General features: G+C 35.2%; 1 pseudogene; it reads right to left on the reverse strand.

The window, feature by feature from the left end:
* Window positions 1–12,449: 12,449 nt before the first annotated feature.
* On the reverse strand, window positions 12,450–43,149 carry LOC149559612 (caffeoylshikimate esterase-like; annotated as a pseudogene).
* Between the last annotated feature and the right edge of the window lie 28,940 nt (window positions 43,150–72,089).

Consider the following 72,089-nt stretch of genomic DNA (forward strand, 5'->3'; position numbering starts at 1 on the left):
TACTTTCTTTGTTCTTGCATTTTTATTAGGTTAGTACTTTCATCTCTCATCTAGTTTACTTTCATTTTCATTGTCAATTGGAATCTTCCATCTTATAGTGCACCTTGGAAGGGTCACTTTTCTTGGTTTATTTGAGAGGCACCATTATCACATCTCTTTGATTACTTGGTGTCATTCAAGGTTACTAATCAATGGATTCCCTTATATGGAAGGGTTTATAGAAATGTACTACATTTTGAGCATACACTATCTTTACAGAAAGGAACTTCACTTTGATGCTTTGTATGATTAAAATGGACTTAAATTGTTGTTAAGGTATGAGGATTGGAATCCCATGACCTAGAAAATCTCTTAGGCCTCAAAAAAAGGGTGTTCAAGATGATCATTTTTTGGAGGGTCCTTTGTTAAATCTTTGAGAAAACTCCCAAAAATTGAAAGTAGAGGGATAATTAGGGTTCAATCCAATTAGTCATTTTATCCATTCTTTGCAAATGATGAACTTTGATTTCAAAAACCCACTATTTTTTATCAGGACACTTGTATAATTAATTATTTAAGGTCAATCCAATCTTTTCAAGGTCATTTCGGCATTTGATGAGATGTTGAATAAACCCATAGTGTTAACCATGGGTATAATGTCAAATTTTGGTTGAACAACTTGGGAGAACTATGAGTAGGGTTTGAGGGTTTGAAGAAATATTTAAAAGAGAGTCCAAAATATTGTAGAACCATCCCTCTCATTGAATTAAAGGGGTCTTGGATAACTACCAAAAAATGAAACTCTTAGGGCCTCCCTATCATGGAGTCCTAACAGAGTCACCAAAAGTGTATTTGCAAGCATATTTATCCTTCAATAATAAATAAAAAAACTGGCTCTAGATTCCTCAAAACAAGAACAAATTGTACTCACTTGAGTAAGTTATCAATAAATTGATAACTCTCCTTTGAACTCAAAGCTACAACTATTGGAAATACAATAGGGAAAGTAATGTTGGAAATAATCAAGACTAAGTAGGTTACTGAGAGGGGAGGGGTGAATCAGTAACCTCTAAAACTTTAAATCAATTCAATACTTGACCCATTCATCATTCATTCATCTAATCTACTGTATGCATGAGAAAGATAAACATTTATAATACATGAACACAAAATTTTGGTGACCCAGAAACCTTCCAAATAGAAAGTAAAACTGGGGTGGGAATGATACCCACAAAACTTTGCTACTGCACTATGAAGTTAGCCTGTTAGGGCTTACATTGATCACTTATGATGATCTACCCTGTTAAGAGCAATTTGGACAGCTAGATCCACCTTGTTAGAGGATTTACAAATATACAATGAAGTATGCACTCTATCAGGAGATTTACATAGAGACTGTTAAGTCTACCGTGTTAAAGGATTTACAAAACTGATTCACTTGTTAGGATGAAATAGTGGATCTACTTACAACTTGATTTCTAATTAGATCCTTGAAGTATAGATCACCTCTTGTGACTAATGAATCTTTACTACTCCTTGTAGACCTTGCTGAATACTCTTCTTTGTTGCTGATTCACATTTATTCTTCTCAAAGCATTACATGTCCATTCCTTAAAAAAATAGTCATACATTGCAAATGATATAATACATTACATATATACCATTCCAATAATTACAATTGCAAGGTCGGCCAAAACACAAGTGAAAAAAATATTACTGAGTCGGCCAAACAGTAGAAAACTCGGGTTCTTCAAGCTGACTTGGTAACCTTCTGATACTCGACATCCACTGCATTACTCAACATCATCATGCACTTGGTAGAAGTAGAAGCTTGGTCCATACTAATCACATAATGTAGCTTGGAACTCGGTAACCATTGGAGACTCGGTAGATATAGTATCACTCAGTAAAAATTGAATCCTTTGTTTACCTTGCTTTCACTCAATAAACACTATACTTCCATCACTTGATAAAGACTGGCTTCCATCATACAAACTGATGACTTGATAGACACTGTGAAGCTCAGTGAACACTATAGGCTCGGTAGATACTGCTAGACTATACACTCACTCGGTAGCTTCAGGAATGCTTGGTATGAATTGCTTAAGTGATGAATCTACAAGGTAACCACTGAATGCTCGGTATACACTATAGACTGAGTGATGAACTCGGTAATCATTCAAAATTGAATAAGTGTTGTCACTAATGAAAAATAAAATATAATGCCAATAAGTAAACTATGAGAGGGGAAGGGAGTGAATTAGTCCTTCAAAAAATTTAACCTTGAAAACATTCACCACACATCCATCTCACAATTTACACTAAAACTAAAATACCACATTAAACATACTCATCCATAGCATGAAAACAAGTAAAAATTTCAAATATATATATATATATATATATATATATATATATATATATATATATATATATATATATATGACAAAAGATATTTGGTTACCCAGAAACCCTTCAATGAGAAGATAAAACTAAGGTGGGGATGACACCCACAAATCTTCACTACTATAGTTGTAAAGCGCATCTAATGAAGGTTACAATGTTTGATTATAAAATATGATTGAGCCTGTGAAAGGTGTGCCCCATTAAAGGCTTACAAGATTTTTAGATCTTACCCTATTAAAGGATTCCAACACCCTGTTAAAAGTGTGCCTGATTAAAGGACTTAGATTTACAATGAAGTAAGCACCCTGTTAAAGGATTTACAATAGCCCATTAGGACTACTTTGTTAAGAGATTAAGCTGATTCACCTATTAGAATGTCTTAGTAATGATCCTGTGGTTAGCACTCTACTGCTAGATAATAGATCACCTTCTTGCATGTATCTTTGATCCTCTCTAATTAGATGTATCACTTTTGTCCTCTAAATTCTTTCCTTCGTTCTCCTCTAATTGATTCTACAATGCATATCTCAATGCAAAACTCCTTAGCCATTATGAATGCTTTGTTTGTGCATGCAAACTTCTCTTTATGCACATTTAATATTTAGGGTTTTCCTTCCTTAAGAAGACCTAGGTGGCTTAGGGTTAGGTATGAATCAACGATTGTGATTGATTTATTTTTTTCTTAATCCATTTCTTTTAAATGATTAGTTACATGTATTACATAGGGATTCTCAATATAGATTCATCCTTATCGCAAAACAATCCTTAAGTTCGCTAAAAATGGTATACATAGAAGTTTGTGCCATTATAAACAACTATGTCCAAAACTATTTTACTTGCCACTTGAAGTCTCTAATACTCAACATTCACTATATCTTCAACAGTGTAACTTGACCTCTAAAGGAATCGACATCCATTGATCACTTGACATCTAAATCAATCGACATCAACTATCTTCTAGGCACTTGAGTGACTTGGCACTTGCTAATTACTCAATACATGCTATATATCTCGCTCAACATACACTATTTGACAACTTATGCTCGACATACATTACTTTTTCAACATGAACTAAGTTCTATCTAGCAAATGACTTAAGTGTATTGTCACTCATATGTTAAAACCAATCTAAGATTAACAATCTCCCCCTTTGACATGAGTGTCAAAAACACTTGGTCATGCATGAATAACCTTAACTTATAAGCATAATTCTGATAATCTCTATTTAGTACTTATCTTACATGCAAAATTTTAAAACTTCAAAATTTTGCAAAACTTGTGATTGATCAATCATACCTCAAAAGTTTATAACTCCCCCCAAGTTGATTGTTCTTTTCAAAATCTGATTGAATACTCCTGCCAAGTTAATCTACTATAATGACGTCACTAGTAAATTTGCACCCAATTTTAAATGAATTTTGGTCAAAATTTTGACCAAGCATTTAGTCAGAATTTTTCTAGTCAAAATTTTGATGAACACATTCATCAAAAAGTTTTTGTTTTTGTTGACCATGAATTGTCATTTTTGGTCAAAATTTTAACCAAATATTGGTCAAAATTTACCAAGAATTGGTCAAAATTTTGACCAATTCTTGGTAGAAAACTTTCAAGAATTAGTCAAAATTTTTACCAATTTGGAAAACTTTCAAGAATTGGTCAAAATTTTGACCAATTCTTGTTAGAAAAGTTTCAAGAATTGGTCAAAATTGCGACCAATTCTTGGCTGAAAACTTTCAAGAATTGGTTAAAATTTTGGTCAATTCTAGCCCATCCCATGACCAGGATGCCATGGTCATGACCAAAGGGTTGGTCAAAAATTTGACTAATTCTTGGTGTAAATTTTTTTTATCATTGGTCAAAATTTTGACCAAACTAAGTTGTTTAAAAAAAATAGAGTGGTTGAATCCCCCAACTAATGCATACCCATGGACAACCTCTTAGATCATCTTCTTCGATCACTTAACCAGCACAATCTTAGAAGAGGCTTGGCAGAAGTTGTTTTTCTATAGTGTGTCTATTCACCAATTTTGAAGTTGGTCTAATGGTGAGCCCTCATCTAGCACTAGGTGGTTGCTTGGCACTCTAGAAATTTGTTGTGAACCTATTGTGGCTAATGGGAGATTTGATAATGAAAGCTCCTTGTAACCCTCTAATAGAATCAATGTTGGTGTTAAAAAAAGACATGTTTTCCAAATTTCAAATATTGGCATTAACATCCTTTCTATTGGAGGATTGTGAAGCATCTTGATTGCCATGCAAGGGCTCCCCATTATCATCTCAATGCATCTTCATTGGCACAATTTGTGGAATGGTTCGACAGTGGTTGTCATTCAAACATATCATTGTGGTTTCCTAGAAAGTGATCTAAAGAGTGAGTCATTTTCTAGTAGTTGGGTTGCTTATCATGAGTCATGAAGGAGCTTTTGTTATCAGAAGCTCCCTGTGGCCATCAAATAGAGCCATTTCAAAGAATGAGCAAAGGATCTATAATAGCAGAATGAAGTAGCAAAGAATGAAATAAATGACATTGGATCTGTAAGAGTAGAATGAAGTAGCAACCCATTTTCTATACATGGCTCCCTAACGATGCTTTTCTTTCTCACTCCATTGGCACAAATTTGGGAGTATGGTTCGATAGTAGTTGTTGTTCCAGTGTATCATTGTGGTGATCTAGAAAATGATGCTAAGGGTGAAGCTTGCATCTAGCACTTGGGATGTTTGTGCAAGAGAGTAGGGGAGCTTCTAATGTGCAAGCCTGGTCAGATGGAGCATAGCTATTGGCACCATCACCAACCATAGATGAATTGTTAAGAGCAAAGTCTAAATCCACAAACCTTTAGGGGTGTCAAGTTTGATATTCTTAGGGAGGCCCTTCAAAGAATCAACCACCATGAGGATGCACATAAAGATCTTCCATGAGAGAAAGGTTTCAACATAAATGGATTAGTATATTTAATAAAAGTTTTTAAAACATGCATGACAATATTAATGGGAAATTAAAAAGTACAACACTTTGTAAACATCAAATTATTTTTTTAACTCTACTAGGCCATTCAACACATTTCCTTTCAGCCCTAAATACATATGTTTTTTACTACCAAAGACATATGTAGTTAGAAATATTGATATTGTTCATTATAGTTTACTTGAAAATTATAATTGATTAAAAGATCAAATAGATAGAAAGCTAGCACTCTTGTGGCTTGGATAATGAGATAAGATATTTAAATAACTCAAATAACTATTATCCAGTACCTAAAAATAATTAGTACAACATATCATAAACTCAGTAAATTATAATCTTACATACATGCGCAAAAAAAAAAAAACTAGTAGGCCTCTTTGGCTTGTTCAAGTCCTTGGCTATCTTTTTCTTATCCTGCCTTTTACTAGATCTATCCTCTTTGGCAATAGGCTTCTATTTTCCAATTTTCCTGTTAAAAGTAAGAAGAATCAAGGACATTTATTGAATAATTGAGGACATTAAATAATCTAAAATTCTTCATGGAATTAATTGGTAATTATTGCTAGAGATTTAGATGAACCTTGCTTTGGCAAATTTTGAACCACCTAATGTATTTTAGCAACTTTAATTTGTTCAATCACGAGTGCATTCTTGCATATTTTATAGAATACTTGACCTATAAAAGAGAAGAAGTTCAAAAGATAATGAGAACTATCAAGGTCATAAAACCACACATCTTTTCTAGATGATAATAATTAACATGACTTCAATCATTATTGAAGTTGTCAGTATAAAGGTGAAAACATCAGCTATTGGTGGCTAATTGGCTCTAAGTTCATCACATAAAACCAATAATAAAATGTTTATTTCACATGACAAGGTCATAGAAAGACTATTTTTTTTTTTTTGAAAAAAGAGGGGTAAAAATTTATTCAATCAAACCCAAGTTACAGAGCAAAGACTGAAGGCCCAAAACAATGCTACATACTCTTGTCCTCTAGTAGCATCTGATCAATGATCTCACAATACTTAGAAGGTAACTCATCCCTACCATTAATAACCTATCTACCCACATTATTTGAAGCCCACTTTGCTAGACAATCCACCACTTTGTTCCATTTAGAAGGGATATGACAAAAGGAGATAGAGTCTAAGGAACTAGAGAGACTAAGAATTTTTTTGGCCAAAGAGGCAAGTTTCCAACTAACATCCTCCAACCTCTTGCTATTCAGAATATCCACAAATATCTGAGAGTTAGAATCATAGATGATCTTCTGCCACCCTAACAAATAGCTACACTCAATAGCAACCTTAGTAGCTAGGGCCTCCATTAGATTATTAGAATGTTGACCCTTGTAAATAGAGAGAAGAAAAACTACACCACCATCATTGCCTCTAGCAAGAGTCCCAATAATAGCATGACCAGGGTTCCCCCAAGAAGACCCATCCATATTGATCTTCAAGAACCTAGTCAGGGGAGGAGATCACCTCCCATCTTGACACACCTATTGCTTACCATGGCTCAATCTTTTTTTGGGAATGCATCCCTAACAGTTATCTCCCAGGTTCAGATTCCTCACAATAACTTGATCCCTAGTATCTATATTAACAAACATATCACACTTTTCATAAATAATATCCTGGAGCCTATTAAGAATCAACTTACACAATTGAGAGCTTCCTAATTTGGAATCACAAAATATTCTATGATTCCTTTCAAGCCAAAGGTTCCAAAGAATGAAGATTGGACCAACCATCCAGGCAACCTGTAATAAAGAAGTCTTCATTGGAGGTCTGCTCAAGCTTTTCTAGAAATTAATAATAGAAGTAGCATGAATACAACCATGACACCAAGCCTCCCATCATCTATGCCATATATCTCTCAAAAAAGGGTACAGACAAAACAAGTGGGAGACACACTCCTCATTGTGCAAATAAAGAACGCAAATTGAAGGTCCATGAAAACCTCATTTGCAAAGATTCTCCCAAGTGAGGCATTTATTCTAAACCAACAACCATAAGAAAAAGTTACACTTGGGCCATGAAAAGTTGCTCCAAACCTTCTTCCACCAGTTCACTTCAGCCAGACCATGTAAATTCCTTTCAAGAATAGCATAGCCTTGAGCCACAGTAAATTTACCTTTTGAACTAGGACTCCAAGCCAAGCTATCCCTGCCATTGAGAGAGCTACAAAACCTATCCTCAAGAACTCTAGAGAGAAGGGAATGATCCTCATCAAAGTCACCCATCTGCCACTCCTAAGAAACCTTCTAGCAAGTCATCTCAACCTACCCCAGGTGCTTGACAGTCTTAAAATTCTCTATCTTAAGCCAACCTACATTAGTAAAAGTTTTGGAAAGGGGAAGAAGCTGGTGATAACTAGAATGAATGGGAGGATGGAAATTCCATGAGTCCTACCAAAACAAAGTATCCTAGCCTGTATTACAAATCTAGAAGAACCCCTCCTTAACTAGTTGGGTTCCCTTCTTAAGGGTATCCCAAATACAGGAACCTTTGCCCATCAAAGGAAGACGTGGCACCTTAGAGCAACCCACACTAGGAAAGTACTTATGGGTAAGAATATTGGCCCACTCTTGATCTTGATTGTTACACCATCGCCAATACAATTTGGTAGCCAAGGCTATGACAACAAGAGCCATCGAGCGAAGCCCAAGGCTGCCCACATGTTTTGGCCTACAAACATACTCCCACTTGACTAGGCTCCACTTTGAGGATAGAAGACTACCAAACCAAAGGAATTTTTGAAATAAAGCATCAAATTCCCTCACAAAATTAGAAGGGGGAACCTAAACACAACACTTGTAAATGGGAAGAGACTACACCACAATCTTTAGCAGAACCACTCTCCTAGCAGAAGATAACCATCTACAAGTCCAATGACTAACCTTACTCCTAAATTTATCCAAAATCCCCTTCTAGTAATCCTTTCACTGAGGACCCAAGAACAAAGGGACCCTAAGATACATTAGAGGAAGGGAGCCAATTTGGAATCTAAGAATTCTAGCAATCCTATTATGAATAAGCCGAGGAGTGTTAAAGAAATAAATAGAAGATTTATAATCACTAGTTCTTTGTCCTAAGGCTTTCAAATAGATATCCAAAGCTTTCCTAATATTCATTGCCTCACTGATTCTAGCCATGCCCATCAATTTGGTATCATCGACAAACTAAAGATGAGAATACAAAGGAAGGTTATTATCTTAGCTCCAACCTTGGATAAAACCCTTCCATACCTGAGCTTTTAAAAATCTGCCAAGACACTCTGCCATGATAATGAACAAGTAGGGAGAAAGATGGTCACCTTGTGAAAGTCCCCAAGAGGTACCAAACAACTTTGAAGGTTCTCCATTAATAAGAACTGAGAAGAAGGGTGATTTCACATAGCTAAGAACCCATTTGACCCACTCCAAAGCAAACCCAAAACTCAAAAGAATTTTCTATAAGAACTCCCAAATCACCCGATCATAAGCCTTGGCCATGTCTAGTTTAATGAACATAGCTTTCTCCTTAGAAGTAGCCATAGAGTGGACTACCTCAATTGCTATCACAATTCCATCCAAAATTTGTCTTCTTTCAACAAAGCCAACCTGTTTAGTAGAGATCAAAAAACCAAGGAATGGCTTGAGCCTCTCAAAAATTATTTTGGTGATGATCTTGTAGACAACATTACATAATGCTATAGGCTTGAATTGATCTAGCCGATTAGCCCCTTCCTTATTAGGTATGAGAGCCAAGAAGGTAGAATTTAAAGACTTTAGCATTTGTTCATTCCTATATGATTCTTGGACCACATCTAGGAGATCATACTTTATTATCTCCCAAAATTCTTGGAAAAACTCAATCAGGAACCTATTTGGACTAGAGGCCTTACCTTTCTTCATATTAAACACAATTTTCTCCAATTTTGGAAGCAAGATAGGGCTTAAGAGGGCAACATTCATCTCTGTAGAGACTAGGTGAGGGATACAATCCAAGATGTCTCACTGCTCAGGCCCAACACAAGGATCCTCCCTAGAAAAGAGATTAGAGAATTAATTGATTACTTCCCTAGAAATATCTTCACAAGAAAATATTTGTATTCCATCCATTAAGATAAGAGAGGAGAGAGAGTTCCCATGCCTTCGTGCCTTAACAGAGTTGTGGAAAAAGGTAGTGTCCCTATCCCCTTCCTAAAGTCACTCAATATGGGATTTTTGCTTCCAAAAAATCTCCTCCTAAAGCTCCCACTCTTCTAGCTCCTTAAGAGCTAGGGACTCAACTTCACTCATCTTAGAGTTCAACCCATGGTCATGAATCTGGTAGGTAATATTATCTAGCTTGGTTTGAGAAGTAGTCTTCTGAACATGTAGATACCTGAAAAATTGTTTATTCCATCTCTTAAACCTATATTTCACATGTTGAAGCCTGTTACTAAAAGTATACATGGCTATACCATGATCAGGCATCCCCTCATACCACCAATCCACCATAAGATCAGGTAAAGACAAGTCTCTAAGCCACATCAACTAGAATTTGAAAGAGGGATTCTTGGTGATTCTATATAAAGTGATGGAAAGCTTAACAGGTCAGTGATCTAATCCCCTCCAGTCAAGAATTTCAGAATTGGTGATCCACTTGTTGTCCATCCAATAATAAGAAACCAAATATTTGTCAAGCCTTTTTGATATAGCCTCACCATCACATCTCTAATTATTCCAAGTAAAGACACCATTAGTCAGCTTCATATCAATGAGAAACAATGAGCCAATCATATCTTTGAGCAGATTTGAAGATTGGTCCAGCCTAGCTAACTCTCCTCTTTTTTCCTTCAAGCTAATAACTACATTAAAATCTCCCACCATAAACCATGAGAGATAAGGTTCTAGGGGTCAGATGAATCTAATATGGGTCCATAACTGGGATTTACCTTGAAAGTCCATAGGACCATAAATGTTGGATAAGAAGCACCTTTGTCCATTCTCAAAGCTAGTGGTAATCAAAGAAATGGATGACTGAATGGAGATCGACCATAATGGGGAGACTTTCCTTGGGTCGTAGAAGCAAGCCAACCCTCCTAAACTTTTCAAGGCACCCACCCCTTGCCAGGAGCTCTAGGACCAAATATATACAACACAATTAGCCAATCCATCCAATAAAAGTTTAGTTTCCTGAATAAAGACCATATCAGGAGACTGGGACTCAATTAATCTGTGAACAACTTTTTGTTTGAGGATGCTGTTCAACCCCCTTACATTCCATGATAGCACAATCATTTATGGGGTTGAGAGAAATAAGAATCAATGGGTTTTACAGACCTAGACTCAACCAAATTTTCACCCATTATCTTCACTTTCTCTTGATTAGTCTTCCTACCACTTTTTGATAGTTTATCTAAAGGCCCCTTTTTGAAGGGTTTCTACTCAACGCCTAAAACAAGAGGAGCCTTATTAATTTTTGCAAAATTAGATGTCCCCTTAGACCTAAGGGGATCAGTGGCCACCAAGATTGGGCCTTGCAAAACTTGTGATCCACAAAGATCCCTGATATCCTAAACAGGAGGGGGCAAATCAATATCCAACTACCTGGCTTGTAGGTCCCCAGTAATAAGAATCTGATTCTCTCTTTGCATATCCCCTTCTTGAATCTCATGCTAAATTTTGGCCTCAGAAGAGAGCTCAACCGAGATACCTTCCTCTTGGACCATGTCTCCAAGAGCATCAAACCTATTAAAGGTGTTCATGTCAATCTGCCTATCTATCCAAGTTCTCTTCTTAGCTTTGCCCTTATTACAAGATTTAACCTGAGTAAATCCCTCACTGTCAATAGGTCCATTAGATACCAGAGCTTTTCCCTTGTCCTCCCTAGGGGGACTTGGAGCATCCAAGGTTGGGTTCTTATACCTGGGACATCTGTGAAGAAGATGCCCATATTCATGGCAGATTCTGCATCTAAATTGTAGGGTCTCATAATCCAATTGTTGAATCCAAGAAATAGAGCCCATACAAATCTCCATAGAATCTGGCAATGAATTATTTAAATCAACTTCTACACAAATATGAGCAAAAGAAATTACCTTTCGATCTTGAGTTTGTGTAGCCGATCCCATAGGTTTTCCCAAAAGCATAGAGATTGAGTGAAGAATATCTTCCCTCTAGAATTCTAAAAGAAGTCTCGACAAGTGAACCCACATCGAAACCTGAGAGGAGATTTCCTCAGTAGAGTTAAAGCCCATGTTCCAAGGCTTGATGAATAGCCCCACCTCATTAAAGAAATAAGGGCCACCTTCAAAGGCCTTATTCCTATCCAACATGCATGAGAAGATAACCATAAAATATTTATTAGCTACTAATAGAATCTCCATATCTCCTTTTGGGTTCCACACATGACGGGCCTAGGAATCCAACATAGGAAATGAAAGATGAAGGCCTAGAAATTTGCAGATAAGAGCATGATTACTCCAATACTCAATATCCTCCAAAACCTGTTTAGGTTGAATGACCAGAATTGGCTAGATTTTGGCTTTCTGCAAACATCCTTACTTTTGGTAGTCAGAGCTTCCCATTTGAAGAGGATTCTCCTTCCCCTGATTGGGATTTACCATTCAAAGCCCTACTACTGGCATGCACCCCCAAATCCAGCTCACCCATCTCCAAATCTCCACTAGAAGGTCGGGTAGAGGTGACACCAAGATCCCTCATTCACCATGAGCCCAGATTTAGCAAGTAGACAAGGAAAAAATGGGATAGAAGCCCCTCAACCCCACAATACCATTGACTACCACCAAGGATACAAAAATGATAACAAAAAATGAGCATCACCCACCACCAAAAGAGAAACAGGCACCTAGAACACCAATGTAAACCCAATCTATAGCAAGCCACGAACCCCAAAATAATAGACAAGATGCCTCAAATAGCAAGAAAGGTCACAGGTTGGGCTAGGGCATGGAGGCCCCAACAGTAGACCAATAATCACCCTCATGCATTCTTCCATTAGAGAATCTAATCTTAGCTTGAAGAAAGACTAAATTTTTAATAACAAGATATTTTATTATATTTTCTTGAAATGGGCAGGGGCAAAGAGACAAATGTGGACCACATTAGGACTCTAGTTTATTATCCATCCAATCAAGGATGTCACTAACAACCTCATCTCTCTCATGTTCAAATAATAAATCATGAAAAATTCCTTCATAAAGCCTTACTATTTTATGACTTGAAGTTGCTTGATCACATAAATCCTAAGATGGAGTAGGATATGTCATGGTGTCTGCAGTTCCATGGAGGACTAAAAAGGGAACACTTACTCTTTTCATGTTTTGTTGCAAAAATGAGCAGATTCAAAGTACTTCAAAGCCTATTTCCACTCTAATTAGTCAATGTATAATAGTGGATTAGAGTACTTAGCAATAAGTGATTTCAAATTATGAGATAGAATTGATCCTCTCTTACTTGCTCCACTCAACCGATATCTTGGGAAAACAAGTGAAAATAATGGTGCAATTTCCTACCATAATTCAAGCATACATTTATCAAATTAATTTTTATCTGAACATAATATTAAAAAAAAACTAAAATATTGTTCAAATTTTCTTTGTCTTAAAGCTGATTTGAACCTTTTATTTTTATTTCTTAATGTTAGCAACTTCTTAATTATTTTTTAAAGAAATTGATTTATGTATAAGTGTCAAGATTAATGTATTGATCCCTCAGCCTATATTGATAGATGCCCCTAACATCATAATACTTAGTTATGAGTTCCATACTTCTTAAATCATCTTTGAATAGTGTAATATAGGGTGGATGCTCTTAAAAAACAATTTAGTGTCTTACCACAAAAATTGGATGTGTAGTCCACACACGCACTTTTGGAGAAGTTGTGACAATTACTCGTACCATTTTCTTGACATGAGGATCTAATGTTTCCTTCAAACAAGTATTATATGAAAGTCAAGGTGAGTAGGTGCTAGAAACATTTAATAATCATATTCATAGTAAATGAATGACAAGAGGTAGAAAATTAATGTGTTTAATTACTTTAGGATTAAAAACTAGAATTAGTAAATCCAACTTATTTATCAAAATCATGCCAGTCAAGGAATTCTCCAAGAAAGATCTTAGTAATTTGGAACCATTAAATCAAGAAGGAAAGAATACTACCTTTAAGATAATTGCCCCTCCTATTGAGTGGCCAAAAAAAAGCATGGCACTCCCGGGTTCTTTGATCTTACTTTTTATAGAAACATTTTCTATAGGATAAGGTCGTGTAATATATTATTGCATGATTATAATAATATCTTCCTATATTTGTTAAAAATATGGGAACTTGTTTATGCATATTGTGCCTTCAATAACTTGATCTAATGATGGTACATATCCATGTAGCCCATCACTACCACCATGGCCTATAAAACCAAATGATTAAATAAGTATTTCCTAAAAAGGACACTGAGGCCTATAAAAGAAACTTCTATAGCTAATGATTTGTATTTCTTATTAAGGAGAAATAAAGTGATAGCATGTCAACTCTTATAAGGAGCTAAAATATCTTGTACTCATGGATGCTTATCATAAATTACAATAAAGCATAGAAATCAATATTTTTAATACATAATAAGTTGATGGTGGGCATTTATGAAACTGATTTTAAACTATGTAGTTCAAATAAACTGAGTCAAAAGTGTTACACAAAATAACAGAACTAGGTTCCCTCCCATAGAAATTACATTAGGAGAACCTAAAAAAATGTTGATAAAGAAATTTATGGTTTTTATTCAAATGAGACATCCAAAGAAAGGCTTTAATGCCCACAAAATAGAAAAACACATAGACGCAATAAACAAAAACAAAAAAAATAGACATGGATACTAATAGTTGAGCATATGCTCTACCAAAACCACATAATTATGTTCATTTTCTATTCAGATCCCACAATGATCATGATATTGGATCCATCTTCCACACTACCTTTAACAACCATATAATTTTCTTAGACTGCCCCAAGCTTCTTGTATTTCCCATTTAAAATACAGTAGTAATACCATAGCTCATTCTACAACAAAAATAACAATTCAAAGTTGTGATTAATTTAAGAAGAAAATGATATAAAGAAAATATAGTCCAAGAAACATATGCATACATTACTTGTGTTGCCTTGTCCATTTAGATAAATTAAGAGGATAATGTTCATTCAATTTTTTAAATTTTAATATTTACAAAAATGAAAAACTTGAAAAACTTGTTTACACATTGCATCAACTTCCATACAATTAAAAAATCACCACAAGAATAATCACCCCAAATTGTTCAACCAAAATTATGATATAGACTCATACATCAATTTCTTGTTTTGACCTGCACAATGTTCTTCATGTAGTCATCATATTCACGATTCTTTGTTTTCTTGTAACATTTAGTATTTATAAGAATGATTGATGACATATAATTTATCTATCAACAATAAGATAATATAGAAATGGAAGATTCTTCAAAACCCATGATATTGAATTCAAAGAAGAAATTTACATTTCTAGAAACAAATTGTGTAACTAAGTAGAGACATTTTTCCTAACTGACTACAAGCAACAAGATCCTTGTAATGAAAATAACAAATAAGTACCATTACTCCTTCACTTATTGATTTAATCCTTTTGTGTTCCTCTTTTTTAGAACTTATTGTCACTCTTAACATTTATGAAATGCTCTATTCAGCTCTCTTACAACCACCTTCAAAGCCTTGTTTCATTGCTATCAAGTTATAGATCTCATCATGCACAATTTTGTAATACCACAAATGTGCAATTACAATGCAATGTAAATTGTGATTTTATTTTTACATATACAAAGATTATTCTATTCTCTGGCATCAATCTATGCTCCTCAAAAAGTGAGGTTTTGAAGTAACACACATAAATACTAAAACCAAATAAGTTGATAAAAAATCAAACTAGCTTACACACACACACACACACACACACACACACACACACACACACACACACACACACACACACACACACACACACACACACACACACACACACACACACACACACACACACACACACACACACACACACACACACACATGCACACATGTATGCATGTGCGTACGCGCACACACATACACACACCCACTCACCCACCAAAGAAATATCCTCTTAAAGAAAATTGTTCTAGATACCTTAGGTGCAAGGCAATGAATGGTAGCTTGCCCTGAATTACACCAAGAAGAGTGTGACACAAACTCTGAATAGGTTCAACAACCTTCAATGCCTTGTAATTAGCATGGAAACATATCTTCTAAGTTGAATTAAAATAACTCAATCAAAAAATTTGGAGAATTGAGAATCTTTATAGGCACAAGTACCAAGGCAACTAATCTACTTTTCAACTATTCACATCAGAACATAAATTTTTCAAGAGTGCACTTTCTTCTATCTTCTCTTCTTCTAGGTTTCCAAAAATTTTCTTGAAAAATTTGTTTTTAAATGAATCAAATTAATTAATTTTCACCCACAAAAAGAAAATTCAATTAGTACTTCATTTGGGCCTTGGGGAATGAAGTTCATTTTTCTTAGATTGAAGAGTTTGTTTAGAAAAGAAGTGCATAATTAAGGCTATGCAATTTTCTGAGACCTTATGTCTTGAGAGAAAAATCACCATACATAGATTGCTCCTATGGATTGATATTAGCTAGTATTTTTATTAAATCTAGATCTTGATATGCAATTGTGTATGTCAATTAAAAAGCATGATTAGACAGGAAATTAAATATATTGATTCTATTTTATACAAAATGTTAATATGAAAAAAATGTGCTATCTCAAAATTTAATGTACATCAATACCAAGAGACTATATCAAAAAATAATGAGCTCACTAAGACATATTAAGCATTAGAGTCAATGCTTCGAATAAACTAACCAACTATGATACCAATCCACTTTGTTAATAGATTTATATCATCAAACCACCAAGACCTGACTGCAACTTTGATGTTACATATGAAGCAAATGTCAGAGATGCAAAATTTTGCACTTGTTCCTTTGCATCTGAAAACATCGAAGCATGAATGGTGAATATCAGACATCCCATCCACATGTCATTTGTATGCTAAAAAGGAGTTCTAACATGTTATACTAAGATTTAATATCCACTTGCCTTTCCACCCAAAGTGTGTTATTTAAAAATAAATGTACTTGCCTTTTTGGCACTTGGTAAATCCAATAATGTTTGCAATGCTTAAGCTCAAACAAACTCCTACCACTAGAAGATTATTGATATTAAAATTGAGTAGGGACACAATTCCTAGTGCTAACCAAATAATAGCCTACAAAATAAATAGGTAGAAATAATATAAGACAAAACAATAGCTATGACAAGAATTAACCAATAAGGTAGTTTAAATAGAATTTTATTGGCAAGTTGGCAGCTTTCTATCCAAGATATGCAATTGTGGCTCATATTTTATGTGAAATAGAATGTAATGGGTAGGTTAGTAGTTTTTTAAGTTAGTTTTTATTTCAAGTCCTTTTCTCTTTGGTGATGGAAAACTAGTATTTTGGCCCTTTGGATTATACATTGGTCAGGCAATGTAGGTATGTATTTTGGATTGGGAAGTTATAGGATTTAATAATCTAGTTATTGTGTAGAGGATTTTATAATAGATGTGTAAGTTTTTTATGGCATTTTAAATTAAATTATATAATTTATCCATAAAATAATAGAATGGAATAAAGTTTCTTTATTATTTTTTATAAACTGTAAAAGAATACGATAGTTTGATGTTTTGAACTTTGAAGATGGAATTATATAACATTAGTTATGCTAATATGTTAGTCATGTCAAATTGATGCAATGCATTTTCCTATGACACATGGTTCTAGAATTTTTTTAATGCCATATACAAATGGTCATTTATTTATCTTCAATTCATTTTTATTATATGGCATGGTTTCTACTTCATGTTATGTTGTTTACTTACTCCTCCAAAACACTTCTATGTGACTTTAGATTGATCTCACTCAATTATGGGGAGACATAAGAATGATCTCAAATATGGAACCTCAACTTAAACTTATGAGTAGTTATGAGTGGCCTAGTTCATATTTCATGCAATCTTCTAGTCACTACGAGTGATCTAGTTCATATATTATGCAATATATTATTATATGATGGTATTCAAATGTCATCCACTATGTATTTAATTTTGAATGGTGGATTTGAAACAAAATAAATCTTACTTGTGGAGGATGGTGTGAAGAGGAATAGGAGGACAACTTCTATTGTTTCAAATTTTATTGTTACTATTTGAATTATCAATGACCTAATTCTAATTCATTTGGGCTACCCCACTTTACACATACGAAATGAGATTGATTGGGGAAGAAGTGAATAGAAGTTGAGACTATAAGTCTTGAACTTTTCCGCCTATTCACATTTGTTGTAAATATTATGAAAGGCTAAGTTATTGGGGGGGGGGGGGGGGGGGGGAGCGCGTGGCAGTGAATCAACAATTGAGAAAATTTTATTCCTTAATTACCAATTAAAGCTTCACATGTATTCTGATCTAGTTACATGCATGAGAAACTGAAAACATAAAAGCATACATAACACTTTAACACACAATTTGGTGACCCAGAAACCTTCCAAATAGAAAGTAAAAATAAGGTGGGGATGATACCCACAAGCTTTAGTACTATAGTATAAAGTTGGCTGGTTAAGGCTTACATTGATCACTTCTGATGATTTCCCCTGTTAGGAGCAATAAGGACTGTTAGGTCCACCTTGTTAAAGGATTTACAAACATATAATGAAGTATGTACTCAATAAAGAGATAACTATTAGGTCTACCTTGTTAAAGGATTTGACTGATCCACTTGTTAGGATGAAACAACTACTTGATCTTTGATCTGTAGCTTGGTTTTCTGAATGAGATACCTTTGAGTGTAAAATCACCTTACTGTGATAGATTAAACTTTTCTACTCCTAATACTATTTTTGGCCTTATACTTCACTATTTTTCTCACTTCTACTTATTACATTACTTTTTCATACTCTTGCTTTACACTTTGGATGTGATACAATACATTACATATATACCAATCCAATAAATCAAATTACAAAGTCAGCCAAAATACAAGTTTACACAAAATGGACAAAGTTGGCCCATACTGTAGGAACTCAAATTTTGAAGACTAACTCGGTGAGGTTCTGATACTCAATGTCTACTATCAATTCTCAACACTATCATGCACTCAGTAGATGTAGAAGCTTAGTCCATACTGATCACTTCCAAGTAGTCTTGAACTTGGTCTGCACTAGTGACTCGACGAATATTGTGAAACTTGATATATAAACTGAATCACTTGGTTAACATTGAGTGTCTTAGTCAACACTGGATTCTTACTATTATCACTAAGAACTCGGTAGCAATTGCTAAAATCAGTTTGCACCAACAAACTCGGCATACACTAAGATTCTCGATTTACACTATTGATCATCACCAAAGTAGTAACTTCTCAGTGCAAATTGAAACTGTCCAAGGTACTTGGTAGCAACTAAAATGTTTGGTTAACACTAGATGCTTACAATCTGAATAAGTGTATGTCACTAATAGAAAACATGACTAAAATGTCAATAATCTCCCCCTTTGGCATTAGTGACAAAAAAACTTTCAGTCAAAATTGAGTTCATTAACACCATTATCCATCACCTTATGAATTCAACTCGACAGAATATACTATTTTTGGGATTTTTCAAAATTGGTTTTATAAGAGATGTATTTCTATAAATGCATAACATGATAATACTCCCCCATACATAATATATAGTATACTTTACATCTTTCCACATCTGATATATACATCTTATCTACAGACTTCAATCTTCTCCCCCTTTATTCAATCTTCTATTCTTCATTCTTCTCCCCCTTTTTGACATTAATGCCAAAGATTTATGTAATATATATTATATAATAATGCCAAAATGTGATAAGAAATTTGAATGTACCTTCAAAATGAGTGCCAAAGTCTTGTCCCAATTTTCGTGTAGCACCTTGCATGTGTGCAATGCAATCTATACTTCTATTGATAGCTCAATCATATAATCTGCAATGGAGAAGTTATTGTTATGGATGAGTGTTTTTTCATGTGCAATGTTCTTTTACAATGCATCCATGTTAGGGAGAATCATGTTATGAAAATCTACCAATGTAGCTCTTATTCTTGCCTCTTCTCTCAACAATTATGCTTTCCTATCAGTTATAAATCTAAATTTATTGAAGTGGGTAGAGCTTGTGCTCGGGTCAAGTTGCAACTGATGCACACTTGTCTTAAGATCCTCATCAATTTAGAAAAAAATTCTTTTATTTCCTTGGTGAAAATTGATGTCACAAATTTTACCAAATAAAGAAGATACATTGTTGCAGGAGGTCTCCAACGAGCCTAGAATAGTAGATAATTCTACTTGATGAATGGCAATTTGTTGAGCAATAAGTTGGAAAAATTTATTCTCAAACTTCTTTTCAACTCTCTACAATATCTTCTCTTGTCCATTTAGATCTTCATTGTATTTTTGGACTGCCTCTACTAACTAATTCAAAATTGGTTGAGAAGTATCAACCTCTATCCTATAGCCTTTGAAATGATGTTCTTGGCACCCTCTATTATCTAGAATTATTTATTCCTTTCCTCTCTTAGCCTTTGGTCCTTGGATTTATTTTGAAGAAGTTCTTCTAATGTTTGCATCTGATCAGGATTGAGATTAGAAATATCCCAATTAGGAATTACAATCTCCTCATCAAGATCTATATCTTCTTCCTTTTTTTCCCTTTACTCAAAATTTTTGTGCTTGGTTGAGGCTTGATATCAACTATCTTTGCATGCTCAAAATAGAAATAATTGTTGAAATGGTAGGGCTTGATGAAAAAGTAGATATAGTACTTATTGCTAAAGTGGAAACAATAGAAATAATAGAAGTTACCAAAATTAATGTAGAGGGGAGTGTTTCCTACTCGGTAGATGAAGTGTTTGACACTTTAATCAATATGGTGCTAAGTTGGATGGGTGCAAAGATTGATTGAGTGTTTGTAGAAACTATGTTTAACACAATCAATCTTGCTAAAGCTTTCTCTAGGCTAGATGTTTTCAAAATTTTTCTTGGAGAATGAGGAAGTGAGGCTATGACCCCTGCAACAATTTTCACTAGGTCAGTCTCCTCTGTATTTTGCACATCTTCCTTGGTAGCTTCCTGACCTTGTTCTTCTTCATCATCAACATTATCAAAATGAGTAATTTCTTCCACATCATCCTCTTCATCTTTTTCCTACTCATCATCATCCTCTCCTTATCATTGACACTAACTACAAAATCACTCAATTTGTGAAGAAGATAGACATTCTTCCAAGTGTTTGTAGCATTCCTTACTACACGCTCAATATCATTCAATAATACAAGACAAGTATTGGATCTCAATGTGAAATTTGACTCATTCTTCTTTAGAGATTCCTTGACTTCCTTGTCATCTAAAGTCAACATGAGTTGCCTCAAGGGTTTCTCATATATGTCTCTTGCTATTTTCATGGAAAATTCCCATCTTGGCTTTGTTTTATCCATCAAAACATTTGGAATCTGAAGTGCAAGCTAGTCAACTGAGTTTTTCCACTTACCCATCTTGGATATGACCAAGTCTTCTATTTGTTTCTACTCTTCTTCGACCCTAGTTTCATATTTCAATGCCTTGAAATTCATTATACCGGTCCCTAATTTTAATTCCTTTAATCTCTCTTTGAAAGTGGGTGGAGGCTTCCTGAAAATTATATCTCCTCCTTCCTTATCTACTTTCTTCCTTGATGCTCTTCTAGTGAAAACAACAATTTTGGTAGGCTTGGTAATGATTACCTTGCCTGTCTTCTTCAAATTTTCTTCTTCCTCAAAAATTTCTTCTTTTGCTACTTCTTCATCATCACCTTTTCCTTCTATCAACAGGAGAGGGGTGCTAGTTTTTAGCTTTGAAATTCTTCTTTTGCCCTTGTTGACCACCTGTAGGAGCTTCATCTCTAGTTCTATCCTAGCCATTTCCTTATTTTAGGTGCCAAAGTATGTAGCTTTGGGATCAAAAGGCTCATTGATCAATACCTTAATTATGTCTTTGGTTTCATCAATGTTAACCTCATAACCAAGAGGTTTCACCCATGCTATCCTTGGCCTGACTGCCTAAATGTATACATTGTCACTATCAACCATGAAACAAATATTATCCTTGTAATAATCAACCAACTTCTTTGGAATCCTGAACCTATTGTTCATCTTTTCCTTGAATACATTGAAGTAGTTGTCCATGATACTATCATATTTTTCTCCCATTTCAACAATATATTCATTGATTTGTTAAAGTACTGATACATCTTTTCTCCATTAGTCATTTTGGGTTTTGTTAACATAGGAAGACTAGTGATCCTATGGATCATCTTCTTTGTTATCAAAATCAATTTCTCCAACCATAGTTGACCATTGTGCACATGAATAAGGATGTATCTTACCCACTTTATTTGAAAATCCTATGGCATATGCAGAATATGAGTTAAACCTTTTGCTTCCAAATGTTGGTGTTCTAGTTTTTGTTATAATATCTTATTGGAAAGAATGCTTCTAAGAGGGGGGGGGGGGGGGGGGGGGGTGTGAATCAAAAGTACTAGCAACTACTCTATTTTAAATCCTTAATAACATATCTTTGAAATGAACATGCATGCATATAAACATTAAGAAATCATGAGAAACAAATATGCATCACCACATAACACTTGAGATTTGGTAACCTAGAAACCCTCCAGGAATAAGAAGGTAAAACTGGAGTGGGGATGATACCCACAAAAATTACTGCAGCAATAATGTTTAACCACTTCTGATGGTCTGCCCTGTTAAAGGCTTTACACTGCATCAATAGTGACCTGGTTAGAGGATTTACAAACACTTTACATGAAGTGCTACTTTGTTAAAGGATTTAATCACCTGTTTAAAGGATCTACAAAATAGCTATTAAGCTAACCTATCATCATAGGATTTCCTTTATAATACAATGGCTAAAGAGTACTAGGTATAATAAACCTGATAGCTTACAATCCTTGATTGCTGAATACAGGCACTTGATCTGCTTTCTTTTGATCTTGATCCTCTGAGATCTGATATTCGTTTGTATCCCCTACTTTTGTTCTGATTAATTGAATATTCTTCTACTAATCTCTTCCTCTAAGTCTTTATATACTTCATTCTAAAAATATTTTACCTTCAACACCTTCGTCCCTCATTATACAATGAGACTTAATCTTCCTTATAAAGACATTCAAAGACTTAGGGTTAGAAGTGGATCTATGATCCATATTGAATCTATGATTCCAGCTCATTCCTTATACTTTTATCATTAGTTGCATGCCTTCTCCATTTTCCTTATTGGTTGCATGTAGATTGCATAGGAAATATAAATGATTTGTGTAGACACCTAAATTTGATTACACCACTTTGGTAATCCTATTTAGTTATCTCTAAAGGCATCATTAATTAAATTCCTATTTTAATTAATCCTTTGCCATCCCCTAGCTGATTAATTTAATTAATCATCTATAGTCCTAATTGATAAATCAAAAAACCTATTATTTATCAATTAAATCCTATTCTTCTATCTAATTCCAAAATTCCCATTTATCAAATAAATCTATTTGATAAATAAAACCCTCAAAACTAATAACCCCTAACCTATCCTAAATCCCCCCTTTTTAGCCTAATCCACCCCATCCACCCATACTAACCAAGCTTAGCCACTAACTCACCCACCCTCATGAATGCCATCCACTTGCAAATCTCTAACATCCCTAATCTAATCCTAAACCCAAGCCTAATCCACCCCCTAATGTTGTCAGATTCCCTAAGCAAGCTTAAGACTTTCCTAAGCCAAGGAAAGTCAACAATCTCAACTCCCTCTCAAAATATCCCAACCACCCAACAATGAATGCTCTTACAAAAGCCATAAAGACTCTTACAAGCTCTTACAAGCCATAATGAAGGGTCTTTATGAAGATATTATCCTTTGAGCCTCCTTTGTTGACTCATCCTTCCCCTTTCCTCCATCCACTCACCCTGTGACATGTGTCACTCCCTGATTGGTGCTAAATAAGAACAATCCATGTGCTCCCCTTTGAGTGCATCCTAGCCCTCCTTAAGCTTTCATCTTTCCTTCCATCTTAGCCCTCCATCCCTCAAGCCCTTAGCCTATAAATTTTATACCCTCCCAAGCCATTTCAATCACAATCCATCAAGTAAAGTTATAATGCCATTTTGAAGCCAAATCCATACTTTTGCATGCATCCACACCAAAAATCCCAAAAATCTCTATTGAAGCTAGTTTGAAGCTTGAGCATACATCCCAAATCCTATCAAATAGACTCATCCCTAAATCAAGTGACCATCCTCATTGGGAGAGCCATTCTATGGCTCATATTCTCATTTGAGGGTTTCACTTTGTCTCTCATATATGTTATAGTAATTTTTTAAGTTAATGCTTTGTTCTCTTAATAAATTAGTATTACTTGCTAACATATTTATCATATAAAATTTGATCTTATCACTTAAATCCTTCGAGATTCATCATATGTCAGCCATGAAAATGGTTTACATGTGAGTTTGTGAAGTTACAAATTCATATGCTAATTTGGAGTTACTCGGCAATTACAGATTCTTGATGCTCCGCACCTTCTGTAACTTAGCTCCTGTATAGTTCCTATCTTGCTTGGCATCCTTTATGATTTGGCACTTGAGTATTGCTCAACACTTGGATCATGCTCAACACCTATAGTCACTCGACATCTAAAGGTTGCTCGGCACTTGATGACTTTCCTGTCTCAGCACAACCTGTGACTTAGCATACATAGTGTACTTGGCTTTAATGTAGAAAGTGGTTAAGTGTATTGCCACTCAAGTGTCAAAACCATTTTTAGACTAACAACCTCCCCCTTTGACACGAGTGTCAAAAAAACTTAACTAAGCATTATGTCTGATCTTATGAGTATACTCACTGATCTTCTTGGTATATATATAGAGGTTTGAATGCCTTTATCAAAATATTGTAACTTACAATATATACCTTAAAAAATTATTATAACTCCCCCTGAGTTGATCATGCCTTGTCGATAATATCCACAATATTATCTCCAATATTATCTTCCCCTTAGAACATTATCTCCCCCTTTTTGATACAGATGTCAAAGGGCCCTAAATAATAATGCCATGCTTGGCCAAAAATGTCTTATTTACCTCAAAGAGGATTTGGAGAGTTCCATCCCAGTTATTTAAGGCAATATTCAATGACTTTTGTTGGATTGCAAGCTCTGCTACTAGATCAACTAGTCCTTCATGTGTAGAAATATTTGGATCCTTTTTGAGGACTATTTTTGCATTTATCTTCTCTTTGTGTAATACTTCTAAGTGAGGAGTGATGGAGGCTTGAATTTGCATAAGCTTTTCTTTGATAGTGGCCTCTTCTGTTGATAATGCAGCTAATTCCCTCTGAGTGTGAAGTGTTTGAGCAAATTTCTTTTCGCTCTGTGTAGGATCTGAGGGTAGTTGCATGCTGGAGAATTTTAATTTATTCTCAAGGTTCAAAATTTTCAAATTTATTTCTTGTGTGAACCTAGAAAAATCACACAATTTGCTATAAAGGGAAAATATGTTCCCTAATACACTCTTTACATTTTCCAATTTCTTTGCTAGGTCAACCTATCCCAAAATTATGTTATTAGCTATTTTCTAGTTGACTTTTCCTACAAACTTCTTTTCTGACCATTCCATTAGTTTTACATTGGTATCATGGTCTTCATTATTTACTTGGTCAACTATATTAGATAATTGCTCAAGTATTGGCCTGTTTGCATTTGGAGGTTGAAGACTAAAAGCATCCATGAATATATCTTTTATCTCATTCATCGCTTGCTTGTATTTTTAGTCTTTCCTCATTGCATCTTGTCTCTTCTCTTATCCAATGCACTCTGTATTTCATTCATCTTTTCCTCATTTAGAGTGCTTGAATCATAATAGGGTATTTTAATTTCTTCATCAAGCTCAGGAATACCATATTGGATGGTCTTGGCTACCCTAGTAGAACTTGAACTTGGTGTACTGACATGTAAGGTCATTTTTTTAGTACTCAACTTATGAATGGGTTTGGTGGGAGTTCCTATTTTTTGTAATTCAACCAAAGTTTGTATTGCAAACTCCTCTTTATCTTGTGTTTCTTCTTTTTCCTCTTCTTTTTGCTTGTCTTCTTCTTGTGTAACTTTTGTTGGAGGTGTACTCACTATCTAAAGTGTTATCTCTGTGACTATCTCTGTTGTTGCACTCAGTTCTTGATGAGCTTGAATGGATATCCTTGGTGGTGATGGAGATGGTAGAAATGTAAGCCCAGTAGTTTGAATGATTTGAGGTGGTTCTTGTGGTAACACCTTGGCTTCTTTTAGTTTATCTACTGACTTTTGAAGATTATCCACACTGACCATATAGGACTTGTACACAATTGTGCTTGTAGAGTTGTTTGGTCAAGGATCTTATTAAGATCCACTGTAGTTAATGGATTGATGTTTTGACATGTGGTGTCAACAACATCCTTAATTTTTATGATTTTTGTAGGTGTGGTTGTAGAGTGAGGTGGGCTAGGAGGTGAAAGTTGTGTGTCTTGCACACTTTGCTGTTCATCAGTTCCTTTGTCTTTATCTTTTCCTTCCTCGTTTCTTTCTTTCTTGTTTTCTTCTTCTTCAACCTTTTTCTCTTCTTTTGTTTTCTCTTCTCTCCTCTTCCTTCTTTCTTTAGGTTTAGCAGAAACTTCCTCTTTGTATACCTCTTCAAGGACATCTTCAATTGTCTTGTACAAGTTTTTCCAAACTCTTGTAGTTCTCTGCACAACTTCTTCAATTTTTTTTTGCAGGATGGAGAATGCCCTATATTTAGGTGTAAACCTTTTGCTATGCCTTTTGACTACTTGAGTTACCTGTTCTTTTGTTAAATTAGGTAGTAGGTTTGCTAGGGTTGATTCCCTCATCTGTTTCTCCATCATTAGATAGAAATGCCATTTGTCTTGTATAGTTTTAGACAATTCCTTTGGCAATTGTCCATCTAGTTCAAGAGGTGTATACTTGAACTGTGTCATTAATGCATAGACTGATTCTTCTATGCTATTTTGTTCCTCTTTATTGAACTTATTGAAATCAATCTTTTTCATTTCACTTAAGTCTCCATTCCTAATCTTCTCACATAATATATCAACTAAAGATTTAGGATGACTTACCTTTTTAGTCTGATCTTCTTCATTAGTATCAGGTTGGGCCACATATCTTTTCCTTTTCCTTGGTTCTTCCTATGCCTTTGTGTTCTTCTTCTTTGTGGCTTCCTCTTTGGCCTTTTGGGTAGAGGCCCTTGTTGTAGCTCTGGTTGTTGGCTTCTTAAGCATTTGCACGACAACTTTCTTTGGTGAAGGCTGAGAAGTAGGAGGTGTTTTTATCTTTCTTTTGATGACTCTGCCCTTGATGGGTGCTTCCTTGGTTTTTGCTTCATCGGCACTCTCATATTTCTCTTCACCTTGACTTTTAGGCAATTTAAGTGGCTCTTGTTCTAGCTCACCTTCTTCTTCTCCTTCACTAATCTCTTCTGCTTTGCCTATTGCACTTGATTCCCCAACACTAAATTTCTTCTTTATCTTCTTTACCAACTTGTCCTTCTTCTTGATTGCTATGGCTGTCTTGAGTTCTGTAACAACTCTTGATTTGACAGTGTCATATGTCCCAAATGCCTTTTCAGATTTGTCCATTTCATTGGCAAGTAAGGCTATGATGGCTACAAAAGCTTGGTCAACATCAAGCTCATATCCCAATGGTCTAAGCCATCTTGTTCTTGGAAGGACTGCTTGAATGTAAGTGTAATCAATATCAAAAAGAAAACATATGTCATTTATATGCTTTTCTACTAGTGAAACTGGTATTCTCATTCTTTTCTTCATTGCATTTTTGAAATCCTCAAAATAGATAGACATTTGATCATCAAAACTATCTCCCAATTGTGCAATGAAATCATTAATTTGGTCAACAATGGTTTTATTTTGACTCCAGTTGACTTTTCCAAATGAAGGGATTTCCTTCATTACATAGAAGAACATACAAACCAACACTGAACCAAATTTACATTGTGCTCCCGTGGTCTTTCTAATAGCTCCAAGATTTTCATTGATCTATTGCAACAAGAGCTTTGCAAGGTCATAGGTGTGGTCTTTCTTTACAAGCTTATGTGCCACATCTACTACTATGCATGGTACACTATTTAACCTGTTGGATTGATAAAAATTATGTGATATGATCCTTACAAAAAAGTCTAGAAGGGGATTAGTAATGGTATCTATGGTCGTTCCTCTATTGTTCCATTTGCCACCTGTGTTTTTCTCAATTGTTTCCTTCTTTTCACTTCTCAATGTCTTTGGCTGATCTAGGGTTGGAAAACTTGTAACCCTATGAACCATTTTCTTAGTAATTTTGACTTGTCCTTGTTCTAGCTAGAATGATCCATCATGGATTCTGCTAAGTATTATGCGTATCCACTCATTTTTAAATACGATTGGAAAAACTAGGGCTTTGGTTAAACCCTTCTTCTCTATGATAGAAAACTCATCTTTCAGAATACCATTTTCATAGAGTTTGTCATAGGCATTAAAGATTTTCAAATCTCCTATGGCTCCTATTTTACAATTATAGCACTTTCGCACATCCTGAACCATAACAACTTTTTTAGGGATGGTGGATAGGGCACCGACAGGATTATTTTTGTATGCAACCTCTGGTATAGGTCTAAACTCAGGTTGCTTAACTTCGTTGCTGACAAGTTGAATCTCATGGCTCATTTTCCCTTGGGTCATTTTTGAACTAGATGCCATTTATATTTGAACTAGGGTTTTAACGATTAAAGAAAACTTCTCAAACTGTAAAACTCGACACCTAAAGGAAATACCTAGATAAGTGCTTAGATCACTTGGGTAAATGCTAAATTACTGCAAAACACTGGTTGAAAGCTTGAAAATCGCTTGGACATGCTCAAAGTAATTGCTCTTCATTTGAATGGCTCATGAATGAATTGATTTTTACTTTTAAGTGACAAAAGAAACTTTACATTTAATGCATTTTAGTACCTACACCTGTCACTCAGCTTCCAAATGTTTTTTAGTTCGACATCCACTCAGTAGCTATACTTACTCGACATCTACTCATTTTGTTAACAATTCAGCATCCAAAGCAATTTCACTCAGCATCCAAAGATAACTCGAGATCATCTTTTCTCATGCAAATTTAAACTTTGCAGTTCTTTTTCATGGTTTAGGGCGGATGTTTGATACTTTCTTATGTATCATCCCTATAGGCTTAGCTTGTGATTAATTAGATGAGAAGTGATCACTTGACCTCATGGGTGAAGTGACCCTTTCATAGGATGTACTTGATCCATCCTTTTTTTACCATGTCTTCTTCATGTTTGTTCTTATGTGTTCCACATCAATTTTTTCTTTTCCCTTATTTATTGCAGTCTTGGGTGCCTTGGCCTTTGTTGGACAATTTCTATTGACATGTCCAATTTTCAAGCAACTGAAGAAAGTAGTTTGGTTCAACCATCTTTTATAGTTCCCTTGAAATGTGTTCTTATGCAATTCTAGGGTATATGTCCATACTCTTGACAATAGTGACAACTGTACCTAGTGTTATAATCCCAATGATAGTGACCATTCTCTTTTGCTGGTTGATTTGCTATCCACATAGGATTTGATCTACATTCAAATGCCCTATGTCCATATTTCTTGCAATTATGATAATGTCCATTAAATCTTTGTGTCCTTGGGACTTTGGATCTGCAATCTTGTGTCATATGTCCTTGCATGTTGTACTTGTGACTGGAATTCTTGCTCTTGGGTGTGTTTTTCTGATTGATCTGTCTACTCCTGCAAACATTAGCCGTATGTCCCCTTTTATCACAATAATGAAAAATGGGTTTAGAATCCTTACCTTTGTAACTTCTTTGCTCAAAAATCTTTGATGATTCACCAACTTCAGTGCTGTTGTATCCAAGTCATGATGTATCATGGGTGGATCTTGGGGATTTCAGTAATTGTTCAAAGTACTTTATGGCTTCACTTGACTTGTTGAGATTTTCAGCTATCTCTTTTTCTCTGTTCAATTCATTCTACAATTGTTCATTTTGCATCTTCAAAGTAGAGATCTCAATATCTTTCATATTAAGTTCATGATGAAGATTCATCATTTGGGCAAGTGTATCCATCTACATGTTTGAGATCCTTGTTAATTTAGTACATTTTTCTTCCAATCTATTTGCAAGATTCCTTTTGTCATCTTCCATCATGAATTTTTCCTCAACTGCTCTTTTCTTTTGTTCAGTGATTTCACATAACATTATGGCTTGTGATTCATGTTCCATCTTGAGAGATCTTATCTCTTCTACTTGAACTTTTTTTTTCTCCATCAGTTCTGCTATTGCTGCATCAAATTCTTTAGTGTCTCCATTGGAAAATACTTGTGTGTTATCAATCTCCTTGTAGTGTATATCATCTTCAGATATGGCTATCTCCTTTCTTCTTTTCAAATATTTTCTTAATTCCACTCTAGCTTCTTCTACTTTTTGTAGAGAGAGATGCACATCTATCACCTAGTTCTCAATGATCTTTCCAAGTTTGAAGACTTCCATCTTTAGATCTTTTCCTCCAAGCTGTTAGGCTCCTTTTTTTGAGAGAAAGTAGCTCTGATACCAATTATTGTAATATCTTATTGGAAATAATACTTCTAAGAGGAGGGGTGAATCAGAAGTACTACCATCTAATCCATTTTAAATCCTTAATAACATATCTTTGAAATGAACATGCATGCATATAAACATTAAGCAATCATGAGAAACAAATATGCATCACCACATAACACTTGAGATTTGGTAACCCAAAAACCCTCTAGGAATAAGAAGGTAAAACTAGAGTGGGGATGATACCCACAAAAATTACTACAACAATAATGTTTAACCACTTCTGATGGTCTGCCCTATTAAAGGCCTGCCCTGTTAAAGGCTTTACACTATATCAATAGTGACCTAGTTAGAGGATTTACAAACACTTTACATGAAGTGCTACCTTGTTAAAGGATTTAATCACCTATTTAAAGGATCTACAAAATAGCTGTCAAGCTAACCTATCATCATAGGATTTCCTTTCTAATACAATGGCTAAAGAGTATTAGGTATAATAAACTTGATAGCTTACAATCCTTGATTTTTGAATACAGGCACTTGATCTACTTTCTTCTGATCTTGATCCTCTGAGATCTGATATTCATTTGTATCCCTTGCTTTTCTTCTGATTAACTGAATATTCTTTTGCTAATCTCTTCCTCTAAGTCTTCATATACTTCATTCTAAAAATAGTTTACCTTCCATACCTTCGTCCCTCATTATATAATGAGACTTAGTCTTCCTTATAAAGACATTTGAAGACTTAGGGTTAGAAGTGGATCTATGATCCATATTGAATCTATGATTCCAGATCATTCCTTATACTTTTATCATTGGTTGCATGCCTTCTACATTTTCCTTATTGGTTGCATGTAGATTGCATAGGGAATATAAATGATTTGATCTTATCACTTAAATCCTTCGAGATTCATCATATGTTGGCCATGAAAATGGTTTACATGTGATTTTGTGAAGTTACAAACTCATATGTTGATTCAGAGTTACTTGGCACTTACAGATTCTTGATGCTTGACACCTTCTGTAACTCAGCTCCAGTATCATTCCTATCTTGCTTGGCATCCTTTATGACTCAGCACCTGAGTATTTCTTGGAACTTGGATCATGCTCGGTACCTATAGTCACTCAACATCTAAAGGTTTCTCGACACCTGATGAATTTCCTGTCTCGATACAACCTATGACTCGGCATACATAGTGTACTCGGTTTTAATGTAGAAAGTGCTTAAGTATATTGGTACTCAAGTATCAAAACCATTTTTAGACTAACAGTTTCAACACACCATTGATGCATAGTTTCTCTAGGGTTTCATCTATTTCTAATCTACCAATATCTTGAATTGTACACTTGAAATGAGAATGGATATTGTTGATTAGAAGTACCTTGGGAGGGATCTCTAATTGGGCCTCCACTCAAATCTAGGGTTTATGTAATGGCATGAGTTAGCTTGAAATTTGGTGCCTTCCATTCCACACCTTGAACCAACATGTCTGAATCTTTATTTTCCTTGCTACTAGTAGCTACCATCTTCACTTGGTAGGGTTTGAAGATCTTCAATAACAATTCACTCAAATTGCTTGAATGCTCAAAAATCGCTCTGCACAAATAGCTCTCAAAAATTTGCAGTGAGAAATGACCTTGATTTTACCCTTTTTATCTAAATTTTCCATGAATACCTAGTATGATTGTTCACTTAAATGATAGGCTATCATCCACTTCACCTGCATTGAATGCTTGATGAAGTCTTTTATGACTTGGTAGCCACACAAAACTTTAGGTACTCTTGACCTTGCTCAGTAGAGTCTGCAACCCAACCTTTCTTGGTAAGATAGTAACGCATCCTCACTCGATAGTGACTCCCATCTTTTACTTGGTGATCCCCTTGTATCTTAAATGCTAGTTTGGCTCTTCCATCCTACTAACTAGAATTGATATTAGATTTCTTCTTTAGTATCCTAATTCTAGTTCTCCTTAAAGAAATCAAGTGAAAAAAATCTAGTCACCCAATTCTTGAGTGACTTGTTCATCACAGGTTGGACTTGCATTCTCAAAAGATTTTGGAACCCATTGTTGTCTCATCTATTTTCTAATGTTATCAACTTTTGCCTTCTTTTAATCTTCAATTCTTCTTGTAGTCATGTAGTTCTTGGAAAGATGACTAAGTTTGGTACAAATGAAACATCTTCTAGTATAATCTCTTATCGTTATATGATTCTTTTACACAATTCATTCCAATGTGTCCAAATTCTCCACAATAATGACATTTGCACCAAGATTTATAGTCCCAACCAAATATAGCTTTCATAATCTATTTTACTAGATTCAATATTTTAGTTTTACATTCTAATGACTTGTGCCCATGCTTGTTACATTTGTGACATTTTCCTTCAAAATTAGGTTTCTCTTTGCACTCATTAGCTCTATGACCATGCTGATTGCTGTAATACCCCAAAACTGGCTCATTGCCATGATACCAATTTTGGTCTATTTATGATCAATCCTAAAGTCCTATTTCACTAGGCAAATTCTTATTCTGCTACTCACTACTTGACTTAATTGTCAGATGCAGAAAACCCTAATCTGCATTCATCATGCTTATTATTTAATTCCTATAGTATTTACTCATATTAGTCACATTAAACCTATTGATTAATATTTAATTTAATTATTAAGTACTTATACTTTAATTAAATTAAATTATATCCTAAGGCTAATGTACTATGGAATTAAATTTATTTAGTTTAATAAATATGCCTATTTTAATTAATTAAATGAAGTTATTTAATTAAATAAGAAAAGTGCCTCTAATTAATTAAATAGAATTATTTAATTAAATGAAAATGGTAATTATGAGAGCATATCTCATTTTATTAAATTAAATATCTCTCCAAAATCTCTCTTCAGCTCAAAAAGGAAATTCCCAGTTCACTACTGATCAAATTAGAAGTGACCCAGATCACTTACTCTGACACTAAAGTCTATTTGAGTTGACTGACTCTTACACTCAGATCTAAGCTAGTTAACTCCCTTTGATTTGGGAATCTTCCTTGATGACTCAACTTCATTTTCCATAAACCTGCAACAAGTTAGGAATCCTTTGTACCAAGAGGATACTAAGACAGGAAGAGGTCCTACATTACCAAACACAATGTCTGATCCTTTTTTCAGAGGATCTTTTGAAACATGACACACTGAAACTAAACACGTTCCTATAATGACTAATCATGAACCTGAACATAGTAGTCATAGTCAACATCAAGAACCACCTAGTAATGACAAAGAGAAAGAGAAAGACTATGATACTGATGAGGAATAGGATGAGGTGGAAATACTCCCTGAACACATAGAAAAATGTTGAAGAGACAAAGACTTCCAAAAGGTCATGGGAATCCTACTCAATGAAGAGAAAGAAAAGTACTTTCTCAAACTTGCCCAAGAGGGAGCTAAACTACCCTCTCATTTTAATGTGGAAACCATTATCACATCGAAAGAAGAAACTGAGACTTCTAAATTCCAAAAACAACTAAAAATTATGCAAGACCAATTGGCTCAGATGATGCATGAGAAAGAGAAACCCACAAAGACATACACATTGAACACTCTTTGTCCATTCTCATTTGACAAAAGCATAAACATGCTGCCTTTCCCATGAGGTGTAGAATTGTCCAAATATGAAAAGTACTTTGGTACTACTGATCCCCAAGATTAGTTGCGAGAATTTGGTGCTTTGTCTATGGAGTTTATACATGATCAAACCTACCTCATGTGTTTATTCCCTAAAAGCCTAGGTGTTCAGGCTTTGGAGTGGTTCTCACATTTACCTCCTGGTATCAAGACGTTTGATGAAATTACCAATCTCTTTGTTCAAAAATATTCTCATAACATACAACACCCTATCAATATTCGAGATCTATGCAACCTTAAACAGAAGGCTGGTGAGCCTTTCCTTACTTTCCTCCAAAGGTGGAGACAACTATACACTAAGTATTCTCGTAAAATCCTAGAAACGAAGAAGCTTGACATTTTCACTGATAACCTCCTACCTGATTTCGGATACAGAGTCCAACTTCAAGGTCCATGTACCTTTGAAGACATGATTACATAGGCTATCTGTATCAAGGAATTTACGGTCAAGAAAGGTGAACTCACTCTTCAGAGAGACATAAAACAAGGTTCCACTTCCAATAGGGATAAAACCAAACATGTCAACAAGAACCGAGAAATTGTACATGATGGAGTTGTTGAAAATGTCACACCCAAACCTGCTAAAGTGGTATTTAATCTCTCAGACTACCTCAAGGTAGCCAAAAATGCTAAGAAACCTCCTCCTGACAATAAAACATCCAAAAAAAATTGAGAAACTCATGGACAACATGCCCCAAACGAGAGTATACACCTTTGGAAGAACCTTTGGATGTGGTTTACAAGACATTGCTACAACATAAGCTTATTTCACCAATGGATAACCCTCATCCCTATGATCCACAACCACATCCACCATGGTGGAATGAGACCTCATTCTGTGAGTATCACCAAAACAAGGAACACAAAACTAGCAACTATATAAACTTGCGCCATAAAGTCCAAGACATGATTGATGCTAGTGATCTTGTGGTAGATGGACATAACAAAAACTCAGATCACAAGGCATTCAAAGAACCTTTCCCAGCTTATGAAAAGGGAGAGACTTCGAAACCACAACCCTACAACAAGGTCAACTATACATATTCCAATGATGACAATGTCATTCACATGGTTGAACCTATGGATTTTAAATATTGTGACATTATTACCATTAAGGGCAAGCAAGATAACGACAAACCCAAGACATGATTTGTCTTGAGGGGCCCTACTTTCGATATAATGGATAATATGCCTTCACAACACTGTGCTAATGCTATTACTCACTCTCATGCCAAGTTGGTGCTCAAAGGCCCTGCGCCTCCTACTTCAAATCCTGAACAACACAAAGACAAAGCCCTTATTGGTCCATACGGTAAAGGTACAAAACCCACAACGAACTTGATCGCAACCAGTTATAGTGTTCTTGATCAGCTAAAATGAACTAATGCTCAGATTTCCATCTTTGAGTTGCTTAAAATCTTGCCTACTCACAGGAAGATTCTGGACAAAGCCCTCGCTGAGGAAAATGTTCCTCAAGATCTTGATCTTGAGTGATTCCAATCCATGGTAGGTCACCTGAACTCTCCATACCTTATGACTTTTTTTGAGGAAGATGAAAACTCACTAAGTCACCCACACAATCAACCTGTACACATCGAGGTTATGATCCATCAGACACATGTTTGTTGGGTACTCATTGATAATGGTGCTGGCCTAAATATTGTCTCTACTGCTCTACTTAGACAATTGAATTATTCTAAGGACTTTGTTGATCCTTGACGAAAGATTACTATCAAAGCATATGATGAAGTGGAATGAAAGTCTCTAGGCCTTGTGCTTTTACCCATTCGTGCCGGTCTTGTAGAGAGGGATGTCACCTGTCAGGTGCTTGACATTCCCTTGGCTTACAACATTTTGTTGGGATGAACATGGATACATGAGATGTGTGCTGTACTATCCACATACCACCAATGCATTAATTTCCCATTTCATGGATTTGAAGTTACTATCCCTGCCACTACTAGCTACACTTGCAATATGCTCAAAGCTTCTGAAACTTTCATCCTTGCCAGTTGCAAGTCCGCTAATTATCATGACAATAAGCTGAAACAAATTGAGCAATCATTCAAACATAAAGAAAATGGCATGGGAGAGTATCACATTGAACTAGTGCTATCATTGACATCTCTCCCAGAGTCTCCTCGACATTATGGGAGACCCTCAGAGGCAAAGAAGCTGTTCATGCTGACACCTCAGACCAAGTATAATGATGCTTTTGTCAAGGCTACAGTTCCCTTAGAAGATGAAAGCAAAAATAGAGCCATTGTTGCATGGCTTTACAAAGAAGAGGCTCCAGTGGACCTAATAGAACAAGCTCGAGAAATTACTCCTAAGAAATATGGGCCTAATCTTAAGCCTATGAAGTATTTTGGTTACAAGGGAACTGGCCCTATTGGGTGCAATAACAATGGCCTAATTGATCTTATCAAAGCTAAAGCTCAAAGAAACAGTGATACAATTGGCCTAGGGTTTAAGAAGGTCCCTTTCCATTTGGGATCAAACAAATTCATACCTGTACCTGAGAGTTCATCTAAAAATGAGTCACAATCTGAGTCAGGTACTCAAGAGGAAGAATCTAATGATGAAGATTCCTATCACCATCCTATCCCTTATGATCTTGCTAAATTCTTTGCTAAGCCAGATGACTTTGAGCCACGTGTTAGCACTATGGATGATACTAGTGATTCTTTTGAGGACAATACTGAGCAACTCAAATATCATTCAAAAAAGGGAGAATCTAGTCAATCATGCCATATTGAGTATTTTTGTAAGAATCCAAAGGATGAAGGTGAGTATGTCCCTATCACTATTGGGGAGTTCTATAATCTCCCACCATGTAGCACTGATTCTCATGAATATGAATTTGACTCTCTTTCAAAAGCTACTACTGATAAAGACATTGATCAAGTGCATGTCTATGAAAACCAAATCGAAGTGGGTGAAATGTCTAGGGTTAGATCACATGGGTCTGATACAACTAGTGTCCTAGACTCATCACTTACTAATGTTCATATTTCGAGGTGTTTGAACACACCTATGGATGAAGTTTTCCTAGGTCTCAAATTGCTGGTCCATGCACTTAATGTCTATACTATGAACGCATTTGAACCAGCGACTACTCTCTCACTCACACATCCTGAGCTTATAGACTGGAACCCCAATGCATCTAGCGAAGTCCCTACATTCTAGAATGACTATGATCTCACTTGTTACCTAAATGCTATCGAACATGTAACGTCTTCCACCAATGAGAAGAGTATCAACATGATTGAGGCCGAAATCAAATATCTCAGTCACACAATTAAAAATAAAAAATGCAAGAGGTTCGATGGTGAAAACCACATTGTGATAGTGTCAGATCCCAAAAAAGTAAAAAAAAAAGACATATCCAAGAGTGAAAACCTCTTTGAGACACCCGCCGATGAGATATTTGATGTCCTTCCCAGTCACTTTCAGGAGAGATCATCAGTGTTAATAGAGCCGACACAGCTAATTAACCTAGGCACAGAAGAACATCCTCATATGATAAATCTGGCATAGTCACTGTCACCTGAAGAGAAGGAACAATTCATTGCCTTTTTAAAGGAAAAGAAAATAAATTTTGCCTAGACATACTCTAACATGCCAGGATTGGATCTTGATCTTATCATGCATCATTTTTCCATAGCACCAAGCATCAAACCAAAAAAATAGAAGCTTCAAAAAATGCACCCTCACGTTGCATTACTCGTCAAAGTAGAATTGGAGAAACTCCTAAAGGTTGGTTTCATCCATGCAATTGATTATGCTGAATGGATATCCAATATTGTTCTAGTTTCCAAGCATGATAAATCTATCAGGGTTTGTAAAGACTTCTGTGATCTTAACTTAGCATGTCATAAATATGACTTTCCACTCCCTAATGTTGATATGATCATGGACATGATGGCTAGCTATGAGATGTACTCACTTATGGATGGTTTTTTTGGATACAATCAGATAAAAATTATGCCAGAAGATTAGGAGAAAATGGCTTTCACATGTGCATGGGGAACCTTTTGTTGGAATGTGATGCCATTTGGTTTGAAGAATGCCGGTGCTACATATTAGCAGGTTATTACTACGATTTTCCATGACACAATGCATAGAACCATGGAGGACTATGTCAATGATACCTTGGTCAAGAGTGCTAAATGAAATACTCATCTGCAAGATTTGGGACCCATCCTAGATCGTATGGAAAAATTCAATCTTCGGCTCAATCCTAAGAAATGTGCATTTGGTGTCGCATCAGGGAAGTTGCTGGGATACATTATTTTTTCAAAAGGAATTAAAGTAGATCATGAGAAAGTACAAGCAATAATGGACATGCCACCACCTTGGAACATCAGTTAGATGAGAGGACTATAGGGAAGGCTTCAATCTATTCGTAGGTTTATTTCACAATTGGCGGATAGATCACAACCCTTCACAAAGACCTTACATAAGGGTGTGAAATTCAATTGGATCCAAGATTGTGAGCAAAGCTTAACATAGATCAAACAATATATTGTTAATCCTCCAATTCTTATGCCTCTTATTAATGGGAAGCCTTTGATTTTATACATTTCAGCCACTGAAACATCTTTGGGAATCCTCTTGGCTCAAGAAGATAAAGACAAAAAAGAAAGAGCTATTTACTACTTGAGCTGAACACTGATTTCTTATGAGAAGAACTATAGCATTATTGAGAAAGCTTTCTTGGCAGTTGTCTTTGCTTCCCAGAAGTTGAGACACTATGTGCTTGCTCACACTACACGGCTTGTGATTAAAATTGACCCACTAAAGTACTTGCTCTATAAGGCAGCCCTCACAGGAAGATTGGCTAAATGGGTTATGATACTCAATGAGTTTGACATCCAATATGTTGAATGCAAGGCTATAAAGGGATAGGAAATTGTAGACCAGCTGGTCGAGGCACCCATACAAAGTCTTTTTCCAATGAACATTGATTTCTCAGATGAGTCAATTCTGACACTCACACACCATACATGGGTTATGTTCTTCGATGGGTCCTTCACACAAAAGAGATCAGGTGCTGGATTACTCTTTATTACACCATAGATATACTCATTTCCCAAAGCATACAAGATTCTATTTCCTTGTACAAATAACATTGTTGAATATGAGGCTTTGATCAATGGCATGAAAATTGCAACTAAATGGAGACTGGATTAGTTAGACATCTTTGGTGACTCTTAGATTGTTATCAACCAAGTAAATGATGTGTATCAAACAAAGGATGAGAAACTAATTCCTTACAAGCACATGGTTGATGACTTGAAGTAGTATTTTGCACACATCACCTTCCAGAAAGTTCCACGAGTAGATAATAGAGCGGTTGATGCCATGGCCACTTTGGCCTCCCTGCTACAAATGCCAGAAAATGATCTCCAACATGAGTTCTTGGTGGAAGCATTACACTACCCATCCTATGACACTCCTAATTCTAGGATGATCTATTCTATTATAGGACAAGAATCATCCCACTACCATCTAATCTATTCCTACCTTCGTAATCAAACCATTTCAAAAGGTTTGACCCAAAATGAGAAACGTTACCTAATCTATAATGCTTCACATTATGTCATTATTGTTGATGATCTGTATAGGAGAGGTCTTGATGGAACACTCCTTAGGTTTTTAGAACCCAACGAGTCCAAATGCGCACTAATTGACATTCACGAGGGTATTTGCAGGTCTCATTCCAATGGCCTGATACTAGCCTGCAAACTCCTTCATGCTAGTTACTACTGGCCCAAAATGGAGCAAGAAGCTATCAAGTATGCTAGGTCCTGCAAGCAGTGTTAGTTACACAGGAATCTCATTTACGCTCTAGCTAGAGAGCTGATTCACTCTACTACAACATGGCCATTTCAACAATGGGCCTTTGACTTGGTGGGGCAAATTCACCCAACCTCTTCTAATGGACATAAGTTCATCATCACAACTATAGATTATTTCAAAAAATGGGTAGAGGCAGTACCTCTCACGGTTGCTGATGGAAAAGCTGTAGCACTTTTCATTACAAACTACATCATCTTTAGATATGGTGTACCATCCTTAATCATTGCTGATAATGGAGGACGATTCAAGAATAAAGACCTCAAGGAACCATGCAAGAACTTGAGAATCACACAACATTGGTCTTCCATTTATTATCCCTAGGGTAATGGCCAAGCTGAGGCATACAATAAAGTGATCTTCAAAATTCTCCATCGCACAGTCAGCAAATCGGGGAGAGACTGGCATCTCTAGATCAATCCAGCCCTATGGGCATATAGGACAATCATCAGGACTCTAATAGGCATGACTGCCTTTGCGTTGGTGTATGGGGCAGATGCTGTGCTTCCAACAGAGGTTGAGATTCCTACATTGAGAATCTCTATGAAGGGCCTTATCACTGATGATGAGTATAGGATAGCTTGGCTTCAAGAGCTTGTATTATTGGATGAATGATGACAAGTGGCATGTGATCATCTATGAGCATATCAACAAAGAATGTCTAGAAGCTACAATTGGAGGGTCAGGCCACGTGACTTCCAGCTGGGTGATCTCGTCCTAAGAGAGAACCCCAAGAATCAACAATAGTGAGCACAAAAAGGAAAGTTTGAACCAAACTGGCTCAGTTTGTACATCATCACTGCAGTATATGGATTTGGTACCTATTAGCTTTCCACAACCGAAGGAGAAGTGCTTAAAGAACCTGCCAACACTCTCCACCTAAAGTGATTTTACAGTTAATTTGAAATCAGTAAGCTCTTTGTACATATCTGTATGTCCTGAAAAAAAACCTAAAAATCAAAAAAAGTCCTGAAAAAAAATTGTTACCTTGGTGAAAACCTAGCAACAGGTGCCTTGCTAACACCAAAAAAAGTGAAAAATCTCAAAAATACAGAAAAGAAAAGAAAAAAAAGAAAAATACAAAAAAAATTGAAAAACAAGAAAAGTTCCATTGGTGAAAACCTAGAAATAGGCATCACAGTAGTAAAAAAAGGAAATCCTGCCAAGAAGTGAAAACTTGGTAAACAGGCACCTCTTGTTCCCAATGCCTCATCTTGTAGCACATCTTCTGGCTATTCTATACAGTCACTTTCATGGTTTTTCTTTCCTACTTTTCATATTTTCTGCTCATGTATCCATGGATTGAGTCTTGTCACAACTCGGTGGCATTCCCCCTTAGTGTCACTCCTTTTTTTGATTCTCCTCATAGAATCTCCTTTGCGATAGTCACCAGTGGTCCTCACTATGTCTGCCTACTGTCCTTAGTGTCACTCTCTTAAAGATTCTCCTCATAGAATCTCTTTTGCAACAATCACCAGTTGTTTCAGCTATGTCTACCTACTATTGCTTGGGTCACATCTCTAGATTCCTTTATGGAAGATCTCTCTTGCATCAGTCACTAGTCATCCTGGTTGTGTCTATCTACTATCGCTTAGTCCTCTTTAGGTTCTTCATCATGAAGTTTCCTCTTTGACCTCAGTCACCAGTCGTTCTGACTATGTCTACCTACTATTGTCATCCTACTGAAGAGATTTCTTTCAAACATGTTCTGGACACTAACACTTGACATCAATCCCAAAACATTAAACTCAAAAATGATATACTTGATTGGATATGCTGAGCTCTTTCTTTTTTTTCTTTATTTTTCTTTATCATATCTCCTCAAGAAACTTGATGATTTCATCTTTGACTAGAGAAGTAATGACTAGGGGCATGATCTTTTCTTTGCTTTTTGTTTGCGGTTTAGTTCCAATTTAGTTGACATATTCTTATAAGAGGGGTGTCCACTATAAGAGCCTCCATCTTGTATTGGATGGATGTGTCTACCTCAACTCCTTTTATATGAATACATCAATAACATTGGTTCTTCTCCTTGTTTGTTGGAGTGAACTCTTCATGCCACAGTAAATACTGATACTCGTCCTGCTAAGTGAACGTATGGTTCACTGCGAGTATATCTAGCACACTTCTATCTCAGGTTACGAATGTAAGGGTCATTGCAGACATAATACTTACTTAATACTGAGCATGAGATGGATCTCTCATGTTTCTAGCATGTTTGCATGCAAGCAACATTTAGGTCATCCTAGCATTTATGCTTTGATGCTTATGTTAACTTGCTACATTAAAAGGGGCAAATGTTCTGGTCATTCTGGCTTCTTGTGCCTCAAATGCTTACATTTAATCCTGACAAACCAATAACGTATGTTATATTCATATTTCCATGATTGCAATGTCAGTGGGAATTGTATGACCTATGAGCTTTTCTCTATATTTGGTGATGATTAAATATTGAGGCTTGGTAACCAGACCTAGGGTTACATTTAACATAGTCTTGCATTACATACTTCATTTGCATAAGCACGCAATTCAATGGTCATTCTGTTCCTACCCTTTGTAATGAAGGATTGGGGGCACCTCCACATGTATTAGGTTTCTTCACGGCTGCACAAGCATTTGGTTCATCAATTCACACTCCTCAATCGAATACCTATCACTGTCAAGCAAAAACATGCAACACTACATGAGATGTCAATCCATTTTCATGTGCATTGCATCCATATACTCAACATCTACTCTACATGCTCATAATCACATCACATCACTGCACTCATATCAAAGTACAAATTTCCATCTCATGTACATCAAAGTAAAGCAAAACAGACAATGACATGTACACAGGGATACTCGGTTCAAGATCTTGTATATATATATATATATCAAAAGAATGGATCAGTATAAAAAAATGGGTGCTACTCAAGACCAATTGATCAAAAATGATACATGTGGTGCTGGCACACTAGTTGATACATAGCTAGAGATCAAAATTATAGTTAAGTATAGAGCATCTAACTCTATCCTCTACCCTCGCCTCCAAGAGGAGCAGGAGCAATAGGTGGCAGAGGTGACGGTGGCATATCTGGTCTGACAGGAGGTTGTGCTCCTCCAGACTCTCAAGCATACTGAGAAAAGTGTTAAACTTGAAGTGTCTCATCAGGTACTAGACTTGTATATGTAGCATAATTGTATGCTGACCAAGTTGATTGGAAGCGAACCTCATCCTATGCCAACTCTAATCTCTACTCTGCAGTCTCGGTGCACTCTCTCCATCAATCTATATCCCGCTAACTCTCTACCAGCTGTGCATCTCAGATTGACATTGAAATCTATAACTTTCCAAATTGTTGGGAGGCCACATGAATACGCTCTCGGTACTACCATACCGTGTCTTGTACCCCAGCTGTAGGCTGATCCTGCATGTCCTCATCAAACATCTTAGGTGCTTGCCACTCTGGTGGTGCCTATTACTATGGTGGTGCCTACGACTATGGTGGCACTTGCTGCTGTGGAGCTTCCTATTGAGCGGCTTGCTCCTTAGTCCTCTATCTCTGTCGCTGACTATGTCCTGTCCCACTACCCTCAACACCTGGGTTTGATACCATCTTACATGGGGGAATTTTCATTTTCTGAACCTAGTGCTAGACCCATGACTGCTGCTGTGGCTGACTTGACGGTTGTGGCTATGCCTGCTACTGTTGGGGCACCTACCTCTGTGATTGTACTATCATCCCCAGTGGATCTATAAAACATGAGAATAGATGCTTGATAAAAAATTCTTGATATGCAGGCGTCATCCTGGCATCTAATACCTCTGGCAAGTAGTCCCATTGAACTATAGCTAGGCTGCGAATATCTATCATGGATTGCCCTGGGTCTATCCGTGCTAGCCATCCCCACTCAACGTCCTTCTACAACTTGGCATAGGTGCAATACTCAAGAGAAATGTCCTAGGGTCGGCCATATTGCAACCACACACATGATATCACAAATCTCTCAATAACTAATGTAGTCCTACCCGCCAGAGGTCGAGAACTAAACATCCATGGTAGCTCTCTTAGGGCATCATCCTAGTCCTCTGTCTCTCTCCAAGGTTGCCATACAATGGACACAAGGTCATCAAGATGTGTCCTCCAGTGTTCGGTCTTACCCAGGTGGACCTGGGTGATGTGCCGTCGATATCTACATATATACGACTCCATGGGCTCTCTGACATCCTCAAAAATTGGCCTGCATATGGGAAGATGCTCCCAAGCCCAGATCTGAACACATATAATCCCACTGCCATGGTCTTCTTCTTGTGGAAGACAACCTCATGCATCTCATGAAAAAGGTGAGCCAATATGCACTGACCCCACCCAAAGATCTCTAGTGCCTCTAGCATCCTGTGGAGCATGATTCCCCACCCACACTCCAAGCCATGCTGTCCTTTGTCAAGACATAAGAAATAGCTCAAAAATATAGCTAGCACAAATGCCAGCCTGTGCGTCGGTCCATAGGTGTGCATCAACTCATCCCAGCTGATGGCCCTACCCCTTGATAGCTCTCTCTCAAAAATAATAGATAGTGCCTCTATCCCTACTTGGGGCACTATATCATAGACAACCCAAGCATCATGAAATGGGATCCTCAGGATCCTCCATATATCCTCTAGGGTAATCATCATCTCACCCATTAGCAAATGAAATGTTTTCATCTCCAAATGGAAATTCTCTACCAATGCAATGAGAAGGCCATGATTCACCATCACTGCTAGACTTTGGCATAGTGAAGACAAACCCAATCGTGCAATGTGTACCCGATCAGCATCATCAAGACTCTGTAATAACTCCCCATATGGTGGGTAATGCAATCTAAATGCAATGTCACCAAAGACCTCCTGCACACACAACAAGAAGTGACACATGAAACAATCAGTATCAAGTTGAAATGATGCATCAAAACAAATTAAAATGCAATTTTTGAGCGCGAAAATAAAACTTTTAAACATGATTGTCACAGGATTTTGTGTGAAATTCATGAAATCTCATGCAAAGATATCCCAATTTTGCATGAAAACATTCTTTCCTCCCACAAAGAATCACGTCATCATGCGAGCAAAGAGCTATTCGCGCGAGAAATGAATTGCCTCACGCAAAGAATCTCGTTCTTCGTGCGAGACATAGTGTCTCCCACGCGAAGATCCTCTCGCTGCATGTGAAGAAATAGCGCACCCTATTTCTTTGCGCAAAGAAAGAAGATCTTGGCGCGAAGAAAGAAGATCTTTGCATGAAAAGAGATAGGTCTCGTACGAAAATTGATTGGACAATCGTAAAACATGCTAATAAATGCAATAAATGACATCGAAATATGTGAAAGAGAAAGTACAAAGGAAGGGAATCGATGACTCACCGGTGGTCTGTAGTCTGCTGGCTGACTGTGTCATTTGGAGTGCTCAAATTGATGATATCTCACATTTACTGCCATGTCTCTCTTAGAGCTCAAATCAATAGAAGACAAAAAGCACAAATGAATTGAAAATGACCCCTTGGGCCCTTATATAGCTGTTGACCAAAATTTTCAAAGTGCTCGGATTTGCGCAAAAATCACACCTTTGGCTAATTTGATCATTCTGAATCCATTTTTGGGATTGAATTCAAAATCTGACACACTTAAGAGCCTCAAAAATGCATTTTAAAATTTTGGAGATCGATGCGATCGAACACATGTGCAACCCAAATCTTTCTGATACTTTGTGATTCTTGGCATCCTTTCAACTCTACATTCTCCATATTTTCAAAATCCATTTTGGAAATAGTCAACTCAAGTCAACTATCGCTAAATCTGGTCAATTTTTGGTCAAAATTGGTCTTTCAGACCTCGCAATCATTACATAACAACTCTAATTTTTTTTTAGATCGTTATGATCTCTTCTCTTTTTTTTAGATCATTCTGATCTCTTCTACATTCTGTTAATTCTCAGATTTCTTCTATATCTCATGATATACTGCTTTATATCATATTTTTTGTGTGTCATCTTTCAATTTTGCTCCCGAGGGGGCAGGATGATTACATCATTGAATACTTATTGCTCGAGGCATCTCGTTCCCATCTTATGTCCTCATCATTTAGGGAATCTCATCACTCAGGGCATCTTGTTCTCTTCTATCTGGCATCTTTGCTACCTATCTTATCTTTTCATCAATTGATCAACCTTATAAAAACTCTTCTCAAAGTTTCATGGATAGGTATTGGGATAGTCTAAACCCCAACTCCTGAGGATCAAGCTTCATTCTGGGGATTTCTATGACTCATAATTGGACCTTGTTATCTTTTTTTTTCCAATCTCAGGTGTCTAGGTTTTCTATCTGGATCCTTAAAGGTTATGCTCCATTCTATAGATAGTCTTCTAAATGCTTTCAATCTTAGGTATCTAGGTGTTCTACCTGGATCCTTGAAGGTTAAGCTTTGTTCTGGAGATAATCTTCTAAATGCTTATCACTCTTGGGTATCTAGGTGTTCTATCTAGATCCTTGAAGGTTATGCTTCGTTCTGGAGATAGTCTTCTAAATTGTTTCAATCTCAGGTATCTAGGTGTTCTATCTAGATCCTTAAAGGTCAAACTTCATTCTGAAGAAACCTTTTAAATGCTTATCAATTTCAGGTATCTAGATGTTCTGTCTAGATCCTTAAAGATTATGCTCCATTCTAGAGATAGTCTTTTAAATGCTATCAATCTTAGGTATCTAAGTGCTCTACTTGGATCCCTTAGGATTAAGCTCTGTTCTGGAGATAGTCCTTAAAAGCTTATCAATTGGTCTCTGTGTCATCAACTTTGGAACCAATCTCATCTTCGCATCACATTTTTTGATTTTTCTTTGAATTGAATGTGCTGCTCACACAATCATTCAAAGAGGGGACAAATGTAATACCCCAAAACTGGCTCATTGCTATGATACCAATTCTGGTCTATTTATGATCAATCCTAAAGTCCTATTTCACTAGGCAAATTCTTATTTTGCTACTCGCTACTTGACTTAATTGTCAGATGCAGAAAACCCTAATCTGCATTCATCATGCTTATTATTTAATTCCTATAGTATTTACTCATATTAGTCACATTAAACCTATTGATTAATATTTAATTTAATTATTAAGTACTTATACTTTAATTAAATTAAATTATATCCTAAGGCTAATGTACTATGGAATTAAATTTATTTAATTTAATAAATATGCCTATTTTAATTAATTAAATGAAGTTATTTAATTAAATAAGAAAAGTACCTCTAATTAATTAAATGAAAAAGGTAATTATGAGACCATATCTCATTTTATTAAATTAAATATCTCTCCAAAATCTCTCTTCAGTTCAAAAAGGAAATTCCCAGTTCACTGCTGATCAAATTAGAAGTGACCCAGATCACTTACTCTGACACTAAAGTCTATCTAAGTTGACTGACTCTTACACTCAGATCTGAGCTAGTTAATTGCCTTTGATTTGGGAATCTTCTTTTATGACTAAACTTCATTTTCAATCCTGATCATTGATTGAAATCGATCTCAACTATTGATGGATTCCAGGAAATTCTATTTAAGAGACCCTCATTTCCTCATTATAGAGGTTGGAATTTGAATAGTATTGAATTGCTGTCGAATTGAGTACTCAAATTTCTATCTTTCATATTGTTATAGCATTTAAATTATTATTTAAAATAACAATGCATACATTTAGATTAATGCCTTCTATTTCCTGGATTAATTTCTTGCACTTCATCTAGATTACTTGCATATCATATAGATTAGTCACATTTTATTTTAAATCCTTCATTCTTAGAGGGTCTGGTTTCTTAACACCTCAAATTTGAGGATATCTAGCAAGAAATTCCCTTTAGATAGAAGGCAACAAGTCGCTTTGTTGACTGATTTTCGGATGAACAATCCAATGTTCATTCCGGGATGAATTCGCAAATAAGGACCATGTTGAAGTGTGTGTGTTAGCATAGCCCGCATTTTCACATATACAATTGCAATTGTAACACTTCCCATTGAATTTTTCTTTCCCATTGCTCCAACATTTGTTTGATATATGACCTATCTTACCACAGTGACTGTAAGTAGGTCTTTGATTATTTTTAGCTCCTTGCTTGGATGATTTAACTTCTTATGTATATACAATTTCTACTTTTCCCTTTTGTCTATAATGACTTTTCTCATTCAACCGATTTATGTCTCCTTGAGATTTCATCATACTCTCATTGGTTTGTCTTTTAGTGTTTAGATTATTCTGCAATCTTTCATTCTCTAATCTTAGATTCATGATTTCTTCATTTACATTGGTGAGCTAATTAATGAAGTTAGCTTGCTGAAGGGATAAATGTTGAATATCATTATTCTTTCCTTCTATTTCTTCTTTTATCTTATTTTTCTCTTCCTTAACTTCACATTTTCTTACTGACTGAATTTCTTGCTCTCTTCTTAGTTTTCTTACTTCCTCTCAAAGTGAACTATTCTTTTCTGATAGTTCTTTGATTGCTTCATTGGCTTCATCTGGGTTGCTTGTTGAATGGAGGTCTTCAATTCTTTCTTTCAATATAGAGATGGTCATTCATTTGGATTGCAAGATCTTTTCTTCTTTTCAAGGATTGAGAGAGTTTCTCCTTTTCTTTCTTGAGTTGTGCAATATCCATTTCCAAATATAGCTTTTCATTATCAATAGCCTTATCAAGTCTGAATATCTCCATAGCCTTTGATCTTTGCTCAAGCTCTTAAGCTTTTCTCTGAGAACCACAAAAGCTCTAATACCAATTGTTGGAAATATTATGAAAGTCTAAGTTACTGAGAGGGGAGGGGTAAATCAGCAACTGAGAAATTTTTATTCCTTAATTACTAATTAAAGCTTCACATGTATTCTGATCTAGTTGCATGCATGAGAAACTAAAAACATAGAAGTATACATAACACTTCAACACACAATTTGGTAACCTAGAAACCTGCCAAATAGTAAGTAAAACTAAGATGAGGATGATACCCACAAGCTTTAGTACTACAGTATAAAGTTGGTCGATTAAGGCTTACACTAATCACTTTTGATGATTTTCCCTGTTAGGAGCAATAAGGACTGCTATGTCCACCTTGTTAAAGGATTTACAAACATACAATGAAGTATGTACTCAATAAATAGATTTACATAAGACTATTAGGTCTACCTTGTTAAAGGATTTGATAGATCAAGCAGTTACTGATCCACCTATTAGGATGAAACAACTACTTGATCTCTGATCTGCAACTTGGTTTGCTCACCTTACTGTGATAGATAAAACTTTGCTACTTTTAATACTACTTTTGGCCTTATACTTTGTTCTTCTACTCACTTCTTCTTATTACATTGCTTTTTCATACTCTTGTTTCACATTTTGGATGTGATACTATACATTACATATATACCAATCTAATTAATCAAATTATAAAGTCGGCTAAAATACAAGTTTACACAAAATGCACAAAGTCGGCCCATACTGTAGGAACTCAGGTTTTGAAGACTGACTCAATGAGGTTATGATACTCAACATCAACTATCAATGCTCTACACCATCATGCACTCAATAAACATAGAAGCTCTATCCATATTGATCACTTCCAAGTAGTTTTGAACTCAGTTTACATTGGTGACTTAGTGAATACGGTGAAACTTGATATATAAACTAAATCACTTGGTTAAAACTAAGTGGCTCAGTCAACACTAGATTCTTACTATTATGACTGGGAACTTGGTAGCAACTGCTAAACTTGGTTTGCACTAACAAACTCAGCATACACTAAGATGCTTGGTTTATGTTGTTGATCATCAGCAAAGTAGTAATTGCTTGGTGCAAACTGAAATTTTCCAAGGGACTCGGTAGCAACTAAAATGCTTGGTTAACACTGTTAACTATGCAATATGCTTAGTAGATGCTTATAATCTGATATGTCACTAATAAAAAACATGACTAAAATTTCAACAACATGTTCTTTTCAAATTTCATGTTCTCGGTGACATCACTACCAATTTTGCTTTCCATTGTGCTCTTCTTTTGATAGAGTTATTAATCCTTAATGATTTGAAATTATCATTTACTGTATTGATATGAAGAAAATGATTTAATGGTCACTTATTTGATGACTAATTATGGCCTCCTAAATGAATTTGATGAGAGAGAATTCTGATTTAGAGACCACATATGCTAGACCATCACTCATGCAAATCGATGGCACAAGTGAATCTATTTAATGTTTATAATTAGGGATGACTGGCATAGAGTACTCACATATTGGATAGAGGGAGAGAAAAAGAATCCTCTTTGCAATATTTGTATGAATGCTACCGTGATTTTAGAGACTTCAAAAAATGGAAAAATTGTGTCATTGTATTGCAAATGTATGGTATCAAAAGCCTTTTTACCAATACATTTTCTAGTCAATAACACTAATGGAATGATTGGTAGTTCAACTCTTACAAAATAAAACCAGAAAGAGGGGAAATTATTAAATGGGGATAAATATTAAAGACAAGAATATAAAAGACTTAGATGCCAAACACCTCTATTTTTTCACAATATATTGAGAGCTTTATAGATTTCAACATTTAAATGAAGCATGAAATAAACAGGGAGAAATATAAATTTTGTGTGATAAGCAACTCAACATTATCCAACATGCAAGTAGATTACTTAGTAGAATTTTTTCTCAAAGGTAAAGTGTTGGTAACATGTGAAATATAATAATAAGCAAAGTAAAAACAAAAATAAGAGGTCTGCATACCGTCTGTGTGATCTCCACCAATGGCAATGCCAGTTCTAGCCACCACGAGCATTGTCATTCCAATAATTACAACAAATAAGTATTCATATTTTTTGTCAAATGCCATTTTTGTAAAAGAAAAAGGTGTAAAATCATATTAGCTTATGATGACTTGATACAATTTTTAGAGAATAGAAGATTTTGTAGAGAATAAAAATGTATGAAATTTTTTACCAAATACTACTAAAGTCATTGAACTTCTATGTTGGATCTTTGTTGTGTCATTAGAATATAATTTTCCAATACATTAATTCATTTCCACATTAGATACAATGAAACATGAATGCATATTGATTCATCTTAATTTTGATGAGGATCTGAATTTAGACCATCCACACATATTATGACCTTTTTCTACTCTTCCAACCATGTTAAAGGTGAATAAACCCCTAAAATGTGATGTGATCTTCATTTTCATTCATTTTATGAACACATTGAATGGAAAATGCAATGAAGAATGGTTTTTTGGACTCAAATTTAAGTTGACTGATAATATAATGTCACCTCTCTTAGAAGGATATTAAAGAGTTAGTAGTGATGGAGCCCTAATTTTTTGCAAAAAAAATGGCCTCCATTTAAGAGATGATGTTGAAGATTTGATGAAGCATTATGGCCCCTTCTAAATCTAGTTTTAAGAACAACATTAGTAAACATTTTGTCACCCAATTATGGGTTTATATGCCCATTTTTCAAATTAAAAGCAACTTAAAATATTAACAAATGAAGGCTAGCTTTAAACATCCCATACTCACTCGTTGCTTTCTTTCCTACAATCTTTAAATAGCAATACCAATTATGAGCACCAAAATAGAAAGAAGAGAAATCAGTTTAATAAAGTTGGAATATGAATATAAGTTTACAAGTCTTTCCATGGTATACAAATACAAAGTAAATGGGCTACCTTGGTTTGGATGCAGTAATGAAGGTTGCTCCAACAGTCCTCATCAACTATGGTTTGTAGATTTCTTATGGGGTCAATTTTTTTTAGAGCAACTACCAAATGACTACTGGAAACTAGAACACTAAATAGGGCTATAATTACCTAATTAGAAAACATCTAAGACCAAAGACAAACATCTATTTGAAATAAGGACCATTTGTATGGTAGCTTGTGGACTGCAACACCATCTATTGTCATATGGGAGTTATGGTAGGAGATAAATAGATGCATTTTAAAAAATAAAAGGATAGGATAGGAACAACTTACCAACAAGATGGAGGCTGCCATTATCAAGATTGCGAATAACAGAATATTGAATATGCAAAAAGTGGCAGAAAAGATGACTTACTGGGATAAGAAGATGAGAGGTAGATGGATTGGGTTTAAGATTCCTTGGTATGTTAGTTTGAGCTTCACTTGGTTTTGAGAATACTTTAATATTCTCTACTTAATGATGTGGGGGGTTTAGAGAGTCATAACTTTTGACTCTAATCTAGGTTTTCTTAGATTTTTGTGGGGTTTTTTCAAAATCTATTGTTGAGGTGGATTCCAACTCAACTAGCTCTGTTGGGGCCATTTCAACTATTTTTTCAAGAGCTAGGAATTCCTTTTTGACCTCCAAATTTCATTTTAAAAATATCTTAGGTATTTTTTATTTTTTCTGCTTTGTAATAAGTTCAAAGTTTCTTTCTATATTTTAGAGATTAGTTGGCAATTCATCTTGCCTTAGTTGGGGGCTTTTCCTGGGAAAAATTGGGATTTATAGGATGAGTTTTTAAAATTACTGTATGCAAGAGAATTTGACCTATTAGAAGCAAGAGTTAACAAAGAAACATTAGTTGGACATAGATATTAAGATATTCAAGACAAAATGAAACACAACTAATATTATGCTTGAGTTTTGCAACTCCAAGCAACCAATAAATCAAGTCCTCATGCAACCTCAAACAACTCAACAAAGGCACCCATGAGAGGCCATGTTGGTGTGTTTTAGATTGGAGGGATGTGAGTGTGCTCTCTCCAAACACAACTATGAATCCCAAGATGATGAAAGATGCAATAATGAATATGCAACTAAGCTAAATGATGGAGAATACTTCAAGATATGGCTATGGAAGCAACCATTCTTGAGAGCACTCAATGGATAATGGAAATGGATGTAGAAAGAAAATCTAAGAATATAATACTATCATGAATATACAAATAAATGCAAACTCTTAGGAGCTAAAAGGTGTTTAAAAAGGGATTTAGGATAATAAAGTGGGTTTAAGTAGTGGGTAGGCTTAGAAGGATGAGAGTGATGGTTGTAGACTAGGTTTTAGGATAGGATTAGGATTAAATTAAATAGGATTTAATTTAATCATGGGTTTAGAGGAATTAATAGGATGTGAGGATTAAATAAACAAAGTTTATTTTAAAAAAGGGATGATGGAGAATCATGTGTTAAATTAATTTAACACATTTAGGCTAGGAGTATTTAAATTAAATTTAAATACTTAGGAGAATGAACTCATTTAATTAAAATAATTTAATTAAATTAGTAGAAGAATGTGAGCAATATAATTAATTAATTAATAATTAGTTAAAATGTCACGAGCAATATTAAAATTAATTAATATAGTGTTTAGGATAATTTTAAGTGTCTACAATTACCAAAAATATAAATTTTTGTTTTTTCCAAAAATCTGCCAAATATGGTAATTTTCAAAATTGTAATAAGTAGGTGTTTGTTTTCATAGTAGAGGCAAAGTAGAGTTGTAGAATTTTTAATGAAGAGTTATGTTATTCTAAAATATTTATTTTGTGTCCAATTTAGATTTATTCTCTAATGATATTGGGGTTACATCATTTGGTATTAGAGTAGTAAGATGGCTGGGAGAGGAAGAGGAAGGGGAGGCATCACGGTGATGCAAAGATTAGTACTAGATATGCAAAGGGAGATTGAACAACTCAATGAGTGGCTAGATAACCAGGAAATACAAAGAGGAAACGATATTGATGAAGAGGGAGAAAATAAAGATGAGAGACTAGGAGAAATGAGCTATGAAGATAGAGTTCTCAAAGCTTTTGAAGGGAGGAGTGAAGCAATAAAAATTGATAATTTAGACTATGTTGGTAGTCTTAAGCTAGAAGAACTAATGGACTGGCTGAATGAGATGGGATTTTTTTTTGAATGGAAGCCCATGATAGAAGAAAAGAAGATGAAGTTTGTGTGCACAAAGCTAAAAGGGCATGCAATGATATGGTGGGATCACCCCAAAAGGAACGAGTTAGAAATGGAAAGGAGAAGATTAAGACATGGATCAAGATGGAGAGAAAGTTGAGAGAAAAATTCTTACCCATGGATTATTCACAAACCCTCTTTCGCAGATTCTAGAATTTAAAGAAAAACTTGTCTTCAGTGCAAGACTATACAAATGAGTTCTACAAGCTATCCATGCACATAGAGCATCAAGAAAATAATGAGCAGATGGCTACTAGATATGTTAATGGCTTGAAATTTTCTATTCAAGATGAATTGAGAATGCATCATGTTAACAGTATGGAGGAAGCCTACCAACTAGTTCTAAAGGCTAAAGAAAAGTAGAATAGGCAATATAACCAGAGGAATAAAGGTGGTCGAAGGGATACATCAACTCCATTTTGGGGAGGTTTTAATAGTGGCTAGGGAGAGAGTTTTCAAGGCTTTGAAAAAATTATAGATGCTAGGCCGGATCCTCCGAATCAAGAAAGAGGATGGGGGTTTTAACGAGGTCAAGGCTATAAAAGTAGAAGAGGTTGGGAAAACTAGAGAAGGCCTTTTGCTTGTTTTAGATGAGGAGAAGAAGGCCACACTGCTTTTGAGTGTTCCAATTTCAACATGTAAGATAGAAATCAAGGAGGGCCATCCAGAGTGAACCTAGCACAGGCTGACAATGAATCTAAACAAGAAATACCTCCAGATATGGCAAAAAGTTTCATGATGAGAAGGATAATGATTATTCTAGTCAAGAAGGATGTAGAGGAGAAGAGCACTGATGATTCATGGCTCAAGACCAACATATTTTAGACAAGGTGTACCTCAAGGGGAAAGGTATGTCAAGTAATTGTAGATGGAGGTAGTTGTGAGAATATGGTTTCTAAAGAAATGGTAGATAAACTAAATCTTCAGTGTGAAAAGAAACCTATTCCTTATCAGATTGCATGGTTTAAAAAGGAAAGTGAAGTCATAGTAGATAAGAGATGTCTTGTTATATTTTCGAAAGGAAAGGTCTACAAGGATGAGCTATGGTGTGATGTGATTCTGATGGATGCATGCCATATCCTCTTGGGTCGTCCTTGGTAGTATGACCAAAAGGTTGTTCATAATGGGGAAAATAATACTTACACCTTCTAGAAGGATGGATCTAACGTAGTCTTATTACCTCTAAAGGGTGATGGAAAAACTGAAAGTATGCTATCTAAAAAGGAACTTGTCAAGGAGATGAAAGTGATAGGGTGTTGTTATGCATTGGTAGTACAAAAGGGGGAAAAGGAAGACTTGACTATACCACCAAAAGTAGCTGTAGTGTTGGAAGAATATTCAGATGTCATTCCAAAGGAGCTACCTGATGGACTTCCCCCAAAATGAGATATCCAACATCATATTGATCTTATTCCAGGAGCAAGTCTTCCCAATCAAGCAACATATAGAATGAGTCCCACCCAGCATGCAAAATTGGACAAACAAGTGACTGAACTCATAAAAAATGGTTTAGTACAAGAAAGCATGAGCCCCTATGCTATCCCAACATTATTAACTCCAAAGAAATATGGGGCATGGAGGATGTGCACAAATAGTCAAGCCATCAATAGAATAACCATTAGGTATCATTTTCCTATCCCACGTTTGGATGATATGCTGGAGCAAAGTATTTCTCTAAGATTAATCTACAAAGTGGATACCATCAGATCCGTATTTGAGAGGGGGATGAGTGGAAAACAACTTTCAAAACTAGGGATGGTTTGAATGAATGGAAGGTTATGCCTTTTGGTTTATCCAACGCACCTAGTACTTTTATAAGGCTCATGAACACTGTGTTGCGTCCCTACATTGGCAAGTTTGTAGTAGTTTATTTTGATGATATACTGATTTTTAGTAAGGGAAGGGACAAAAAATTTGTAACACTTGAGGATAATATTGGGGGTATTGAAGAGAGAAAAGCTCTATGCTAATTTAAAGAAGTGTAGGTTCATGCAAGAAAGCTTGGTTTTTCTAGGATTTGTCATTTTTGCAGATGGTGTCAAGATTGATCTAGAGAAAGTTTGAGCCATTCTTGAGTGGCCTAGTTCACGTAGTATCATTGAGTTGAGAAGTTTCCATAGCTTGGCTACTTTCTATAGAAAGTTCACTTGTAATTTCAGCAGCATTATAGTACTTGTGATAGATTGCACTAAGGGTCAAGAGTTCTCATGGGCCAAAGAGGCTAAAGAGAGTTTCCAATACCTAAAGAAGAAGGTCACTGAAGCTCCAGTATTGGCACTACCAGATTTTGACAAGGTGTTTGAAGTGGACTGTGATGCCTCACATGTGGGCATCAATGTTGTACTTAGCCAAGAAGTTAAACCCATTGCTTTTTTTTGTGAAAAATTGAATGATGTGCGAAAGAAATATTCTACATATGATATAGAATTTTATGCAATTGTGCAAACTTTGAAGCACTCGAAGCATTATATAGTACCCAAAGAATTTGTGTTGTTTATAGACCATATTTCTTTGAAATACTTGAACACACAAAAGAAATTGAACACTAGACATGCAATATGGGTCTCTTTCTTACAAGGGTATACCTTTTTTCTAAAGCATAAATCAGGGAAACAAAATCAAGTTGTAAATGCCTTAAGTAGGTGAGTTGTTCTTTTGAATATCATGGCAATAGAGGTGGTTGGCTTTGATGCAGTCAAAGACTTGTGTGAGTCTGATAGTGTATTTTGGGAAATTGTTGATCAATTGAAGAATCCAGTACCTAGACATGCATACATTGTTCAAGTGATTATCTAATGCAAGATGGTTACTTATTCAAGAGAAAGCAGTTATGTGTTCCTATAGGCTCAATGCGAGAAAATATTATTCAAGAATTTCATAGTAGTGGTATGGCGAGGTATTTTGGGAAGGATAAAACAATAGCTTTGGTGGTAGATAAGTACTATTGGCCAAAGATGAAGCGAGATATCACTAGGTTTGTGGAGAGGTGTCGAGTTTGTCAAGTAGCCAAAGAGCACTCCGAAAACATTGGATTATACATGCCATTACTAGTACCCATTAGACCGTGGAAAAATTTGAGTATGGATTTTGTATTGGGATTGCCACATACACAATGAGGTAATGACTCTATTTTTGTAGTTGTGAATAGATTCTCAAAAATGGTTCATTTCATTGCTTGTAAGAAAACAAGCGATGCTACTAGGGTGGCTGAGTTATTCTTTTATGAGATAGTCAGATTGCATGGGGTTCTAAAAAAAATTACTTTTGATTGATACTAAATTCTTGAGTCATTTTTGGCAGACATTATGGAAGAAAATGGGAACAAAATTATAGTTCAGTAGTGCTTACCATCCACAAACAGATGGACAAACATAAGTTGTCAATTGTAGTTTGGATAATTTGTTGTGATGTATTGTTGGAGAGAAGCCCAAACAATGGGATTTGGCATTGCCTCAATCAAAATTTTCTTATAACAGCTCAGTGAATAGGTCAACTAGTAAGTCACCATTTCAAGTTGTTTATGGACATAAACCTCAAGGTGTTCTTGATTTAGTGTAGCTTCCTTTGGGTGATAGAATCAATGATGATGGAGAAGCCTTTCCAGAGTAGCTCCACCAGTTGCAAGAAAATGTAAGACAAAAGTTGTAGGACAACAATAAGCAATACAAAGCTTCTACAGATGCTACTCGAAGGTATTAAGTTTTTAATGTAGGTGATCTAGTGATGGTTTAACTCAAAAAGGAGAGGTTTCCTATTGGGACTTATCATAAATTGAAATATAAGAAAATTGGCCCCTACAAGATTTTGAAGAAGATTAATGATAATGCGTATGAGGTAGAGCTCCCAAATGGTCTTGATATATCTCGTGCATTTAATATTTCTGATTTGTATACTTTCCATGGTGATGATACTTCTATTGAAAAAGAAAATGAGGTAGATTGGACACACACCATACCCATCAAAAAGAGAGAAAAGGTTGCACATATTCTAGACAAGAATATTGTTCAGACTTGTCAGGGTGACTACAACATATATCTCGTGTAGTGGGAAGGGTTGGCACCGATAGATAGCACTTGGATTATGGAATGGGAGTTGCAATTGGATGAGCCTAAAAGGAAGCAGTTTAAGGACTGGAACTCGCAGGAGCTTCGTTCTTTTCAAGAAGGGGAGAATGATGTAGGGGATTTAGAGAGTCATAACTTTTGACTCGAATATGGGTTTTTTTCAAAATCTATTGTTGAGGTGGATTCCAACTCATCCAACTCTGTTAGGGCCATTTTGACTTTTTTTTTGAGAGCCAGAAATTCATTTTTGACCTTCGAATTTTATTTTTAAAATATCTTAGGTGTTTTTTGTTTTTTCTACTTTGTAATAACTTCAAAATTTCTTTCTAAATTTCAGAGATTAGTTGACAATTCATCTTGCCTTAGTTGGGGGCTTTTACTGGGAAAAATTAGGATTCATAGGATGAGTTCTAAAAATTACCACAAATGAAAATTTCTATTTTTCTCAAAAATTTGCCAAATATGGTAATTTTTGGAATTGTAATAAGTAGGTTTTTGTTTTCATTGTAGAGGTAGAGTAGAGTTGTAGAATCTTGAATGAAGAGTTATGTTATTCCAAAACATTTGTTTTGTGTCTAATTCAGATTTATTCTCTAATGAGATTGGGGTTACATCATTTAACAAGGCCAACCAAGTGAAGGTGAAAGATCATCTGGCCTCACCCCCTCCCCCTAACATCAATCTAAATTAGCCATTATCATCTAATTAAATACTTCATTCATTCATCCATTTATGAACTATAGCATTCAATCAATACAATCACATAGCATTCATTAATATGATATAAAATTCATTAATACACAATACTAATCAAGACTTTATTAACACATAACAATATTCATTAACATGAAATAAAAAATAAATATTAATATGCAACATTCATAGATAATAACTTAAAACAAAGTTCTTTCATTATCCAACAAAGTTTATTAAACAAGGTTTATAAAAGAAAATTTTTAAAACATCATTTCTTCTTTTTGTTTTTCTTAGCTCTGTTAAGAAAAATGCTGATAGGAGCATCAATATCTTCCTCATTCTCCTCCTCTTGTGGCACATGTAATGTCAAATTATGATATCACCTCCTATTTGGAGGAGCAGGAGGCTGCTCGACTAAAGGGGGCTCTATTGCAAGAACAAGTAAATGGGTTAAATTGGCATACTCTTTTTCATTTTTTAATAGTTACAAGTATTTAATTAAGTAGTACAACATAACATGCATTTTTCTTATTGACAATGCCACATCATGTACATTAACATTTTGATCCACTGCCATGTCAACATGTTGAACACTTGGAACATGCTCCACTCCACCATGATGTTATGCACATTTTATGTAGTCAATTTATGTTCAAAACTAACACCAAAAAATAAATTTCTCAACTATTCAATTTGATTTAATTTTCATCTGACTAATTTACATGTGTCTCATTTGGTGAACCATATTCTTGGGAAAGGTTTTCAAATTCTTGGCGTAGGCATGTAGCCACGACTTTAAAGCCTTCCTTCAAGGCAATTTTTTTATCTTCATTCATGAGCTCCACATTGAATTCTATGCCTTGTATTTATTTCTTAATATCATCAATTTTTCATGTATGGTTTTATAATTTTTTTTTTCTACAACATTATATTAAAAAAATTATATGAAATTTCATTGTTGCTACTTACAAGTCGAGACTAAAGATCATATAGCCACTAGAGCTAAGTTTGTGTTGGCCAACCTTTTCTAGTCTCACTTTTGTAGTAATGGATGTGTCTTGTAGTCTCTAAATAGTTTCAAACATGTTAGATTATATATTTACAAAGATCACTAATTAGTGCATGATTGCATTGTACTTAATACTATCATGACATAATTTCTTTTTCCTCGTGCTGGTTCATTTCCTCTATTTTCATGTAGCATTTTCTCCTTTGCATCTTCTATTATTTCATTCCACTCCATCGGTGGAATCATAGGAGAAAAATTGTACTTTGGGCTCTCCTTTAGACCCCTTCTATATTAATCCCTCACAGTCTTTATATTCCTTGATGCTCTTTTCAGAAGTAAGGCAGTGTCAAAAATGTTTTTTGCAAATACGTCCTCAAAAGATGTAATCAATTATTTAAAAAAAAATTTAGAACCCTATTCATTCCACCTTTTCTAAAAAAATTGAATTGTTAGATGAAGAACTTTAATATAGTACAATAAATGGAAGAAAAGAAAAATTTGTAGTAATGATATGAAACTACATACCTTTTACATATGGTGGGTCCAAATAACCTCAATGCCATACCAAAAAGATGATCAAAGAAAATATTATTACCTATAAAAATATAAAGGGATTATCAGTCCAAAACAAATTATGTATAAGTAAACTAAAATTACACTCTAAATAATAACAATGTTAAAGCACCTAGAAGCTTTCGTAATTTTAATAGAAATAGTCTTCTTGTTTAGTAACAATGTCCCTACAAATAAACTAGTACTAGTCACATGGACTACTCCAGGAAATGGATCAACTTTAGTAGTACTGGTCTTTGTTGCTTGTAATGTCCCCTTTTGGAAGTACTTCAAATTGCTCTTAGTTTCTAATTTTAAGGTCTTATGAATAACTTCAAGTATCCGTTCAATACTTGGAAATATATGAAATTTTTATTTATCTTCAAGGAATTCCAATCTTTTGAATGACATATATGTATATATATAAATGAGATGATCGCTTTGTATATAAAATAAGATATATCTAGAATTAGGAATCTCCCCTAATATATTAACTTATAAACTTATTACCTCTTAACCTAAGAGTCCTCCTTATTATATTGATCTTTACCACTAATATTTGTTAACACTCCATTTGTGTGCACTTAGCAAAAGCTATGCTATATACAATGCCCTACGGTTTCAATTTAAGGGGTTGATGGGTCTCAACATGATTGTGACTTCCCAATGCATGCAATGTTGATATACTCCTTTAGATGTCCTCCCATATCCTTTCCATTAATACTGATGTGAGATCCTATCTGAATGCTCATACCCCTTTATTGAATATGCTTTGGCCAATGTCATGTGGTAATTGTCTGCCTTGTCATACCTCCTCCTTATTATATCCTAATGTCATTCAGTGGTATATTCCTACTAGTTTGTATTTATGTGCCCTCTCTATTAACCGCGATAGGGAATTTGATCTACACTCAACGTAGTTCAGTGTATATACTGATCCTCCTTGTTTGATGCCCTCGTCCTACCTTCCACATCTATTCCTTAATATGTGTTGAGAGTGGTCAATAGTTGCGACCTGTAGACATTCATTAATCAATTAGTTATGGTTATGTTAATATATATATATATATATATATATATATATATAATATGATATTTAAATATATTAGACTATTTACTCTTATATCTATATACTCATATTTTATTATCATTATTGTACCATATTTATTAAAAGATATAATATTATATCGATTAATATATTTAAATTTAGTAATAAATTCATTATCATTAGATATTAATAGTATTTATATTCAAATGTGATAATAGTTAGATATATTATTATCTTATTGATTTATATTTATTTATTCTTATATCTTGATATTATTATTATGAATAGTGATAATTTATATTATTATGAATAATATAAATAATTACGTGAAATAAATAGATAATAAACATTTATCTATATAGTTTATCAATATTATTTCTTTTTTGTGAATAATCAATAATAGTATATGAGTTATTATTATATTTTATCCAATTATGACTATAGGATTCTCTTTAGGGGGGGTCATGACAGTCTCCCCTTCTCAAAATTGCTTGTCCTCAAGCAATATCACTCATACACGAGCTCTTTCATAGACAAGAAACATATTTTCATATAAAAGGCCTAGAAGATTTTATAAAACATACATATTTAATGAATGAAAACACGGAACAGACACAATGCAGACAGATGAAGACACGAAGCATACATGATGTAGACACATTCTACATTCTTTATTGATTCTCTATAATTTATTTCTCACAATGAAAATAAAGATAAGAAATTGATTTATAAAATATACTTCCCTAGTATGTTTTATTGATCATGAACCCTGCAAGAACAAATAATCATTAGCATGCACGTGTATATAATGGCCTCAAAGAAAAGTTGATAAAATTAGCTCTAGACAATATCCTACCAAGCCCAAGAGTGAAACTTTGGCCCCTTTGGCCTCAATGGAAGACATCAGTCATCCAATGAGGTGGTCTACTTGGCAGATTCTCAATTGAATTAATTTGACATGCCAAATTTTTCTTAACTTAACCAATCTAAGCCCAGGAGCAAAACTTTGGCCCTCCTAGCCTTGATGAAGATATTCCATCAAGATGGTCTACTTAGATGTCCATCTTAACATTTTTTCCAATCTAAGCCCAAGAGTGAAACTTTGGCCCTCTTGGCCTTAACAACAACACTTTGGCATCCATCAAGGTGTTCTACTTAGATGGTAATCAAATTCTTCTCAAATATCCTACCTAAGCCCAAGAGTGAAACTTTGGCCCTCTTGGCCTTGATGGTAGCACTTGACATCCATCAAGGTGGTCTACTTAGGAGGTGATTTGATTTATAATTATTATAATCCTTTATATATATATATAATCACCACTAAAATTGTGTTCTTGATTATATTTAGGTCTCTTATTTACTTTGTCCTTTGCTTCCTCATCAAGTGTAGCATCCATTTTTCGAACTTGACTTCTCTTCCCACATGTGTCCTGGTTCCCACTTCTCTTTGCAATGAAAGCATAAATTTTTTCTTTTTATTTCATCGTGATAGCTCTGGAGCTCTCTTTTGCATTTATGGCCACATTCCTATAGTTCCTTGCTGTTGGTGCTCAAAATTGTAGCCCCGATTTTGAGTACCATTGAGAAAATTAAGCCCTATAAACACTTTTAAATGCATGTGTACCCAGCTGTCCATTTGAGGCCTAAGAGGTGTTTAATGCTTCTAGCACCTTCCATTTAGTATGCCTATGTGTTTCATGAAGTTAAATTATCATTTCGAGTCATTCTATGAAGTCTCATTTTGAGCAATTGTCAAATTTGCATTTCTGCTTAAGTGTCAATTAGTGACAGTAGGTTGTGTTTGTCATTGAATATATTGCACCCATAAATGTTTCATGACTTACTGCTTTGGGAGTGTTTAGTGTCCATACCAAAGAGCCTATGTTTCAAATTTTGAGTCATTTTGAATCTTTTTGACTAGGTTTTGAATCCCTCAAAGTTGGTCATTTATTGATGTCATGCTGATATGAATTGTTTAGAATTCTGAAAGGCCCTATTTGACCTATCATAACTTTTTACCAATTGACCCGAATAAGAAAATTCCTTTTGAATCATATTCTAGGGGTCAGAGACATGTTATATTTCAATTTTCAGCTTATGAAAAATTTATTTAATTAGTTTTCAAACGTGATTCCATTTGCAATTTATAAAGTTTTACTGGTGTCAAAAGGTGTAGATTAGTTGGTACCCCTGTTTAGGATGTTATAACTTGAGATCTGTGATAGATGAGATCAAATGGATTGTACCATTACATTTTAATTTAAAAATAATTTAAATGTGTCAGTTTTCATTTCTTGATGAATCCGTTTGCACACTTTCCAAGGTCAATTTCATTTGCAAAAAATGTTTTTCTGCCATTGTTTTTATCTGCAAATTCTAAGTGACCCACTTTGACCGCTCGCCAAAAGCGTCAAGTTATTCATCATGAGCCCCAATCCTAGATTTATGTTATCCTCACGAGAGTGAACAAATGTCCTAGTTTTCGTCTCCCAAGTGTTAGTTTGCCTAGATTTCAAAGCCAAAACCGAATGCAATTTATTATTTTTTGACATTTTTCTTGCAGGCAGTTTTGAGAGATCAACTTTGATGGTCAATATCTTTTGACCCTGAATTTGTCATGAGATGAGATTTGACATGGTACAAGTATGCAGAACAAAGAATCAACATGTTTAATTTTAGAGCCCAGTTAGGGGTTCGAATAAGTTTTTAAGGCCAGTCAAAGGACCTCCTAATGCAAAATTGATAGTTTGCAAAAGATAGTTAAAATTAGTTTTATTTGATTATTCGGTGTTCAAATTTGTTTCAAATCAGTGTTGGAGGGTGAATGAGTCAGTTTTGCAATCCAATTATTCAGAAATGAATTTTTTTAGCCAAACCCATTTAGGGCTTGACTGATTCCATCAGATAAATGAAGCATTGAGAAATTGAAATTCTCCAATCACAATAATTACAATAGTGATCACAATGTTCGTGCATGGATAATTAACCATGATTTGAGTATCTTATTTATAATGCTTTTCTAAATATGATATGGAGAATATGACTGGTCAAAATGAAGATGATGAAATGTCATATTTGTGGAGACAAATGCTTACATCTTTTAAGTGTTTAGAGAATCCGCAGGAGAGTGTTCTAGAGAATATAAGTAAACATGAACCAGATTGTAAGCATTCCTTCTTTCACAAGGAGAATCTTGGTCATGTTTGCATGTTCTGTGGATTAATTAGCCAAAGAGCTGAAGAAATATTTGACTTTGAGTGGTCAATGGTGGAAATGAGAAAAAGAATGCTTTCAGAATCCCAACCAGGTCCAAGGAACCGAATCTTGTCAACTCGAGCTTGTCATAGTGAAAAAGACCCCCATGAGAAATATACTTCATGTGTGTCACATACAATATCCAAACTCGAAAATCAAATGAATTTCCACAAGTTAATCACATGGAAAAGGAATGTCTGGAAATAGAAGATGATCATGTTGAAGAGATTGCCATTGCAACAGAGAATGCTTCCATGCCCACTAAAGGAGGAAAAAAGTCTCCAAGTAGAAGTTCAGAGAGATCAAAAGCATAAGGACAATGTGGATAATAGAAATAAGTTAATGAGGACATTATATGTTAAGAATCTAAAATGTGACACAAAGTCAAAGACGCTCAAAGAGGCATTCTTACAGTATGGAAAAATAGAAAATGCAAACGTCTTTGCTGATAAAGAGAGTGGCAAGCCTCTAGGTTTTGGCTTTGTCGAATTTCACACTAATCAAGTGGTTTAAGTGCATTGAGGGATCCGATAAAGGAAATCAATGGCCAAAAGTGTCACTGCGCGCTAAAATTACCCAGATGTAGAAGTAGCAACAAATCATACATGACAATACATGGTCCAAGATAATCTATTTATCCTGGCATACTTGGTCTAGGAGGGTTTGTTGACCCCACTTTTCTTGGTCGAGGAGAGTATGTTAATCCCACTATGTTTGTGCCAATGGTAAACTCTGCATTTTCTAGCCATCTCAATTCTCAAGCTTTGTTAAACAATATTCAATTTTCAAATTATTGGGGACGTTCAAACCTACATGAATACTGATAGTCAATTCAATAAAATTGAGCATGTGGATACAGTTCTATATATTGCACCCATTAATATGAAGGCAGTATCAATGTGCAAGTCCGTAGAACAAAACAGAAGGTCCACAGGCATTAACAAACTGTAGTGTCTCGCTCAATCGTGTTTCATCCTGTAGGGAAACAAAAGAAAATTCAGATTGTTCTGAATTACAAATCAATAACATTGGCCTTGTCCAAACAAGACTTATTTTCACAGTGACGCTTGCACTGCTAAATGGGAAGGGATTCAAAGAACAAGGTATTAAGGTTGTGTTGTATAGTGCAAATCCACGCAAAGGGAAAGGCAACACGACTAGGTAGGGGAGTTTGAATAGGCAGGCACATTGAAAGGTGCCTCATGCATGAAGGTAGAAAAGTATCATAGCATGAAGAATCACCCATGCCATCAAAGCAAGTAGTCAACATTGAACAATAGAGGCAACACGAAGTGAAGCAAAACTCCACTGCAAGCTAGAGAAACTCCAAGGCACGCACGTTAAAAGGAAGTCCAAGACAATAGAATGGAAGATAGGCACAGTAGAATTGGAGAGATGCTCATCTCAAAGGTAGCAGGGGAGGTGAAAACATGTAGGGTAGCTCATAGTGTAGAGGCTTCTTGCAGAGTTTGGTTTGAAATTCTAATTTACACTACGAGTATGAGAGAAATCTTGCATATTCAGAATGGGCAATGCAGTAACCAGATTGGAGCCAAATTATGGGAAGTGGTTTGTGATGAGCACGAGATTGATTCAATGAGAAGCACCAAGCAAGAAGAATAAGTTGTAGGTCAAATTAAAATCATAGAGAAGAACAAAGAAAAAACAATGTAAAGTGATATATCCCACATTGGGTGGGTACGGAAATATTAGTTCTTTAAATAGAAAATTACTCACTTCGTGTAGTGTTTTAGGACATGGCTTTCGAAGCGACATCCATGTGGTAAACTTGGCTTATACAAGGGTTTTGTGGGGCCAAAGTCGAATTATTTTGACTCACCCAAGGCAAAGCATATAAAAGGGTTTTGTGGGGCCAAAGTCGAATTATTTTGACTCACCCAAGGCAAAGCAATGCAAAGCGTATGAGCGAAAGTTAGTTTGAAAAGCCTTACATTACTCTGATTACCCCGTATGAATGCAAAGCATCTTACATTACTCTGATTACCTCGTATAAACCTTACACTGCTCTAATTACCCCGTATGATCAATGGTGATGTTACACTCAAGACATATGGGCGTAAAACAAATTTTGAAGATCCTTGGTGTTATGCTTAGGTTGTGAGAGCATAAAGGAAAATCACACCCATGAGAACGTAAGACAAATTTTGAAGACCTAAGAATGCAAAGCATATGAGCGAAAGTTAGTTTGAAAAGTGATGTTACACTCAAGACATATGGGCATAAAACAAATTTTGAAGATCCTTGGTGTTATGCTTAGGTTGTGAGAGCATAAAGGAAAATCACACCCATGAGAACGTAAGACAAATTTTGAAGACCTATGAATGCAAAGCATATGAGCAAAAGTTAGTTTGAAAAGCCTTACACTGCTCTGGTTACCCCGTATGATCAAGAAAGGAAAAAACTACAATGGTGATGTTACACTCAAGGCATATGGGCGTAAAACAAATTTTGAAGATCCTTGGTGTTATGCTTAGGTTGTGAGAGCATAAAGGAAAATCACACCCTTATGCTTAGGTTGTGAGAGCATAAAGGAAAATCACACCCATGAGAATGTAAGACAAATTTTAAAGACCTATGAATGCAAAGCATATGAGTGAAAGTTAGTTTGAAAAGCCTTACACTGCTCTGATTACCCCGTATGATCAAGAAAGGAAAAAATTACAATGGTGATGTTACACTAAAGGCATATGTGCGTAAAACAAATTTTGAAGATCCTTGGTGTTATGCTTAGGTTGTGAGAGCATAAAGGAAAATCACACCCTTATGCTTAGGTTGTGAGAGGATAAAGGAAAATCACACCCATGAGAACATAAGACAAATTTTGAAGACCTATGAATGCAAAGCATATGAGTGAAAGTTTGTTTGAAAAGCCTTACACTGCTCTGATTACCCTGTATGATCAAGAAAGGAAAAAATTACAATGGTGATGTTACACTCAAGGCATATGGGCGTAAAACAAATTTTGAAGATCCTTGGTGTTATGCTTAGGTTGTGAGATCATAAAAGAAAATCACACCCATGAGAATGTAAGACAAATTTTAAAGACCTTTGACGCTATGGTGGTTCAAATGCGAGCATGAGAACGTAAAGGAAGATATGAAGGGTTCCCGGTGTTACAGGATGAATGAAATATTAATATATTCACCCAACGTAAGCACGTAAAGGGAAAATGAAATTAGGCATTCCCGTAAGAATGTCAAGCAAGGTTTGAGGATGGGGATGGGGGGATTGATTAATTAATTAATTAATTAATTCAAATGCTATGACCAATAGAAAATAGACAAGTGGTAAGGTGGTAAGGAGATTTGAATATGAAGTGAAAATTCAAATTCAGAGATATCATCAACACATGGTGTTTTCAAATGGAAGAATTAAATGAATTTAAAGTCTTTTATATAGTTTTAACTATATAAATTTTTAAATTTTTTCATTTTTAATGCTCTTATTTAGCCCAGGTCTGAATTTTTCAAACTGCTACCAGAGGGGTAATTTTTGTCCAAAACAGGCACTATAATATACCATTGGAACCAAGAGAAGATGAATTTTCTAGATTTGGGGTTAGTTTTTGAGCAGGTCTTCACTAGTTTGCATTGTAAGCAAATTTGTGTTTTTCGAGGCATTCTCAGTAAAAGAGGTAGAATTCATCATGGAGCATTATAGTTAGTTGGGAAGCAACAATTGAAGTTTTTTTAAGCCTAAGGTGATTCTAAAAGGTTTTCTTGGCTTTTATAGTTCAATTTTAACCAAATTTTGCCTTTGCCTTGTTCTAGATCAAGCATAAAATCAATTATGATTCTCATTAAACATCTGAGATATTTTTGTGTTTGGGAGGCCAAATGATAAGGATTTGATTTGCAGTTATAGAGAAAGATTAGAGAGAGGTTTTTTCAGCTTCTAGGAGATGAATTTCAAGTGGACACAGGTTAGTTATAGAGCAGATCTGAGAATTGAATTCTCCTATATCATTCTCTTTCTCTTTTTTTGTAGGGGTTGGTAGTTTTCACTGTGATAATAGTAGGGTTCTAGTGTTCTACTGTGAAACCATAGTTGTTGATGGTTTTACTTATTGTCTATTGAGCTGAGCTCTAGCAGTGAAGGCCACACACCCACACCTGTGCGGATCTTTAGTTCATTTCATGTGTTGTTATTCTAAGATAATGGAAAGTTGATTATAGGATATGTGACATGTCTAGAGTTTTATTTAGTTTTACTAGTTTATATATTTAGTCTTTCCAAGGATGAATAACAAGGGGATTTACAATGAATTATTTTGGTTTTCTTATTTTGTCTCCTGATTCTTCATATGCTATTATCTTTCTAATTGAGTGAATAAGGTTCATTTGATTTAAGACATCTTGGATGAGTTGTATATCAAATTCGTTGTTGCTTTTGATTCAAGGAGTCAAGTAAATGCTTCAATGTTTTGATAGGGTTCTTGGGTGAATGAAGGGGATATTTCATAAGAATGGAATTTGGGGATTTTAGTTGATAAACTTATTTTGTCTACATAAGAAAGTGTAATTTTGCATGTGTTGAGAAGCCTCCCATTTTGACAAAACAAAAACATTTTCTACAAAAATGCATAATTTTCTATGAGTGGAGTCTTTTATTTTGACTAAGGACATTTTAATGTCAAAAATTAGGCAAGGATTATTCTCCACCCTTGATTAACCATTTCTTGGCTTTTGATCTCAACCATCCAATTTTCTTTAAAAAGAGGGCTCTCCCCTCATATGAAGACACACTTTTGAATATTGTTATGCTGTAAGTTTTTTAATAGGTTTTCTTGGAGCTTTTGAAGAACTTCTCATTTCTTGTCTCATTCTTTCATCCACTTCATATTAGTCTTAAGATCATATTGCATGTTAGTGTAGTTTCTTTGCAAATAGTTAGATCACATAGCTTAGTAGTTGGATTTGTAACATCCCATCTCGTTTTAGCATAGCTTGCATTGTGCATCTTATTCTAATATAGTTTCATTTTGCATTGCATGATCCAAGAGTTCTTTGACACTAGCACTCTTGCTCTTGTCTAAAGAATCTCTCATTTTGTGGTTTACTAGCAAGGGTTGCATTTTTAAGACTCAACTAAGAGCTCTTATATGTTCATTTGTATGCCCCTTGCAATCCATTACTAGGGAGCTCTAAGTTGGCATTTGAGCTTTCCAATCTATAGAGAACCTCAGATAGAATGGTTTAGAGAAGTGCACCTTTTCTAGTGTACAATGATAAGTTGTGGGTGTCATCCCCACCCCAATTTTACCTTCTCATTTTGGAGGGTTTCTAGGTGATCAATGTTGTCTAGTTTCATGCATTTCTTTACTTTCATGTTATTTATAAATGTTTCATGCATGTATTGATTTTAGTTAAAAGTTTTATAGCTTAAAGTTTGGTACTTTTGATTCACCCCCCTTCCCAAAAGTATTCTTCCCACATGTAAATTCCAACAGCTGTAGACTACACTCCTTACTGATGATAATGCTTCATATGTTTCCCATTGTAAGGAAAGGGCAACTGAGTACCTCTGAGATATAATAAGATGAAGGAATTTGTTCAACATACCTCTTTAATCTAGAATGGGCATCTCCATAAGGAGTCAAACTTTCCATGTAGACATTTTGGCTCTCTACACTTGTCCCAAAGTAAGACAATATCACCTTCCTAGAAGACCCTCTATTTGGCTTTCTTATCAAACAACTTTTAAACTCAGGACTAATGTTCCTGTATCATGTATACAACCACTTCCCTTTGCTCTTCTAGTTTGGTCAAATATAATATTATCTTATCAAGAGCATCTTTGAATTCATGGTTTTCATAGGTGCTCTGTAACTTCAAAGTAGATAATTCTAGAGGAAGGGGGAAAATTGCTTCAGTACCATATAGGATTTCAAAGGGAGATAACCCTATTGCTCTCTTCTTAGTAGTGTGATTTGCCCAAAGCACATCATACAAGTGTTTGTGCCAAGATCTTTGAATAACATCTATCAGTTTCTGCACAATGGACATAATATTTTTATTGCTCGATTTCACCTAACCATTTCCTTATACAAAATAATATGAGGAGTGAGAGGGAATGATTCCATATTGATAGTAGAAGGCTGATTTCTCCTTGCAGGAGAAGTTTGTAGCATTATTAGTAACAACCTTGTTAGGAACCCCAAACCTAACCAAAATATTTTGCTTGATGAAACTGCACACCACTTTTGAAGTTGTTTGCTTGACTGGAATGGCTTCTACCCACTTGGTGAAATAGTCTATTGCCATTAAAATGTGAGTATGTCCAGTAGTGGATGAAGGATGCATAGAACCAATAAAGTCCAAACCCAATTGTTGAAAGGGTTCTTCGATCACTACTGGTTTCAAGTGTAGTGCTGCTAATTGGACTCTTCCTTTGAAATATTCACAAGAGTCACACCTCTTGACCCATTCTTCTACATCTTTGAACATTTCAGGCCAATAAAAAAAATTTCTCATAATTTTATATGTTGTTACCGATGCTGACTAATGACCTCCACATGCTTCATTATGAAACAATTGAAGCAACTCCTTTCTTTGTTCAGAGTCCACACATCTCAAGAAAGTACCATCTATTCCTTTCTTATACAAAGTGTCACCCCAGATAATGTACTTCATAGATTTTAGTTTTAAGGTCCTCTTTTCTTTGGGTGATAGATGAGTTCGGCATTCTCCATATGTCAAAAAATAGGCAATATTGGAAAACCAGTCATCAACATTACCAATAAATAAAACTAATGTTATTTCATTTTCTATCTCTTCTTCATCTTTGGAAGATCCTTCCACAATAGCTTTACACAAACCTTTTCCTTTGACAAGCTTTGTAGGTTTGATATCAAGACCATATTCTTGTACTTTAGCTATCTTGGAGGCCTTTTTGTTCACACTAATCTCTTGTTGTCTTAGAAGAGTCTTCACCACTAAATTAGGAACAAATACTTTGGAGTGAGAGTTAGGATGTAAAATCTAAATTGCTTCACTGCTCTGACTAGAGCATATGCATTCTTCTCAATCAAAGAATATTTCAATTGATGTTTCTTAAGAGGGACACTCATGAATGCTATTGAGGCCTCGACATTATCTTTGTTAGGTTGAGTGAGTATGGCAGATAAGGTGTTCTTGGATTCATAGCAATACAAATGAAATTTTTTAGAAAAATTTGGATAAGAAAGGGTAAGGGCATTAACAATCATAGTGTTGATTTGTTCAAAAGAAGCCTTTTATTCCTTTATCCATTAAAATTTTTTATTCCCTTTCATCATATCCACAATTAGCTTTTTGATCTTAGCAAAGTTTGGTACAAACCTCCTTATGAAGTTTATCTACCCAAAGAAAGACTTGACCCCTAGTTTACTCATGGGAAGTGATAACTGCTAGATAGCTCTCACCCTTTTAGGGTCAATTTGAATACCTTCTATGGAGACAATATGTCAGAGTAATTTTCCTTCTGTCACTCCAAATATAAATCTCAGCCCAATTTTTGGATCATTTTGACTCGATTTGCGTTAGTTATGATGTTTTCTTTATTTTTCATAAAAACTCATTTTTGATTGCAAATCAAGGTCTTTTGCAAAAAAAATTACATTTTTAGAAATCTCTTTAAATTGTAGAGGGGGTCCATTCTTCGTAGTTTTAAGTTGGAAGTCATATTAGGGTCAAAAAAATTTATTTGATAAATCTGGCTTGTTTTGACAAAATGGGTCCCTAGAGCACAAATGAAAATATTTTTCTTAATT

Source organism: Cupressus sempervirens, chromosome 5 (assembly GCF_028749045.1).
Source record: "Cupressus sempervirens isolate cs-2001-9-10 chromosome 5, ASM2874904v1, whole genome shotgun sequence".
In the NCBI taxonomy this organism is placed as follows: Eukaryota; Viridiplantae; Streptophyta; class Pinopsida; order Cupressales; family Cupressaceae; genus Cupressus; species Cupressus sempervirens.